This window comes from Talpa occidentalis, unplaced genomic scaffold, assembly GCF_014898055.3.
Source record: "Talpa occidentalis isolate TD23 unplaced genomic scaffold, MPIMG_talOcc4v2.1 talOcc4.15, whole genome shotgun sequence".
Lineage (NCBI taxonomy): Eukaryota > Metazoa > Chordata > Mammalia > Eulipotyphla > Talpidae > Talpa > Talpa occidentalis.
The window spans coordinates 43,153,247-43,215,291 of NW_023601543.1; the positions used below are offsets into that span (position 1 = coordinate 43,153,247).

Here is a 62,045-nt window from a genome sequence, read left to right on the forward strand (position 1 = left end):
CAAATTGGTGCATTACAACTAAATATACAAAGAATTCCAAGAAACACAATTGGCCTTTTACCCGAGAAAGCATGTATGTAATTTGCTTTATCTACTATTGGGGGCATATTCATTGCCTTTAAATTTAATAAAAGCTATTAAGATGCATAGTTTGTACATGGCTTGTTAAGATTATTTTTAATTTTTTTTTAAAATAAGGGAATGTATCACGACTCAAGCATGCACAGCCTTAGACGCTTGCAGAGACCAGGAGTTGGAACTATACAACAGGTAAACTTACTTAATGGGTAAATCCTGAACCCTAAGCCCAGCAATTATATAATACACATTATTGTCAAAAATCCATGAACATGTATAATTTTATTATGATATGTGACAAAGTAAATTTCAAAACTTTACAGAGTTCAATTTATGCACACGGATTAGAAGCTACAGTTGGTATGAAGCAGTGCATCCCAGGGTAGTGAGGTCTGTGAGACATTAAACATGAATTGAGTAGCAAATTAAGACAAATAGTCTTCAGGCAACCATTCTTATGGAATGTTTGGCTATTGGACTATAGACAAGAAAGCAAACTTAGTTGCCCTTGAAACTTACAATCAAAGCTGAGAGCAGAAAACCTGATTTATAAAATGTGCCAGAGTCAGGTAAAAGACATGGCCTGTGTCATCTTGCTGAAACTGTTGCGAGTGAGAGCGTGTCACATTCCAGGACTGTTGTGGTCAGGAGGAAATATAACTGTCCCATCGGATGCCTTCCAGGCCAACCTGACACAGTAGTTGCAAGAGGTGGTACAACACATTGTGTCATTTTTGACATAGGGATTCACAAATCCTTGAGAATCTTGCACTGTTGTGGGGTTCAGTGGTCAGTATGGTTGGCATCATGACACTGACACAATGATGCCTTTCCCTTACCAACAGGCACGGCCATTCACTAGTCTCTGTAAGTCCCTTTCAGCTTTGTATCGTGTGCACAATGCCACCTTCATCCTGCTCCCTTAACATCAAAAGTAGCTTTTATGTTCCTAAGAGTGGGGGTGTGTGATTGGATAGCGCTGCTGGCCTGGCTATGAACTCCAGCTTTTGTATCTAATAACAGATTTGCTTCTCAGGAAGGAAAACTCAAGAAACACCCTTCAATAATATCCATATCTGTTAGCAATGAACTTAGAATCTTGAATTCAAATCTAAATTCCTCTTTACTCTTACTGCACGGGGTCTCTTTTTTTCAAACATTAAAAAAGGAAGAAAATGCCTACCTTATAAAGGTATTGTGAAATTAGTGATAAAGTATGGAATATAACCTAAGTTAGGAGAAGTGCTCAATTTATGGAAGCTATTTTGACTTGTTTATTATTAATAAGCTGCAGTGTAGAGAAACTATGGACTGCTCCCTGCTCCCTGCTATCACTAGCAGTACAACTGAAGGTCAGAAGGCCTGTATGATCCCTGAATACACTGCCAGGGAACATAAGACAATTCATGCTGCTTGGCCGGCAAAAACAATGGGTGACGAGTTGAAAGCAGCAATGTCTTACAACTGAATAGTACCCGCAAAAGAAATTTTCCCACCCTTCCAGGTTCTTCTGATGCTACAAGAAGAAACAAATTAACAGACAGATTAGTAGGAGAAAAGACCAAATTTAATAACATAGATGTAGAGACTTTACATGGATATAAATTCTAAAATGAATGGGGTAAACCAGAGGTTTATATCCTGTGCTAAAGGATCTAGGTCATCAAGGAGAGAAGAAGGGGTTTCACATGTCAAAGAGGGGGGTGAATTCATATGATGAAACCTTTCCTCTAGATGTTTGCCAGGCCTTGATATAGGTTTCTCTGGTAAAACGGTTGTTTCTGGAGATATCCCTTAACCTAGGTCATTGCATTCTTTTTTTTTTTTAAGATTTATTTATTTATGCATACAACAGCTGGGGTGCAGGCCAGAGATGTGGGGGGGGGGTGAGAGGATTCACCAGAGGCAGAGTGGGGAACAGAACAGGCAGATTGACCAAAGTACACTGTTGAGGGGAGCACCGGGTGAGACAGGAGAGGTCTGCCGCGCCATGTGGGACACTTGCCAGCCAGCCAGGATCGAACTGGTACTGCAGAGGCTGTGGACAGCTTCACAGCGCTGAGCTCAAAGGCCTGTGCCACCAGGGGAGGCACATTCTTTAGTGAAGTAAAAGCTTTCCCAAGGCTCACAGAGCCTTGATTGACCTTAGTTCCACATACCAGAGTTACATGTAGAAAAGACCTACTCTGGACATCTTGGAAAAAGCCTGCCTGAACCTTTCGGGGGTCAGGTCCCATCAACAGAATTCATAGACAGAATCTGCTACCTCTAGGGGATCTGGCAGACAAAGGTGGCCCTTCAAGCCTATGTATATTTAGGAAGTAGCAACACTTCTCCTGGATAGCTTCTTTGGATTTATTAATTTTTTTAAGATTTGTTTACTTAGGGCCTCCCCGGTGGCGCAGCGGTTGAGCGCTGGGTTGTGAAGCTGCCCGCGGCCTCTGCAGCGCCGGTTCGATCCCCGGCTGCTCCCCGGCCACTGGAGGAGGGTCCCACATGGCACGCAGACTCTCCTGCCATGCCCGCTGCTCCCCTCAGCAGTGTACTTCGGTCCTTCTGCCTGCTCTGCTCCCCGCTCTGGCTCTGGCGAATTCTCTCACCGTCCCGCGCTTCTGACTGTACCCGGTGCTTGTATGAATAAATAAATAAATCTTTTTTAAAAAAAAGATTTGTTTACTTAGGGCCTCCCCAGTGGTGCAGCAGTTGAGCACTGGGCTATGAAGCTGCCCGCAGCCTCTGCAGCGCCAGTTCGATCCCCCGCTGCCGGCAAGGGTCCCACATGGCGCGCAGACCTCTCCTGCCACACCTGCTGCTCCCCTCAGCACTGTATTTCATCAGTCTGCCTGTTCTGTTCCCCACTCTGGCTCTGGTGAATTCTCTCACCCTCCCACGCTTCTGACTGTACCCAGTGCTTGTATAAATAAACAAATCGCTGGAGGGTGAGAGAATTCACCAGAGACAGAGCAGGGAGCATAACAGGCAAACCGACCGAAAACACTGCTGAGGGGAGCAGCAAGTGAGATAGGAGAGGTCTGATGCGCCATGTGGGTATCTCCCTGGCCAGCTGGGAATTGAACCCGCGCTGCAGAGTCTGCAGACAGCTTCATAGAGCTGCACTCAATCCACTGCACCACCAGGGAGGCCCAGGTTTTGGGGATTTAGAGCTTCAAATACTTTGAGAAACAGGCAAGGGAAGCCAATAAGTCAGAGAAGAAGGTATATGTTCCTCAAAGGAGGGGCTTTCATATTCATATTCTGTCACTTCTTCCTTTAGCTGTCCCTGGTGTACCAGAGGATTGCGTTACATACAGTATTACAGTCAGACTGAGCCCCATAAAGCAGATATGAGCCCGACAAGAGAAGGCTCCCATTATAAGCCTGGATGTCATTTTGCCATTCTACCTAAGAGATATTCTTATCTAAACGTAGATACCCTGGCTTATTTTGCAAAGGGTGTTTTGGGATATTATAAATGTATAAGGCAATTATTATCAAATCTGAAAACAGATATTGGCAGTAATACAATAGTGTAGGGAAAGTCAACAGCCCAATTTCATCAATAGACATATCACACAGAGAAAATAAACAAGAAAACAATACTCCTAAATGAGGAATTAGATTACATGGGATTAATAGATATTTATGGGGTACAGCACCCCCCAAAATACTGTTCTCAATTGCTCATAGAATATTATTAAGGATAGACCATGTTAGGTCACAAAACAAGTGTCAATAAGTTCATGAAGATTGAAATGTAATTTCTAATCACAATGATTCCAGACTAGAAATCAAGCACAAAAAGAAAAAGGGAAAAATCTCTAATACTTGGGGGCTGAACAACACACAGTGAAATGGCTATTGGCTTAATGAGGAAGTTAAAGGAGAAATTTAAAACTACATGAACACAAAGGAAAACAAAGACACGAGTTATCAGAACGTATGTGACACAGCAGAAACAGGGAATTTTATAGAAATATGGGATGATATCAAGAAACAAAAAAGACCTCAAATAAATAATTAACTTCAATTTAATGAAGTAGAAGAAGAAGAAGAAATGAAACCAAAAGCCAAGAAAGAAAATATTAAAAATCAGAGTGGGCATTAACAAAGTAGAAATCAAAATGATAATACAGAAGATCAATGAACCCAAAAGTTGAAAATAAACAAAATGCACAAACCTTTAGGTAGATTCACTAATCGATGGAAATTTCTTACAAATAGAATCAGTAACAAAAAAAAAGTTACCAAAGACACCTCAGAAATACAGAGGATAAAAAGAGAATATTATGAACATATTTATACCCCCAAATTGGATAATCTAGAAGAAATGGACAAATCCCTGGAAACATACAATCTTTTGAGAGTGAGTCAGGAAGAATAGGAAGCCAGACCAGATAAATTACAAGCAAGGAACTTGAAATAGTAATGAAAATCTTCCCCAAAAACCTAAAATCAAGAATCAGATGGTTTCACCAGTGAGTTTCACTAAGCTGTCAAAGACAAACTAATAGCAATCCTTCTCAAACCATTTCAAAAGTTTGAGAAATAGGTAGTGTTCCTCATGAGACCAACATTTCTCTGATACCAAAAGCAGACTAGGACACACACACACACACACACAACCCATGATCCCTGAGGAACATGGATGCAAAAATCCTAAAATCTTAATAAACTGAATTTCACGACACAGTAGAAGAACCATAGAGCATAACCAAGTAGGATTTATTTCAGTGACAAAAGGATGGTGTGACATCTGCAAATTGAGAAAGCATTTGACAACATTCAACATCAATTCATGATGAAAACTCTTTAGAATATGGGTATATGAGGCACTAATTGGAAACAGCACTTCTCTTTCCTCGATGCAGTCACCATGGAAACCAGTGCCCACTTGTGAATAGTTTACTTGCATAGAAAGCAGTGTACATTAACTGAGTTGGTGCAAGATAATGCACTAAGTAGGACAAAGAGAGTGCCCATCTTTGACCAGTGGAATTCCTTTCGAATTGTCTCCTACATGCTTTGGACATGCCCTATTTGTCTTTGATAGCTTCTTTGTTTTCAGGCATGACAAGATGTCACATTTCTGGCACGGACCTGAATACTCTAGGGATTTAAAAATGCTTAAAATATTAGCAAGTGACAAGCCAGTCTTCACTTTTCGATCGACCTCAGGCTGTGCTCTGTGGTATGGTGGGGCCAGCAGATACACGCTGAAGTTGGGTAGGGCCACAGACTGGGCTTTCAGGTCACAGTTATTGTTCCTGAGCAATTAAAAAAAAACCTATTTTTCTAACAATAACTTGCGTGACTAGTGGAGTATTTTAGAAATAATGTGAAATGCTGGAAAAGAATATAGTCTACTTTTAAACAGACAGTGAAGATGGCATCAGAGGGTGTTCACTGATCCATTCCCAGGAGTATAATCAGAAAGTTATCCAGAGGAGCATTGGACACAGAGGGTCCCATGACTCGGGGCAAAACATGGCCCCAATGTCCAAGTTTCTCTTGGAGATCAGAAACCAGCACTGACCCTGCCAGAAGGGTCTCTGAGGAAACACCCCCATGCTACAAAAGGTGGGTGGGGAGAGGCACCCAAAGACCTCAGCAGGGGTGGAAGCAAGCGGTGAACGATATCCTCCATGTTTAGATGAAAGCTCTGGGGAGGGGAGAGCTAATTAGCGTGCAGGCTCCCCCTTAACTGAGGAGAGGTGCCGATTAGCCGGGTGGGCTAGTCGCCAGTGAACAGAACAGGATTCAAAACCATGCTCCCTTTCACCCACTTCCTCAGGACTGGAGCTGATGCTGCGAAGAGGCGCTGAGAGCACAGCCTGCAGACTGAGGAGATGCGAGTCTGGAAACCAAAGAGAAGGGCCACCAGTGGAACCACAAATGTGAGCTGACCCAGCAATAGAGCAGCTGGGTCCCTCTCTGCCCCACCAGATAAGCATTTGTCTCTTTCTCTCCCACCAGCTGATAGCAAAAGCAAGCTGGCACCAGCCTAAATCTCCCCCCAAAATCTCCAGATGCTTCTGTCACGAAGATGAGATGCTGACCCTTGCCCCTTCCCCTCCCCCTTCCTTACTCCCTTGAACTCTAGAGAAATACCCTTCACTGTGCCAAAAAAGAGGATGGTGGTTTTCAGGCACGAATCTGCTGCGCTCCTCAATTTGTGACAAACTGCTTTCCTTCTCCTCAAACTGTTTCCTTTGGCTAAGGGAACCGACATGGCCGGCATCGTGTCAGAGCCGCCCCGGTGTATCACAGTTGCTAGTAACTGGACTCTCCCAGGTAGTACCAGCAGATTTGTCCAACTGTGGTTCCTGTGGTGCTTGGCGATCCAGGGGGCATCCTTCCGTGAATACACTGTACAATATTCTAGGGAAATGACCCTTCCCTCCTCTGGCCAACCGGAGTGCAAGGCCATCTGATAGACTTGCAGTCTGAAACTGCCATTCAAAACCTCATGCATAAAGCCAATATTTTCTTTATAAAAAATGTATTTTCTTTTCTATTGATGAAACACTTTTATTTTCATAGATATATTTGACTTCTCTCCCCAGGTGTAGTTCCCATAAATCTCACCACACATCACTGGTGACCCATCACCATCGTCCCTTGTGCTCTTTCCTCACCTGTTTTAACACCTTTTCCTCCCCCTCCCCTGCTGTATGCCTCAGATTTATAGTTTGCCTGCAAGTTTTGTCTCGTTTTGACCCTTTGTTGGGTTTCCTATATTCCTGCTATAATTGAAACTGAAGCCAGTGTGCGCTCGCTGTTAATGCTGCTACTGCAGCTTTTCACCTGGTCTAGCTGTAAAAAGCCAGGAATTTAGCCCTTGAATCCCCACAGGCTGTTGTTCCACAGCATTTTTACATAAGTAAGCAGAGAGAACCAAACTTTATTCAAGAAAGTAAAGAACAGTTTATTTAAAGGACAAAAGCAAGGACTCCAAGTTGAGGCTGAACCTGGGAGGGGCAAGGAAACCATTGTGGACCCGTGTCTAGGGGGTATTGAAACCCTTTTTTCTCTATTCTAAAATCTCATCATCCTACTTTGCGACTGGTTCTCTCTCCCAGTGGCTATACGCCTCTGGGCAGATGTGCCCATTTTCCCAGCTCTTAAAGTTTCTCCTTTACCTCCCCTGTCCAAGTTCTTATTAATTCTCTCAAGGTCTACTGTCTTTGTTTATTTAGTCCTCCTGGACTTTCTGATCTCATCTCTGGAGTATGTTTGGTTAGCACCTTCTAGAATTTTAAAAAAAGATCAATTTATCCATGCATACAAGAACTGGGGTACAGGCCAGAGGTGTGGGGGGCAGTGAGAGGATTCACCAGAGACAGAGTGGGGAGCAGAACAGGCAGACTGAAGGGAGCAGTGGGTGAGACAGGAGAGATCTGCTGCGCCATGTGGGTCACCTCCCTGCCCGGGGATCGTACTCGTGCTGCCGTGCCTGCGGATGGCTTCATAGTGCTGTGTCTTAACCCCTTGTGCCACCAGGGAGGCCCCGCCCTTCTTAAAATTTACTGTACTAATCTCAGAAACCTGGTTAACTGTCCAGAAGACCCTGCCTATATTGTCCCTGAAGCTACCTACTTAATCCTAACTTGCCCTAGGACTCAAAACCATCCAATATTTTTTGTTCTCCTTCTGACTTATTTCACTGAGCATAATCCCTTCTAGCTCCCCCCATATTGCTGCAAATTACATGAGTTTATTGATCACTGAGTAGTATTGAATTGTGTATATATACCACATCTTCTTGATCCAGTCAAGAATGCTTTGGGGCATTTGGGTTGTTTTCATATCTTAGCTATTGTAAATAGTGCTGCAATAAACATAGAAGTGCAGATTTGCTTTTGAATTAATATTTTTGTGTCCTTTGGGTAGATTCCTAGGAGTGGAATCGCAGGGTCATATGAGAGCTCCATTCTTAGTAATTTGTGGACCTTCACACAGCTTTCCATAGTGGTTGGGCCAGTTTGCATTCCCATCAGCCATGTAAGAGGGTTCATTTTTTTCTCCACATTGTCACCATCATTTGCTGTTGCCAGTTTTGTTTTGTTTTTCCTTAAATGGGCCATTCTCAACGGTGTGAGGTGGTATCTCATTGTGGTTTTGATTTGCATTTCCCTGATTATAAGTGATGGTGAGCATCACTTACCTGTTGACCATTTGCATTTCCTCTTTGGAGAAGCATCTTTTCAGTTCTTCTGCCCATTTTTTGACTGGGTTGTTTGCTTTGTTTTTGTTGAGTTGTGTGAATTCTTTGTAGATCTTTGATATCAGTCCCTTATCAGTTTTGTGGTACACAAATATTTTCTCCCACTCAGTAGGGTGTCTCCTCTTTTTTGGTTGCTGTCTTTTTTTGCTGTACAGAAGCTTTTTAGTTTGATGTAGTCTCAGCTGTTTATCTTCTCCTTTTTTCCCCTTGTTTCTGGAGAAGAATCCTCAAAGATGTTTCTGAGATGTATGTCATGGAGTGTTTTGTCTATGTTTTCTTCTATATATTTTATGGCTTCAGGCCTTACAGTCAAGTCTTTTATCCATTGAGAGTTGAATCTAGTTCCATTCATTTGCATGCAACGATCCAATTTTGCCAGCATCAGTTTTCTTTTTGTGCTTGATTTCTAGTTTGGAATCATTGTGATCAGAAGTTACTTTATATGATTTCAATCTTCATGAATTTATTGACACTTGTTTTGTGACCTAACATGTGGTCTATCCTCAAGCATAGTCCATGAGACTGGGGGCCTCCCTGGTGGCGCAGGGGTTAAAGACTAAGCACTCTCACCTATCACCACTAAGGGCTGAGTTCGATCCCCAGTTAGGGAGCTAACCCACATATGGTGCAGCACACCTCTCCTGTTTTGCCTGCTGCTCCCTTCAGCAGTGTATTTCAGTAGATCTGCGTGTTCTGATCCCCACTCTGTCTCTGGTGAATCCCCTCACCCTCTGTACCTCTGGCCTACACCCCAGTTGTTGTATGCATAAGTAAATAAATAAAAATCTTGAAAAAAAGAATACTCCATGAGCAATTGAGAAAAATTTGGGGTGCTGCTACTTTACTAAACTGGTTTATTGTTTTAATTAGTTTTCCTGTAGAGTTTTTAGGGTTCTGTATATATACTATCATGTCATCTGCATATAGTGATAGTTTTACTTCTTCTTTCCCTATTTGGATTCCTTGTATGTCTTTCTCTTGTCTTATTGCTCTGGCTAGGACTTCCAGTATTATATTGAAAAGCAGTGGTGAGAGTGGACATCCTTGTCTTGTTCCAGATCTTAATGGGAAGGCTTTCAGCTTCTCACCATTAAGAATGATATTGGCTGTGGGTTTGTCGTATATGGCCTTTAATATGTTAAGATATGTTCCTTCTATCCCAAGAATTTCAAGGTCCTTCATCATAAGTGGATGTTGAACTTTTTTTAAGATTTATTTATTTATGCATACAAGAACTGGGGTACAAGCCAGAGGTACAGGGGGTGAGAGGTTTCACCAGAGCCAGAGTGGGGAGCAGAATAGGTGGATTGACTGAAATACACTGCTGAGGGGAGCAGCAGGCGAGAGAGGAGAGGTCTGCTGGGCCATATGGGTAGCTCCCTGGCCAGCCAGGGATCAAGCTCCTACTGCAGAGGCTGCAGATCGCTTCATAGTGCTGTGCTTAACCCCTTGCACCACCAGAATGTTGAAGTTTATCAAATGCTTTCTCAGAATCTACTGATATGATCATATGGTTTTTATTTTTCTTTTTGTTGATGTAGTGGACTACATTAATTGATTTTTGGATGTTGACCCATCCTTGTGTTCCTGAAATAAATCCCACTTGGTCATGGTGTATTATCTTTTTTTTTTTTAAGATTTATTTATTTATTTATACAAGAACCGGGGTACAGACCAGATGCACGGGAGGGTGAGAGGACTCACCAGAGACTGAGCGGGGAACAGAACAGGCAGACTGATGAAATACACTGCTGAGGGGAGCAGCGGGCATGACAGGAGAGGTAGAGGTCTGCCAGGCCATATGGGACCCTCGCCAGCCGGCCGGTATTGAACCGGCGCTGCAGAGGCTGCGGACAGCTTCACAGCGCGGTGCTCAACCGCTTGCGCCACCAGGGGAGGCTCCATGGTGTATTATCTTTTTGATGCATTGTTGGATTCAGTTTGCAAGGATTTTATTGAGGATTTTTACATCTGTGTCATTAAGGAATTGGTCTGTAGTGCGTGCGTGTGTGTGTGTGTGTGTGTGTGTGTATGCTGTCTTTGGTTTTGGTATTAGTGTGATGTTGGCTTCATCAAATGTATTTAGTAGTATTCCTTCTTTCTCCATTTTTTAAAAGTTTTTGTAGGATAGGTACCAGTTCATCTTTGAATGTTTGGTAGCACTCATTTGTGAAACCATCTGGTCCTGGGCTTTTATTTTGGGGAGGATTTTGATTACTGTTTCAATTTACCTGCTTATAATTTGTTTGTTTGGGATTGCTACTTTTTCTGTATGCAACTTTGGATCCTAGTATAGTTCTAAGAATCTGTCCATCTCTTCTAGATTGTTAAATTTATTTGCATATAAATGTTTACAGTAACCTCTGATTATCCTCTGGATTTCTGCTGTGTTTGCTGTAATTTCACCTCTTTCATTTATGATTTTTTTTTTTTTTTAGTTTTCTCCCTTTCTTTCTTTGTGAGCCTGGCTAGAGGTTTGTCTATTTTGTTTATTTTTTCAAATAACCAGCTTTTGGTTTCATCAATCTTTTGAATTGTCTTTTTTATTTCTATTTCATTTATTTCTGCTTGTATTTTTATTAATAACTTTCTTCTACTGGCTTTTTTGGGGGTTTGTTGTTGTTCTTTTTCTTCTAGTTCTTTGAGATGGAAATTAGGTTGTTTTGGGGAGGTCCTTTCCTGTTCCTTGATGGGGGCCTGTATTGCTATATACTTCCTTCTTTCTGCTTTTGTTGTGTCCCGTACATTCTGGAACGTTGTGTCCTCTTTGTCATTTGTCTCGATGTATTTTTTAATTTCATCTTTGACTTCCTTATTAATCCAGTGATCTTTCAGTAGCATGTTCTATTTCCATGGAAAAAAGTGGTTCCTTGCTTTCTTTTCATAGTTGATTTCTAGTTTGATACCTTTATGCTCAGAGAGATAGCTGGCATGATTTCAGTCTTCATGTGGCTGTTGATGTTTATCTTGTGGCCCAGTACGTGGTCTATCCTGGAGAATGATCAGTATGCACCTGAAAAAAACATGTATTCAGGTTTTTTTTTTTGGGGGGGTGGTTTGGGGATGGTACGGTGTCCTATAGATGTGTGTTAGGCCTAAGCATTCTAGATCTTTATTTAGGGCTATTGTGTCCTTGTTTTTTTTGTGTGTGTTTGTTTGGTTTTTTTTGTCTCATTGATCTGTCTCTTGGTCAGAGTGTGGTATTGAAGTCTCCTACTGCATATGTATTTTCTCTGTTTTCAGAGACAATAGTAATTGCCTAATTATTTTGGACCTCCTTCATTTGGTGAGTATATGCTAATTGTGTTATGTCTTCCTGGTGTATTGTCCCCTCGATCACTATATAATGACCATCTTTGTCTCTTGTCACCTTTCCTAGTTTGAAATCTATTTTATCTGATATAAATATAGCTGTCCCTGCCTTCTTCTTGGGGCCACAGAATTGTTTTCCAACCCTTTACTTTCAATATATGCTTATATTTAGCAGTTAGGTGTGCTTCTTGGAAACAGCAGAAGGTTGGATTCTATTTTCTTACCCAGCCTTCTACTCTGTGTCTAATTATTGGTGATTTTAGTTGATTTACATTTAGGGTGATTATTGATACATGGAAGTCTGAAGTCTGTACTTGCCATTTGTTCATTGTTTCATGGTTCTGCTCAGTACCTTGTTCAGTTCTTCCTGTTTATTCTTCTGTTGGTTTAGATTTTAAGGCTTCTTGTAATATTTCTTAGAGAGGGCGTTTAGTAGAAGTAAATTTTTGAAGATTTGTTTGTCTGGGAAGGTCCTTATTTTTCCTTCATGTAGGAAGGAGAGCTTTGCAGGATAAAGTATTCTTGCTTGGCATTTTTTGACCTGGACTTTTTTGAATGTTACTCAATTCTCTTCTTGCCCATAGTGTTTCTTTAGAGAAGTCTGATGTCAGCCTAATTGGTTTTCTTTTATAGTTTATCTGCTTCACCCCCCTCATCAGTTTCATTATTTTTTCTTTGTCTTGGACTCTTGGTAGTTTTACTATTATGTGTCGTGCTATAGTTTTTCTTTCATTATGGTAGTTTGTTGTCCTTCTAGCTTCCTGTATGTCAATTTTCATTTCCTTCTTCAGGTTCAGAAAGTTCTCTTCAATTATTTCCTTGAATATATTTTCAGTTGCTCTGTCCTCTTCTTCTCCTTCTGGGATTCCTATAACTCTTATATTTCCTTTCCTCATGGTGTTAGATAAATCTCAAAGTGTTTCTTCATTCTTTTCCCCTTGTATCTCTCTTTCTTTTTCTTTTTTGGTTCTTTTTATATCTTTGTTCTTCCATTTCATCTGTTCTATTTTCATGGCTTTTTTCCCAGAACTTTTAGCTCCTCCATTGACCTTTTAACATCCCATGTTTCTTTCAATTCCTTTTTTAAAGATTCAATCTTGTTCTTCTGTTGTTTGATTATATTTTTCATATCATTTTTTTCTTTTCTGCATTTTCCCTTAGATCTTTGAGTGTTTTCATTATGGCAATTCTGAATTCTTTATCTTCAGGCAGAGAAATTCTTCTGTTTCAGGGTTTTGGATTCTGGAGGCTGACTTTCTTTCAGTGGTGTATTGTTTCCAGGAGGACTTGCTCAACCATTTGCATTTTTCTTTCTTCCCATTGTTTGCTTTCAGGTTTGTTCTACATGTTGGGCCACTATGCCACTTGTGCCAGCAGGCATGACTTCTGGGTGCTCTTACCAGGGTGTAGATTTATCTACCTTAGACTTGGGCTGCTGTGTTGGGCACATGGTTGCCTGATGACTGGTGCTGATGGGTGGTGCTCCTGATGGGCGTAGGGTGTTGCTGTTTTGGGTGGGGCTTGAGTGGGGGAGGGAGTGTGATGGGAGGGGGCTTGCTCCTCTTCCACCTGGGTGCATGGCTACCTGATGCAAAGCCAGTATGTTCACCCCCCCCCCAACTGATGAACAAGAAGCCAGATAAAGATTTAACAATGGTACACAACATTTGCCTCGCTACAGTACTTCTTTAGAAGGGAAGAGATTAAATCCTTCCTGTGTACATAGATCACATCAGCATATTTTTTAGGTAGGGACAACTTAGAACTAAAAACCCTCTATCAAGAATATATTTTAATGTCAATGACTCATTGTTCTTACCTATATAAATTAAATTTAAACTTGTATTTGTCAGAACAGCTTTCAAGAGTAAAATCTGTCAGACTGTTTTTCTCTCTGCATTATTGCCTTTTAAGACTTTGTGCCAACCTTTCATGTTTGTTTTTGCCATTTGGTTTTAAATGACTCTGTTGTATGCAAAGTACAGATTGTTGATACTTTGTATCCCAGTTTGTATCTTTTAATTGGTGAGTTTGAACTATTCACATATGGGGTAAATATTGATATATACTGTTTATAATTAGTCACTATGTGCTTTGATTTTTTATTGCTTTATCTTCTGTTGTTTCTTTTTCCATTTACTTCTCTCTGCTCTTTCATTTGGATGACTCTCCCTTGATTCCAGCTATTCGCTTGAATTCCTCACACAGACAATATACCACAAAGGTTGGTTCCTAAAAGCCCTTTGCGCAGAGTTGATAAATAGTAAAGGACAAGGAACAAAAACAAACAGAAGCTCTGGTCAGGGCTTTATGTGGTCACTGGCTCAGCCCAGGCCTCCCAGGTGTCTAGCCAGTGTCCCAGAGTCCTAGAATTCCAGTTTCATCAATCCAAGAAAGTTGGAGTTTCAACCTGCCCTTACTTCAGATGTATGTGGTCCTGACCTACATCTGCTGGGTGTCTAGCCAGTAGCCCCAAATCCTAAAGGCAGGTGATAAGGGGGCATCTCACTGATTGCCTCCAAGTTAATCAGACTTGGGGTACTAATCTTTTAACCTGTTTTATTATAGGGCACTTATTTCCAAAACACCTGAACTTAAAGTGGAAAGATTCAGCAAAGGACAGATACTAGGGGAGGAAAAGAGAAAAATGTTGCCTGGTTGAGAGACCAGTTCCCACCGCTAGAGGGCAGTAGAGGCTTACCAATAAAGCACAGCACTGCAGCAAAGGTCCAGGTAGCTGCTTGCTGAGAGCAAAGGTTGTGCCGATGCCAGCTGATTCCAGTAGCAGCCTTCACTTTCTGAGGTAAAACACCTTGTCCTACATCCACACCTTGGCAACACAACTGAGGATGAAGGGTACAGGCTCAAGATAGCCCTGCCAGTGTCGCCGGTGGCTCAGCGGTTGAGCGCTGGGTTGCGAAGCTGCCCGCGGCCTCAGCAGCGCCGGTTCGATCCCCGGCTGCTCCCCGGCCACCAGAGGAGGGTCCCACATGGCCCGCAGACCCCTCCTGCCTCCCGCTGCTCCCCTCTGCAGTGTGCTTCGGTCCTTCTGCCTGCTCTGCTCCCCGCTCTGGCTCTGGTGAATTCTCTCACCCTCCCATGCTTCTGACCGTACCCAGTGCTTGTATAAATAAATAAATAAATAAATCTTTAAAGTATAAGTTCACCAAGTGTGACACAGAAAAAGCAGCAGCCTCCCTTGCCTTTGCATATGAGGATGGCTGGACCCCTTTAGAATATGTACCTCTTAACAGTTTGGGGTTCCTGGGTACTCCTTTATTTGCATGCTAACAACATTGCTAAACAGCTGCACGTTTAGGGCTCTCTGTCATCCCCCTCCAAAAAAATTGTGAGACAGTTATTAATCTAGATCTAATGCCTTTTGCCTAACATGGAGCCTTTGGTCACTCTGGTGAGCCAAATTGTTTGGATAACATATTGGGGTAGGGCTTGCCAGTCCAAGAGTTAGTCTACCTGTTCAAATGGGTAGTTAAGCAACTCAGTCCAGCTCAGTCAGCATTTCAATTCCCTTTTTCAGATAGGACATGGGTGGCCATTCTTATCCTACTGATTTGCAATTTTTTTAACCCCGTCTGTCTTAATTTACTGAACTATCATTGACACTTTATTTCCAGTTAACACTTTGCTCTGACCACAGACCTACCATTTGCAATGATCTGCCATGAGATGGACGCATTTGGCTCTGCCATGTGTCTTGTATTGTTTCATCACTCTTATGGAAACAGCTTTCAGTGTTTATACTCATCTACTCATTGAATTCATATGCAGTACCATGGGAGCAGGACTAGGAGACAAATCTGAGTGATAAATCCTATCCCTATGAGACAGGGCAAGCTAGGGTTATTAGGCAGTTTTTAGGGACAGTGCAGGAGGGGACCTCTGAAGAATTTAGGGAGGCTTCAGAGATAAGGACAACCAAAGAAATATAACCAATTCCATTAGGAAAACAAACACCCCAGGACCACGAATAATATTAATACTGTTAATGATGGTCCTGGTTTTCTTCAGGTGATAAAGGGAGGTGGAGACTGGAGAAATGGATAGTGGTTTAATTTATGGACATATTAGAAGGGCAGCTGTTTAACTTCAATGCAGGGATGCCCATCCAGAGGACTGGGCCATAAATTTAAAGATGCAACTAATGGGGAAAGAGAAAGCTGTTAGATAAGGAATGTGAAGATCCCCCACTCAGCAGCAAATTAAGTAAGACAGCCGAGAACTAACCAATCACAAAGAGACTGGTGAAGTTTTAGAATAATGAGGGAAAAAAGGTATATATTCCCTAAGACACGACTCTACTTTGGCTTCCTTGCCCCAGGGAGTCCCACTTCATTTCTGCTCTTTTCCTCCTCAATAAACTTTTTCTTTCTATAAACGAACCTGCCTCTTCTCGCTTGCTTGCCTGAGCGTCTGCGAAATTCCTGCTGCGGCTTCGTGAGACACCAACCCTGGGGGGTCTAGTGGCTGGGACTCAGCGCTGCCCTGCAGCCTGAGATCCGTTCCTGGCTGGGAGACTAGACCTGACAATTCCGGTATCACCTAGAATCACAATGTTTCTCTATTAAAAAATGAAAATTCACAGATTTGGAGATCTATTTGTCTTTATTAAACAAAATAAATTATTCTTAATGAATTGGACAGCATGCAGTCTAGATTTTGGAAGGCTTCACACAAAATGGAGGGTATTTACAGAATGGAGGGTATTCTGTAAATACCCTCCATTCTGAAAAGAAAGAAGGTGGGACAATATTATTAGCAAAAGAAAAGATTACTTCTGCCTTTCTTCAGAGGAGGACAGGGGGTTTTACTATGCAGGTTACCTCGCTGGTGCAGATTTAGGAAACTCCAGATAGATCACACACTACACACTACAATATCACACACTACAGAGAGGCTGAAACTATAGGAGGTATTACGTCTGGGTGGGGGCTCAGCATAAAGGAATCTGGGGCACTTTTTTTTTCTATTTTTAACACCTCAAATAGCCACAGTGATGTTAGTGGACCAAGATGGGCTTCCTGGCTCTTTCTTCTTTGGGATGTTATTTCCTAGTATCCCTTCCACTCCCTAAATCAAAGTGTCCTTTGATAGGAAAGAAATTGTATCTCACTGTGATTATTTTTTTTAATTCCCTGACTACATCTGAGGTTATGCATCTTTTTCCCTGAAAGATGAGGTATTGGGAAGGGGATGTAGGCCATTTCTATAGGTCACTACACATGTTCAGTAATGCCAGGAATTTGGCAAGCACCATTTAATCTCAAGGTCGTAGGATACTGTGCCACATTACCTTACTCCCATAGAAAGGAGACTACTGGGAAATAAATTAAGTCCTAAGTTATTTTTTATTGGTTGTGAAATTATGGGTGATTTTTTATTCATCCTGGTAATTTTTCCCTACTTTCCAAGTTTTCTCTGGCAAAGATGTTTTAAGTCCATATGGTGGGTTGTGTACAAGAAGTTAAATCTAGAATGAAGAGCTGGCAGTACTGGCTACAAAAGACTGAGTGAACTAACTTGAAAGGCATTGCCTGAGGTCATTCCCTGAGGCAAAAGGAAGCAAGAGACCAAGACCTTCTGGGTCCTGATCCTTAAATGGTAGGTAATAATTCATGGCCCTCAAGCTATTTGTGCCCCATTGCTTTACCATGCTCCTCCAAACTGATGAAATCCTACACCATGGATACCAGGGGCCTGAATTTCCAAGAATTCGCTCATTAGAATGGTTTGACCTGACCAGAGCATTTTCCAAATGGTTCTGGGGATCAGTCCTCTAAGGCAGAATCTTCTACGCAAGATCCCTCAACATTTTGGGGATGCCATTGTGTCATCTATAGCATCTTTTGTATGTCACACTCCCCATACTTGGCTAGCAGTATAGGCGATGGGAGACAGTGCAAGTAGGGAGGGGGCAGTCATGCTGAATAGGCCAGAGGAGAGAACCTTGGAAGTTCTGTGGGTTTGCATGGATGGAGAAAACCAGAAATTAGATAGCCACAAGGATGATAGCTTTTATTTTCTAGAAAAGCCTCAGTAAATAGGCCCATGGTTTCTTTTTCCGGTGGGCAATATGGATATGCTAGAGTGAAAGGTAGTTATCATCACCAATCTAACAGACTCAATGGTGGCTAATGACTACTTCTTTAGTATGAGTTGTAGAACAAGAATTTAGCATTGACCAGACAGGTACACCAGCAGTGCTATTGGTGGAAACTGTAGCAATCAATATACATAGGATTTGTGGATATGACTGAAAGATATGATTTATTCAAATGTGTGCACAAAGGCTAAGCAGGTTTAGGGAGCAATCATACCTCGCCACTCACCAAAAGCTGGGTTAGAAAATATGGGCCTCCCCTGGTGGCGCAGCGGTTGAGTGCTGGGCTACGAAGCTGCCTGTGGCCTCTGCAGTGCTGGTTCAATCCCCGGCTGCCGGGGAGGGTCCCACTTGGCGTGACAGACATCTCCTGCCGCACCCACTGCTCCCCTTAGCAGTGTCTTTCATCAGTCTGCCTGTCCTGTTCCCCACTCTGGCTCTGGTGAATTCTCTCACCCTTCTGCGCTTCTGACTGTACTTGTATAAATAAATAATCTAAAAAAATTAAAAAAGAAAATAATCTGTGGCTGTGGTCATGTATCACATGACTCAATAACCCAAGAAACAAACATTAAAACTATTAAAACTATCAGCTGATTGTAGTTGGACTAGGGCGGAGTGAAAGAAGAGGAATCAGAATAAGGATAGTGTAGGTTGTCAGAGAGTGAACCAGAAATTAAATCTGGTAGAGTCTTTACAGGCCAAGGACTGGGCTTTTACTCTGAATAAGAACAGAAGTCATTGGAAGGCTTAGAGCTGAGGAATTACACAGCTTACAAAATGCATCAATATAAAAGAAAACATATATCTTGGGTAAGAAAATCAAAAGCAAGCTAAAAAGAGGAAGTCTAATCAGATGACTGATATCAACACCAAGTACATGCCATTAAGTTTCTATATATTTACTGCCAGTCAACCACAGAAGTGGATCTAAGTTTTCTAGCTGCCAAAATGGAAAGATGGAAAGGTGATCATGGGCAGGAATCACAGTATCCTGGATATCAAATCTGCTAACTGCATAGGAGTAACAATGCTTTTCCCTAAAATGAATTTCTACCATGAGTCATCCTAGGGAGGTTACTGTAAATTGAATGAACTTCCTCTTCAACACTATCTCCAGTAGGTACAATGACATTCATGGAGATAGTTTTCAAACACCCTCAGGTGAGCCCAGTAATGCAAAGGTAGTTTGTTTCCTTACCCTCATTGTTAGCAGGTAGCTTGAGGGATACCTCAGGATGCTCAAACTTTTCATACTCTAGGGTTCTGTCATCTGCCGCATAAAGACAAATATACTCAGTGCACAAGACCTTCAATAGAAAAGAACTTTAATAGAATCAGTGTGCAGCAGACACAAGAGAAGAGTAGTTTCCAATTGCCCATCCCCTCGTGGATAAATGCCCAGCTACACAGGGTTGGCCCAAAGTGGGGCTATTGAAACCTGAAAGCAACCTTCTAGCAGGGAATCACAAGAAAGGAGCACAAGGTGCCAGGTAAGTCTGGAAGGAAAGGTGCAAAATTAAAGTCATTGGATTTTATCAGCCCAAGATAAAGGGTGCCACTGTCAGCCTTCCCACAGGTCTCTCATTCATGTCTCTTCCAAGTATCTCCTTCCATGTCCCCCAAGTCCCTGGTACAAGTCCAAGACTGAGAAAAGTGTGTCTTCACATGTCTCTATGCTCCGTGCCCCTCCTCCAAGTCTTCTCCCTCAAATCCTCTTCCAGAGGCCTTTTTATTTTCCCCTCACTGCTCAGCTCTGCCCTTCATTAAGTGGAGAAGGGAATAGGGACTCTCCCCTTGTTAGATTACACTGTTACAGCTTCACTAACACCAATTGCTTGCTAACAATGTTCACTTATTTATGGGTGTCTAATGTGTCTTTGTTTCTTTGTTTTGCTGTCTGGCTTGCTATTTATTACCTGTATTTGTTCCTTAGGGTTATTTACCCTTTGCCTGTTATGGGTGCTTAAAATAGTTTTCTTTCTCTTGTGACTTTGTTGCTGATGCTACAACTATAAGGGGGAAATTAAAAGAAACATAGTTTGTGGGGAACACTGACAGGTACCTCTCATTTTTCACTGGATCAATAAATGAGTAAAGATGGAGAATGCCGATAATATGTATATTTATTCATTCAACAAGTATTTGTTGAGCACCTAATACATTCCAATCACTATTGGGATAAATTAGTGAACAGTTGGGTACACAATAATAGCAGCAAAATACCCAGCTTTGAATAGCTTGCATTCTAGTGGGCAGAGACAAAGGATCATAAGGAAATAAGTTACATAATGTGTTGAAGTAAAAAATTCAAGACAGAACAAAATAAGGCAGGGTAAATGGGAATTGTGTGTTTATGGGGCACTGGAAATAAGATATTTAGGGGTACGTCACATTGAAAGGTGATATTTAATGAAAGACAGGAAAGAGATAAGGAAGGTTGCCACATAGATATTTGGGGAAAGAGGTTCCAAACTGAAAGATGGTGCCAAAGACCCTACTTTGGCAAGGAGGTCACTGCAGTCAAAGGGTAGAGGAATGAGAAAGGAGGAGAGTATTAGGAGATAGGTAATTAGCGAACAAAATTACATATGGCCTTGTAGGTAATTATAAGGAATCACAATTTACCCTGCAGGAAATGAAAGTTGCTGGTTTTGAAAAAGACATTATATGATCTAATCATATGTTTCAATAGCATTATTTAGCTGCTAGAATGATTATCAGTGGGGTGGCTTGATGGGGGGAGCAGGAAACAAGTGAAGAAGTGACTCCAATAAGATGGGAGAAGAACTGAATGTTGCTTGGAACAGGATGGTGGTGTTATAGGACAGGGAGAGGGGCAGCCCAAGCCCCGCAAACCTGCCTATTCTAAATGGGTTCTGCCATCCGCCGCATCAACACAAAACACATGAGACTTTAATGGGAAGGAACTTTAATAAAACTAGGAAACAATACAGGTAAGGCAAAGAGTCTAGTTTCTAAATGAAGCACCCAAAGTTACCCATCCCCTCGTGGGTAAAAGTCCATCCATATGGGATCAGCCCAGAACAAGGCCCCAAAGACTACCACAAGTCTAAAACATCTTCCAGTGGGGACCCACAGAAAAGGGTCACAAACAACTGGACAAGCCCGGAAGGAAAAGAGCAAAATCAACATCAAGATAAAAACTGCCATTGTCACCTCCCCACGGGTCTCACCCACATCTGTGTCACCCAGTCCACGACCAAAAGACAAGCAGTTTCTTTATGTGTCTCTAGGCTCCATGCGCCTCCTCCAGGTCTCCTTCTGGCTCCATCCTGCTTCCTTCCTCAGTCTCTTCTGCAGCTTCTCCTCTTCCTGCTCAGCTCCACCCTCCCTTGGGTGGGGCAGGGAACCTGGAACTTCCCCCTTTCCTGGGGACCACCCTGTTACAGTAGCAGTGACCGTTTTGAGAAGTAATCAGATTCTGGACATATTTTGTCAAGAGATCACAGAATTTTCTGACAGGTTGAAAGTGGGGGTGGATGTAAGGGCAGAGTGAAGGCTCACTCTTGAGTCTATGGCAGGAACAACTGGAGGATAAAGTCGCCATTACCCTGTGGTACAAAACACTGAAAGTAAAGAAGGTGTTGGGTAGCTCCGTTTTGAATTGGTTAACTCAGATGGACTTTTACGGCATCTTCTCAGTGAATTAGAAAGAGGGGTCATCAGCTAAGAGTGAGGATGCGGGAGATCGTTGGAGGCTTGAAGAGAAAAAAATAAGTTGTAAAATAGAAGGGTGGGCAGGGATGGGGTCTGGAGAGAAAAGAGTAGTTTGAGATTTGTTCTAAAAACCTGGTGAAAAGATGTTTTATTTAAATGGAGGTATTGGGTGCTCCAAGACCAGAAATGTTCATTCTGCATGATCCAGTCAGAAAACTACTTTTTACTGATCTTTGAGCCTGTCAACACAGAAGTGCTCTTTCTGGAGACGATAGTATGGAGAGTTCTGAGTGAGGGAATCAGTTATCTTAAACTTCTTCAGGCATGCTGAAGAAGAACAGGTAGAGCAGCGACATAAGACAGAACACAATTCATCTGGACTTCTGGCTTATGCACTTTGACTATTGCTTATAAACAAACAGCTCATACATCTAAGCAAACCCAAATGTTGGCAGTCAGAAAGGGCATTCAGAAGGTGAAAAAGGAAACCCATAAGCCCATCACCTTATAACCAATGGAGTATGTAGAGGCTGGCTTATAAGCAAGTTCCAAAGGCCTGCTGGCCTGCTTATTTCAAACTGCTGTGTGGGTATTTATTGCTCCTAGGAAGCATTTCATTCAATACTCCGATGCCACTTACCAAGGCACTAAAGCAAGGGTATACGTAGAAGGAAGACATCGCCAAGCATTGCCACTTAAGCATGTCAGAGAGTAGGAAGGAATACCCTTGTACCAAACTTGACCTTCAAAACCAGAAAAACAGGAATTCTCTTTTCTCCTACAATATGTGTATGTGTGTATACTTACATATGTATGTGTTTATACACATATATGTGTATATATAGATATGTATGGATTTCTCTTCCAGATGAGGTCTCTCAAATTTCTTTTGAATTCAATGATGCACATGCAGAACAGGGTGGAAGTAAGGCTGAAATAAAAAATAACAGGCCTATATGCAAATTCCACACAAAGTATATCAAGCAAAAACTTATAGAAGATAAGGCCGTTTAATTCACTGTCTGCCTGATTTCCTAAGTAATTAGAATTTGTGACTGGAAAGTGCTTTACCCTCCATCCTCCATCACCAACCTAAACTGCAAACAGGTACCTGTGTTCACAGACAGAAGAGAAGCCTTTACCACCAGCTCCCCAATAGGGAGGGGATTATAACTGGGCTCCTATTAATACTGTTAAGTCTATCCTCTACCTGTATGTAGTACGCCAGGCAATGTCTTCCATCACTGCACCAGCAGATGGAGATTCTCTATCTCCCTTTTACCTGAGTTCCATCTTCCAGGGAGACTGTGCATTCCTCAATATTCCTGCCTTGCCAGCTCCAGGCTGTAACACACTGAGAATTAAACAGATGCTTCTGTCTGTCTGCACTGTCACCTACAGCGGTGGCCAGCCTGTGTTCTGTAATTTCCGTCTTCCTTGCTCTCCATACAGCACCATGCTTCCTCAGAGCAGTACCGAAACTCAATGAGGAAAATTTGGTAAATACCCCGTGATCAGTGGTATGGATCCAGGTGGTGGTGACTAGCTATCCTTTGGGATACTCCACACATTCAACAGAGGGCTTGAATTGCTGGAACCTAAAAAATTAAACTTTTAGAAATGCACTGATCAGGAGGGCTGGGAATTTAAGGATCAGCACCTCACACTCCTATACTATTTTGCCCAAAATAAAAATAGGCTATAGTTATACCACCTCCTCTGGGTGTACCTGTTGCTCATTGCCTTTTGCCATGAAATACAGAAAGATAAAAAGAACCATGAGGATACCTGGCAATCTTCTGCATTTAACAATGCAGCCCCTACTCCAGCCACTATTTGGATACAATGTTTTCTCCTTATCCTCGTTTGGCATAAATATAAGGAATGCATCCCATACACTTTACACAATGGATGGGTAGATTCCAGGCAACTAGTCCTGTAGTCAAAGAAACCAGGAATATGTGTGTCCTGTTTAATAGCTTAATTATTGAGCACATAAGGTATTTTACACATAGAAATTTTTAGGCCACACAAACACAATTGTAGTGCCTTGTGCCAAGTCTACAAAACCTCCAAAACTATGCAGGCCATACCTCACCATGAACACACTCCAAACTCTAATCTGTATTAAAATTCCACTGGCGGCCCATTGCCAGTACTGCAGGCTGTGACAATCCTCCATTGCAGCAAAACAAAGCCCCACTGGGATCCAGCCCAAAAGACAAGATCCCGGGACCCACAGAACAAGGAGACCAGAGGGAAGGCAGGCCACCTGGAGGAAGGGAACCAGGCATCCCTACCTTCCCAACTGTGTGAAGTTCAACGGGAAAAAAAGCCTTTTTGTGGTTTGTAGTTTTTAATTTTCTTACATCATTGTGCATTTCCAGGTAGTATTTCATTTCTCCCCTCAAATGTAGTCTCTGTAATTCTCCCACAACCACGGCACCCTTGACCCATCACCACAGTCCCTTGTGCTCTTTCCTCCCCTGTTTTGACCCCTCTCCCACCTCCTCTCCTGCCTCAGACCTAATGTTTGCCTGCAAGTTTTGTCATTTTTCTGAACTTTTGTTACGTCTCCCTGCATTCCAGCTATGAGTGAAGCCATCACATATTTTTCTTGGGTAAAAAAAGACTTTAAGGTAAGTGCTCAAGACTCAGCCTACCAGTTCCTGTAGTCCACATTCTAATGCTCTACTGCCAAAACCTTCTATCAGAATTTCCCATTCAAATGCTAATTTCGAGTCTAGTAGCTCCTGTCAGGAATAAAACAGCAAAAATATCTCTATTTTAATCTAAGCCTCTGTGTTAATGAGACATAAAACAATGTAAAACCTACAAGCTTGTATTCTTAGCAACATCATCAAAGCCATACAAGAGCTCAGATAATGTCCTCAACTGTCATTTCCTTGAAAAAGACCAATGCGTCTACCCGAGGTAAACGGGGCACATCCACCCTCTTCCTTTGTCATCGGGCCCGTTTTCTTGTCTTACTGCCCTGATTGCTGTCTGACATTAACTCCGTGATTCACGCGTTTGTCTTCTGCCTGCACCCCCACGAGGAACGGTCGCTGAGAACAGGGCCCCTGGGTTCTCGTCTGGGGTCCCCAAGGTCTAAATCCGGGCCTGGCACATAATGGGTGCTCAGCGAATTTACCCATTTCGTGACTGCAGGCTGGACAGGCGTGGCCGGATGGCCCACGCCCACGAAAGGCGTTCCAGGGCTCGCACGCCAGCGCCAGGCCTCGGCCCACAAAGGAAAGGCACCGCAGAGCGCGCCCGGCAAAGAGCTTCCAGTCCCAACAGCCCCACCACCCGGCGGGCCCCGGAAGGCGCGCAGCCCTGCCGCGCGAGCACGCGCGGGGCGCCCCTCCAAGGCTCTGAGGCCGGGTCTGGGAACGCACGTCTCCCTCTCGAGGGCTCGCGTCTCCCCGGCCGTGTCCGCCGCCCGCGGCTCGCAGTCCGTAACGCTAGCGCAGGCGCCGGGCGCGCGCAGGCCGCGGCCACACTTCCCGGCGGCCCCCGGAAAGGCGGTGCCGCAGCGGCCGGGACTTCCGGCCGCCGTTGCTATGGCTCCGGGCGGGGCGGCGGGAGACGCCCGCCCGCCTCACAATGGCCGGTCGACGGCCCCGGCACCCCCACTAACTGCTACGTGGGCTCCCGCCTCGAGTCATTGTCGCCGTCCCCTTCCCGCGTACCTCGCTCGCGTCCCGTAACGGACGGCTTGGGGCCAGAGGCCGACACCCGGCCGCGGAGCGAGCGCCCTCGCGGACCGACCTCGCTCGGAGAAACTTTGGCCGCTGGGTGGCAGCATCGCTCCGCCAAGGCGCGCCGCCCCGTTCCTCCCCGCCCTTCGTGTTTGGAAAAAACAGCGCGCGTCGCTGCCAACGGTGCAGTCTGGGGCTGCCAGGCTGGCGCCAAGGGAGGCCTCCTCCAGTTCCCTGCCCTTTCCTTTAAATCTTTGTGCTTGGTGACAGTAAATATCATTCAATGTTTGCTTTAATACTAGCCTACTTGTAAACTTTCTTGAATAGGCATTTTGGGGAGGGGGGTGGGGAGGGGGTAGTGGTGGGGGAGAAGGTATGTAGAACTTTGTGCCAAATCCCATAGGGTTTATTTTTTTGTTGTTCATTAAATGAATCTCAAGACGCTGAGTATATAAATGTTGAAAACTCAGCATTATAAATTGTTTTATTTATATTTTATAAATATGTAATTTCTATATATTATATAATATTTGATATATATTTATTATAAATTATAAAGGTGGTAAATATCACCCCTACTCCACCGATGACATATTTTTTTTATTGCTCTTTATCATGGTAGTATTGTAGTTTCCATTCCAGAAAGGTTATGAAGTCTCTGCAAAGGGGGCAATACATTTAGAAGCAGAAAAACAGCAAAGAACTTGCAAATTAAAGAGAAGGGGATTTTACAGAGTTTGTCTACACTTGCAGGCCCTATCCTGGTGTGATAAAGCTGGAAGGTCGCCTCCACCACTGAGGCTGATGTGGTTTTTGAGAGTTCGGCTTGAGGGGTCCTTGGGTTCACTCTGGGAGAGGTTTCACCACAGCTCCTGTTTCCCTGGCATGAGGCGACTTTCCCAGGCGAGTCCATGAGACGTCAGTTATATTTGAAGAGCAGGTTTATTAGGGAAAGGTGATCCTGGAATTTTAGGTTTTCAGGCCTAGTCTCCCAGCCAGGAACGGATCCCAGGCTGCAGGGGCAGGGCTGAGTCCCAGCCACTAGACCACCACGGGTTGGTATCTCAGGAAGCCGCAGCAGGAACTTCCCAGCTCCTCAGGCAAGCAAGCAAGAAGAGGCAGGTTTGTTTAGAGAAAGAAAAAGTTTATTGAGGAGAAAAGGAACAAAAATAAAGTGGGACTCCAGGCCATGGAACAGGCTAGGGAGCGGCAAGGAAGCCAAAGTGGAGTCATGTCTCAGGGAATATATACGTCCTTTCCCTAAATATTCTAAAGGTCCACCAGTCTCTGTGATGGGTTAGTTCTCTGTGGTCTCACTCACTGCCTAAATGTCTCTGTGTCCCAGCCTTTATCTTTTTTTCTTCATTGCCCTCTATTTGGAATGTCTTGTTGACCCTAAGATCATAAAGAAAGTCCTTAATGTCATAAGTCCTGGGGTGTTTGATTAGTCCCCTTTGGAATTTGTGGCCCTTCTCTCTGGAGCCTGCCTTAACAATCCTGAAGTCCCAGCACTGTCCTTGAGGCTGCCTAATTACCCTAATGAGACAGGGCAAGCTAGGGTTATTAGGCAGTTTTAGGGATAGTGCAGGAGGGGACCTCTGAAGAATTTAGGGAGGCTTCAGAGATAAGGACAACCAAAGAAATATAACCAATTCCATTAGGAAAAACAAACATGCCAGGACCAAGGACAACATTGTTAATGCTGGTCCTGGTTTCCTTCAGGTGGTAAAGGGAGGCGGAGATTGGAGAAATGGAGAGTGGTTTAATTTATGGTCACATTAGAAGGGCAGCTGTTTAACTTCAATGCAGGGATGTCCATCCAGAGGACTGGGCCATAAATTTAAAGATGCAACAAATGGGGAAAGACAAAGCTGTTAGATAAGGAATGTGAAGATCCCCCACTCAGCAGCAAATTAAGTGAGACAGCCGAGAACTAACCAATCACAGAGAGACTGGTGAAGTTTTAGAATAATGAGGGAAAAAAAGGTATATATTCCCTGAAACACAATTCCACTTTGGCTTCCTTGCCCCTCCCAGGCCTGGTTCCCTGGCCTGGGAGTCCCACTTTATTTCTGCTCTTTTCCTCCTCAATAAACTTTTTCTTTCTATAAACAAACTGCCTCTTCTCGCTTGCTTGCCTGAGCGCCTGCGAAGTTCCTGCTGCGGCTTCGTGAGACACCAACCCGTGGGGGGTCTAGCGGCTGGGGCTCAGCACTGCCCTGCAGCCTGGAATCCATTCCTGGCTGGGAGACTAGACCTGACAATTCCGGTATCACTAACTTGCCCTAGGATTCAAAGGGACATAAGAATAAAGGACACTTACATAGACAAAAGCGGGCAGTTGAGCTGCCCAGAAAGGGACAGGTTTGCTGAGAGAGGCCTGCAAAGTTGCAGGCGGGTGGCCTTGAGTGGGGCTCCTGCTGCCCTGCAGAGGGACAGAGTCGGTGAAAAGAGGCACCTTCAGAGGCACTGGTGGGCAGAGGGAGTGCTACCCTGAGCCTGTGCAGAGACTGCACTGATAGTCTTTTTCACTTTGGGAGAGGCTCACTCCTTTGTGGAGTGGCCTGTTTGCTGCTGATTTTGGGTAATACGCAGCATCTGAAAGGGACCAGAGATTCCAAGATGGGCCCAATCTCTATAGCTTTACCCTCAGTCTGTGCTCTAGACACTCCCTATGGCGCCTGACACCTGCTTAGGCCCTATGCCTTGTGATAAGGCACTGGTCTTAAGAATCTTGATTTCTATACCTGGGTTAATGGTCACGATAATCCCCTCTACCCCACCTCCTGTGTGAGTCAGGTTTTAGTCTTGAGGCCTCCTTTTTAGGTTTTGTATTCTTTCCTCCATCAAGACCTCCTTATAGATTTCCTGCTTTTAGGGAAATACGAAACTAGGGGAAACATCTTTCTTGGATCGTGCTTCAGTTCGTCTGTTAACTTGGTTCAGTTTGAAGAAATCAGCTCGCAGCTCAGGCACACCCTCCCGCAGCTGTCACCACGGTGACAGCAGCCTCTGTACCAGATTGGGCTCCTAGTCTAGCACCATCCCCGGGACATGTGATCACCAAGGCCAGCCTCAGCAAGAATTGTTTGGTTTGTTTGGCCAGAAGCACCCTTACCTATGATGCTTCCTCTTAGTAAATTTCCATCCCGAGAGGCCCACAGTCGCTGTTAGCTACAAATCCTGAACGGAGTGGAGAAGTCTGGATGGAAGTACTATTTGCTGAAGGAGGCCTCGCTTGGCGCCAGCCTGGCAGCCCCAGACTGCACCGTTGGCAGCGACGCGCGCTGTTTTTTCCAAACACGAAGGGCGGGGGAGGAACGGGGCGGCGCGCCTTGGCGGAGCGATGCTGCCACCCAGCGGCCAAAGTTTCTCCGAGCGAGGTCGGTCCGCGAGGGCGCTCGCTCCGCGGCCGGGTGTCGGCCTCTGGCCCCAAGCCGTCCGTTACGGGACGCGAGCGAGGTACGCGGGAAGGGGACGGCGACAATGACTCGAGGCGGGAGCCCACGTAGCAGTTAGTGGGGGTGCCGGGGCCGTCGACCGGCCATTGTGAGGCGGGCGGGCGTCTCCCGCCGCCCCCGCCCGGAGCCATAGCAACGGCGGCCGGAAGTCCCGGCCGCTGCGGCACCGCCTTTCCGGGGGCCGCCGGGAAGTGTGGCCGCGGCCTGCGCGCGCCCGGCGCCTGCGCTAGCGTTACGGACTGCGAGCCGCGGGCGGCGGACACGGCCGGGGAGACGCGAGCCCTCGAGAGGGAGACGTGCGTTCCCAGACCCGGCCTCAGAGCCTTGGAGGGGCGCCCCGCGCGTGCTCGCGCGGCAGGGCTGCGCGCCTTCCGGGGCCCGCCGGGTGGTGGGGCTGTTGGGACTGGAAGCTCTTTGCCGGGCGCGCTCTGCGGTGCCTTTCCTTTGTGGGCCGAGGCCTGGCGCTGGCGTGCGAGCCCTGGAACGCCTTTCGTGGGCGTGGGCCATCCGGCCACGCCTGTCCAGCCTGCAGTCACGAAATGGGTAAATTCGCTGAGCACCCATTATGTGCCAGGCCCGGATTTAGACCTTGGGGACCCCAGACGAGAACCCAGGGGCCCTGTTCTCAGCGACCGTTCCTCGTGGGGGTGCAGGCAGAAGACAAACGCGTGAATCACGGAGTTAATGTCAGACAGCAATCAGGGCAGTAAGACAAGAAAACGGGCCCGATGACAAAGGAAGAGGGTGGATGTGCCCCGTTTACCTCGGGTAGACGCATTGGTCTTTTTCAAGGAAATGACAGTTGAGGACATTATCTGAGCTCTTGTATGGCTTTGATGATGTGCTGAGGGGGGTCACATATATGATGGTGGCTGGAAACTAGACTTTTGTTGGAGATCAAAATGTAACATATGCAGATGTCAAATTAAAATGCTCTCTGTTTGGAACCCATATAATGTTATAATATTAAGGTAACAAACTAATGTTACTTCAATACAATAATTAGCAAAGATGTCAAGTCAATAACCAAGCCGTAAATTCAACATCGTTGTTGGTTCCAGCCTTTTCCCTCTTACTTTAGTTTTCATCATCAAGGCTCTGAAAGGGATACGTTTCCATTTTTGGTCTTTAATCAAGGTCATTAGAAGAATCTAGATATGTTTATAGACCCTTTTTAAATTTCTGTTACTCTTAATGATTTCAGTGAAGCATATCCCTTAACACCCACCATTGACACCACTCTGTTCTTGTTCTTCAGGTTCACAGCTTTGATGAAATGGACATGCCTGACTGGTGAGAAGTAACTGTCACTGACTATTCCTTTTTTGTAGTCCTTCATCACTTTGAGATGTTTCTCCAGGTCAGTCAGTCAACATGGTTTCTCCCTGGCAATAGCAGTGGATTTTGTACACTTAGTGGACATGATGAACAAAACAACAGCATAAAGTTATATGAAGTATGGGCACAGTGATGATTTCAAGAGAAATGGTAGCATGAGATGGATGAGGCTGCTGCTGTGTAAAATACTGTGGCATTATGATATCTACATGTCACTAGGCAATAGGAATTTTGGGACCACTGTCATATATGTGGTCCATGACTGACTAAAATTTTGTTATGTGATATATGATTATGTAAATGAAAGAAGAAGTGTTACAACTGATACCACAGAGGATTATAAGGAGCTACTATAAACAGTTATCCATCAACATTTTGGATAACCCAGACTAAATGGATAAATTCCTAGAATGAGAAATAGAAAACCTGAACAGACCAAAAACTACTAAGGAGACTGAAGATGTAGGCAAAACAGTTGCATTAAAGAGAAGCCCAGGACTAGATGGTTTCACAGGTGAATTCTGCCAAACATGTAAAGAATTTTTTTTATAAAGATACATTTATTTTTATACAAGAACCAGGGTACAGGCCAGATGCACGGGAGGGTGAGAGGATTCACCAGAGACAGAGCAGGAACCAGAACAGGCAGAGGGACTGAAATACACTGCTGAGGGGAGCAGTGGGCGAGACAGGAGAGGTCTGCTGCACCATGTGGGACTCTCGCCGGCTGGCCTGGATCGAACCCATGCTGCAGAGGCTGCAGACAGCTTCACAGTGCGGTGCTCAACTGCCTGCGCCACCAGGGAGGCCCAAACATGTAAAGAATTAACTCTGATATCTCTTAGACTCTTTCAAAAAATTAAAGAGATGGGGATACACCCAAACCCATATTATGAGACCACCATTATACTGATTCTAAAGTCAAAAACAGTAAAGGGAAAGAAAACTGTAAGCCCATACCCATGATTAATGTGATGCAAAAATTTTCAACAAAATTCTAGCAAACCAAATTAATTAGCCCAAGAAAAGAATCATAACTCATGCTCAGATGGGTATATAAGCCATAACCTTGGGATATAAGCATGGTTCAGCATATTTAAATCAATAAATATAATAGATAAAAATTACATAGTCATCTCAATAGATGCAAAAAGGTGTTTGACAAAACCCCATACCCTGTCATAACAACTCTTCAATAAACTGGGTTTTGAAGAATTATACTTCAACATAATTAAGGTCATATTGACAAAACCACAGCTAACATCATACTCAATGGTGAAGTAAGCTTTTCCTCTAAGATGAAGAACAAGGCAAGGGAACCCTTTCTCACCAATCCTACTCTATATAATACTGGGAGTCCTAGGCAGAGCAAAGAGGCAAGAAAAAAGAAATAAAAGGCCCCCAGAAGAGAAAGGTGAAAGTAAAACACTCTCCTTCTGCAAATGACAATCATATATAGAAAACCCCAAGACTCTAACAAAAATTATCTGAGTAATAATTAAATGATGTAATGTTGCAGGATGTAAAATCTATAAAAATCAGTTGCATTTCTATACGCTAACAACAAAATATCTGAAAGTGAAACAAAGAAAACAATCCCATTTATAGTTGTATCAAAAAAGAATAAAAGATGTAGAGAACAGATTTAACCAAGGTGAAACATCTGAAAACTATAAGATTAATAAAGGAAAGAAGACACCAAAAATAAAAAGATACCCTGTGTTTGTGCATCAGAGGAATTAAGTGTTAAAATGTGCATACTACCCAAAGCCATCTATAGATTTTATGCAGTTCCTATGAAAATGCAATGGCTTTTTTTATAGAAATAGAAAAAAAAACCCTAAAATTCACATGAAACAACAAAAGACCCTAAATCTACAAATTTTGTGAAAGAAGAACTAAGTTGGAGATAGCATACATTCCTGATGTCAAACTATACTACAAAGCTATAATCAGAAACAGTTGGGTATGACATAAAAAGAGTCACATAGACCAGTGGGAAAGAATCAAGGTCCAAATATAAACCTGTGCATGCAAGAGAGCTAAGAATATACAATGGGGAAAAGATAACCTTTTAATAAAGGTGTTGAGAGAACTGATTATTCACATAAAAAAGAATGATATTGGACTTTTATATCACTCAAAAATTAACTTGAAGAGGAGGCTGGGAATAAAGAGGGAGGGGCTCCAATAGACTGGTGGAGGACTATGGGTGTCTTGGGGGTGGGTGTTGGTGGTGACATAAAGAGGTGTGAACTTACACTGTCGAATCATATACAGTGTTGTAAACCAATGCTACCTCAATTTAAAAATACAAAAAAAAAACCCTTGAAATGGATTAAAAATTTAAATGCAATTCCTGAAACTGTAAAACTACTAGGAAAAAACATAGGGAAAATGCTCCGTGGCATTGCTCTTGGCAAAGATTTTTTGTATATGACACCAAAAACACAATCAATAAAACAAAATTCAACAAGTGGGAGTAAACCAAACTAAAACTTATGCATAGCAAAAAACAAAAACAAAAACAAACCAACCATCCAACCAAACAAACAAAACCCAACAAAATAAGAAGGGAACCTACAGTTAGACACAATGATTTGCAAATAAAGTGTGTCCTGCCCCCTCCGGTTTGTAGGAGGGAACTGGGGACCAGGCTGTTTCTTGTTTAAAATTAAAATCTCCACCTCAATGGGGAGGGCACTTGACAGGGTGAGGAAAACAGGATTCCCTACCATTTTGAAGATAGCTCTTGATTGGGTGTTTGATAGATGCTGTAAGTCATCGTCTCTAGACTCTGGCCAAATTGACTGACTTGTTGATATTTTTTCCTTTGATATTTCTGTTGGGAAAGAGCTTGGAGCTTCTGCTTGTTCCATTTTGCAGACAATAGGCAATGCCTTTATTCATATGCTACATTTCAAATGTTTGTTCTCCCTCCTTTTATTCGTGCAATTCCCTCTATGCTTTGTTTCTCAAGCTACCATTGATTGTAGGGTCTGTAGCTATCATCCTCGAATTGGCAAATAAACAGAGGACCTAGGATAGAATTCTTAGGAACAGAAGAGGAAGAGGACCTTGTGAAAATACCGAAAATGAATTGCTAATGGAATGTGAAGGAAAGTATAAGCAAATGCGGTCAATTGCATTATAAACAAAGTACATCTTGAACTTTCATACAATGAGTTCATTCTATCTCCTTGACTTAAAAGAATATAGTTGGTACCTTATTACAGCATTTTGAGTCACCAGATTAAACATCTTTTAAAAAATACTGGGAAAAAAATAGTGTATTATTAATTTCATTACCTTCCTGAAGATGGCATCAGTGCTCTAGGAAATAAAACTCTGTATTTCATCCCTGCCTTTCCTTTTCCTCCAAACTTGGAAGAAAGTGTGTTTCTAACCAAAGTAAATATAAAATGTTTTTCTGCATTCTTTCTCCTTGATTATGAACTTTTAAATATTGGCCTCATAGAATGTGTCGGGGAGATAGAGTTTTTTGAAGAGTTGGATTAGTTGCTTTGAAGTTTTGGTAGAATTTACCAAGAAGCCATCAGATACTGGGGTTTTGTTCTTACGGAAACTTCTCATTTCTATTTCTGTGCTTGCAGTTGGATTGTTTAAGCTATGTATTTCATCCTGGTTCAGGTTTATCAATCTAAAATTTGTCCATTTATTCAGGGTTATACAGTTTGTTTGCCTAGAGATGTTCACAGTAAGTACATTCTTACGGTCTTTTATATTTCTGTGGTATCTGTTGTAATTTCACTTGTGATTTGATTTAGTTGGGTTTTCTTTCTTCTTGGTAAGCTTCACTAAGGGGCATGTGGATTTTGTTCAGTTTTTCAGAGAACTGGCTCTTGGTTTCACTGAATTTTTGGACTGTCTTTTTGTTTCTGTTTCATTTATTTCTGCTCTGAATGTTATTATTTACTTCCTTCTACTGATTTTCAAATTTGTTTGTTGTTTTTCTAGTTTCTTCAGCTGTAGAGTTAAATTGCTTGAGTTTTTTGGATTTTTTTTTGTTGTTGTTGTTGATGTTTTTTTGCTTTTTCGTGTAGACTATATTGCTATGAACTTCCCTCATAGTGCTGTTTTTAAAGCATCCTATAATATCTGGTAATTTGTTTCTCTATTTTTGTTAGTGTACAGAAAGATTTTTATTTCTTCTTTGATTCAAGAGCTTTTCAGAAGCATTTTATTAGACTTCACGTGTTTTGGTTTACCCCGGGGGTCTTTTTGTGGTTAATTTCTACCTTTGTACCATTGTGATCTGAGAAGATATGTGATATAATTTATATTTTTATACATTTTCTGAGACATGTTTTGTGTCCCAGTATATAATCTATTCTTGACAATGTTTCATGTGCTCTTGGGAAGATAGCATATTCATTTCTCTTGGGATGGAAATCTCTCTAAATGTCCATTAAATCCATCTGCTTCAACACTTCATTTTTTTCCCCTTTAGTTTTTAAATTGAAGTACCATTGTTATACAGCCACATTAGCATTTTGACAGATTTGTAAGATTTTCCCCCTTCAGGTGTAGTCACCACAACACTTCCACCACCAAAGCAACCAAAGTCCTCCACAATAGTCCATTGTGCTCCCTACTCCCCTCTCTGTTTTCATGCCTCCTCCTCTGGATGCCTCAGATCTATGGTCAGCTTTCAAGGGTTGCTTTTAAAGTTTGTCTTTGTCTGACCTGTGTTTGGTTCCTCTCTATTCCACATACAAGTGGCACCATCCAATATTTATTTTTCTCCTGGTGACTTATTTTGCTTAGCATAATACATTTATTTTTATTTATTTATTTATTTTAAATAATAAATTTTATTTTTATATTCCCCCATACAATTGCAAACCCCCCATTCTGACCCCAATCCCTCCCCTCCCGCCCCCCACCCCCCAAAAGTGTCTCTGGTTCATAGTTTTTTGTTGATTTTGATTTTCACTTTCTTATAGTTATTCATTTTCCTGGTCCCTTATTTAAGTTTTCTAGATTCCTGCTATGAGACCATCCGGTATTTTTCTTTTTCTTTTTGGCTTATTTCGCTGAGCATGATCCCTTCCAGCGCCATCCATGTTGCTGCAAATAGCATGTGTTTATCTTTTTTGAATGCTGAGTAATATTCCATGGTATATATGTACCACATCTTCTTGATCCAGTCATCTATTTTTGGGCATTTGGGCTGTTTCCATAGCTTAGCTATTGTAAATAGTGCTGCTATAAATATAGGGGTGCAGGTGTTCTTTGGAATTGATGTTTCTGTGTCCTTTGGGTAAATACCTAGGAGTGGAATTGCTGGATCATATGGAAGCTCTATGTTTAGTAGGTGCAGAAATCTCCACACAGCTCTCCATAGTGGTTGGACCAGTTTGCACTCCCACCAACAGTGTAGAAGAGTTCCTTTTTCTCCACAACCTCGCCAACATTTGCTGTTGCTAGTTTTTTTAATATGTGCCATTCTCACTGGTGTAAGATGGTATCTCATGGTAGTTTTGATTTGCATTTCCCTGATTACAAGTGATGTTGAACATTTTTTCATATGCCTGTTGGCCATTTGTATTTCCTCTTCAGAGAAGTTTCTTTTTAGCTCTTCTGCCCATTTTTGACTGGATTATTTTCTTTGTTGTTGCTGAGTCTCATCAGCTCTTTGCAGATTTTTGTGATCAGTCCTTTATCATTAGTGTTGGGTGCAAAAATGTTCTCCCAGTTGGTGGGGTTTCTCTTTGTTTTTGTTATTGTCTCTTTTGCTGTGCAGAAGCTCTTTAATTTGATGTAGTCCCAGCTGTTTATCTTTGCCTTCACTATCACTGCTTTGGGTGATGTGTCTGTAAAGATGTCTTTGATGTGCAAATCCCGTAGCGTTTTGCCTATATTTCCTTCTATGTATTTTATGGTTTCAGGTCTTATGTCTCGTTCTTTAATCCATTTTGAGTTGATTTTTGTGTATGGTGTGAGGTAGTGGTCAAGCTTCATTCTTTTGCATGTAGCAACCCAGTTTTCCCAGCACCATTTATTGAACAAACTTTCTTTGCTCCATTGCATAGTCTTTGCTCCTTTGTCAAAGATTAGTTGACCATAAATCTGTGGGTTTATTTCTGGATTTTCTATTCAGTTCCATTGGTCTGTATGTCTGTTCTTGTTCCAATACCATGCAGTTTTGATGATTATGTCTTTGTAGTATAGTTTGAAGTCTTGGAGTGTGATGCCTCCATTTCCTTCTTTTTTTTTCAGTAGAGCTTTGGCTATTTGGGGTTTTTTGTGATTCCATATGAATTTCATCAATAATTGTTCTATTTCTTTGAAGAATGACATTGAAATTTTGATTGGAATAGCATTGAATCTGTATATTGCTTTTGGTAGGATGGCCATTTTAATAATGTTTATTCTTCCAATCCATGAGCAGGGGATGTCTTTCCATTTCTTTGTGTCTTCTTCTATTTCTTTTAACAGTGTTTTATAGTTTTCTTTGTATAGGTCCTTTACCTCTTTTGTTAGATTTATTCCCAAATATTTGATTTTTTTTGTTTCAATAATAAAAGGGATGTTTTTTTTGATTTCTTCTTCTTCAGATTTATTGTTTGTGTATAGGAAGGCTACTGACTTTTGCGTGTTGATTTTGTATCCTGCCACTTTACTGAATTGATTGATGAGTTGAATTAGTTTTTCTGTGGAGTTTTTAGGGTTCTCTATGTATATTATCATATCATCTGCAAATAGTGATAGTTTGACTTCTTCTTTTCCTATTTGGATTCCTTGGATGTCTTTCTCTTGTCTTATTGCTCTGGCTAGGACTTCCAGTATTATATTGAAAAGCAGTGGTGAGAGTGGACATCCTTGTCTTGTTCCAGATCTTAATGGAATTGCTTTCAGCTTTTCACCATTGAGAATGATACTGGCTGTTGGCTTGTCATAGATGGCCTTTATGATGTTGAGGTATGTTCCTTGTATCCCAAGAATTTCAAGGGCTTTTATCATGAATGAGTGTTGCACTTTGTCGAAAGCTTTCTCGGCATCTATTGATATTATCATATGGTTTTTATATTTCTTTTTGTTGATGTGTTGGATAACGTTGATTGATTTTCGGATGTTAAACCATCCTTGTGTCCCTGGAATGAATCCTACTTGGTCGTGGTGAATTATCTTATGGATACATTGTTGGATTCTGATAGCTAAAATTTTATTGAGGATTTTTGCATCAGTGTTCATTAGGGAGATTGGCCTGTAGTTTTCCTTTTTTGTGTTGTCCTTATTCGGTTTTGGTATTAGTGTAATGTTGGCTTCATAGAACGTGTTTGGTATTGTCCCTTCCTTCTCAATTTTTTGGAAGAGTTTGTGAAGGATAGGCACTCATTCGTCTCTGAATGTTTGGTAGAATTCATTTGTAAATCCATCAGGTCCTGGGCTTTTGTTTTTGGGGAGGTTTTTGATTACCATTTCAATTTCGCTGCTTGTAATTGGTCTGTTTAGGTGTTCTATTTCTTCTTTATCTAGCTTTGGGTGATTGTAGAGTTGTAGGAATTTGTCCATCTCCTCTAGATTGTTGAACTTGTTTCCATATAACTGTTCATAGTAGTTACTGATTATTCTTTTGATTTCTGCTGTGTCCGTTGTGATTTCTCCTCTTTCATTGATGATCCTGTTTATTTGTGCTTTCTCCCTTTTTTCCTTTGTGAGCCTGGCTAGGGGTTTGTCTATTTTATTGATTTTTTCAAAGAACCAGCTCTTGGTTTCATTGATCTTTTGGATTGTTTTTTTAGTTTCAATTTCATTCATTTCTGCTTTGGTTTTTATTATTTCTTTTCTTTTACTGGTTTTGGGGTTTTTTTGTTGTTCTTTTTCTAGATCTCTGAGCTTCGATATTAGGTTGTTTCTTTGAGTTCTGTCTTGTTTTTTGATGTGAGCTTCTATTGCTATATATTTTCCTCTTATTACTGCTTTTGCTGCATCCCATACATTTAGGATATTGGTGTCCTCCTTGTCATTCAATTCAAAGAATTTTTTAATTTCTTCTTTGATCTCCTCATTAGTCCAGTGGTCTTCCAGTAGTGTGGTTTTTAATCTCCATGAAGTAGGATAGTTCCTTGCCTTCTTTTTATGGTTTATTTCTAGTTTGATGCCTTCATGGTCAGAAAAGATGGTTGGTATGATTTCAGTCTTGGTGTATCTGTTGATGTTTGTCTTGTGCCCCAGTATGTGATCGATCCTGGAGAATGATCCATGTGCACTTGAGAAAAATGTGTACTCCGTTTTTTGGGGGTTTAGTGTTCTATAGATGTCTGATAAGCCCAAATGCTCTAGGTCCTTATTTAGAGCTTTAGTTTCTTTACTTATTTTTGTCTTGTTGATTTATCCATTGTTGATAGTGGTGTGTTGAAGTCTCCCACTACGTATGTGTTTTCTCTGATGTCTGTTTTCAGAGATGACAACAGTTGTCTGATATATTTTGGTGCTCCTTCGTTTGGTGCGTATATGTTAATGAGTGTTATTTCTTCTTGAAGTATTGTTCCCTTGATCATAATGTAGTGACCATTGGGGTCTCTTTTTATTTTTTTGAGTTTGAAGTCTGTTTTATCTGATATAAGTATAGCTGTTCCTAGCATAATACATTTAAATTCCATCCATGTTGCCACAAATGGCATGAGTTTATCTTTTTTTGATAACCGAGTAGTATTCCATTGTGATCCAGTCATCTGGTTTTGGGCATTTATATTGTTTCCATATCTTGGCCATTATAAATAGTGCTGGAACAGCAGTGCAAGTTTCCTTTCGAATTAGTCAACACTTCATTTGAGACCTTTATTTCTTTGTAATGTTCTGTCTGTATGATCTATCCCTTTGTATCAGTGGTGAGTTGAGGTCTCTGACAAGAATTGTGGTTTTGTCAGTATGTTGTTTGTGTTCTGTCAATAGTTGCTTTATATAATTAGGTGCCCTTGGAATAGGTGCATAAATATTAATGACAGATCTTCTTAATGAATTGTTCCCTTGATCATTGTGTCCTATCCGTCTTGGTCCCTAATTATTGTTTTTGACTGAAAGTTAGTTTATCAGATATGAGAATAGCAATTCCTGCTTTTCTGCCATAAATATTGGTGTGTAAGACCTTGCTCCAACCTTCCGTTTTAATTTTGGTTTTCCCTTTCCATTTTAAATGTGTTTCCTGCCACCAATGTATAGGTGTCTGAAACTTTTTGACCCAAGTTGTCATTCTGTGCCTATTAATTGGTGAATTCAGGCCATTCACATTTGAAGCGACTGTAGATGTATACTGTTTATTTTTTTTTTTAAGAGATTTATTAATTTATTTATACAAGCACTGAGCACAGTCAGAAGCGCAGGAGGGTGAGAGAATTCACTAGAGCCAGAGCGGGGAACAGAACAGGCAGACTGACGAAGTACACTGCTGAGGGGAGCAGCGGGTGATAGGAGAGGTCTGCGTGCCATGTGGGACCCTCGCCTGGCAGCCAGGGATCGAACCGGCACTGCAGAGGCTGCGGGTAGCCTTGCAACCCAGCGCTCAATTGCTGCACCACCGGGGAGGCCCTTACTGTTCATTATTAATCATTCTGTTTTTTGATTTTTGATTGTTTTATCTTTCTGCAAAGATAGCAAAAGAGAATATGAATGATTTGGACTACATCAAACTAACAATCTTCTGCATAGTGAAAGAAACTTTCATTAAACAAAAATACAGGGCCTCACTGGTGGCACATGGGGTTGGGACGCAGCACTGTGAGGCTGTCCACAGCCACGGCAGTACAGGTTTGATCCCCGGCCAGGAAGGTGACCCACATGGCACAACAGACCTCTCCTGTCTCGCCTGCTGCTCCTCTCAGCAGTGTATTTCAATCAATCTGCCTGTTCTGTTCCCCACTCTGTCTCTGGTGAGTCCTCCCACCCCGCCACACCTCTGGCCTGTACCCCAGTTCTTGTATGCATAAATAAATAAATCTTTAAAAAAACAAACCCAAAAATATACCCTATTAAATAGAAGAAAATATTTGCACACCATACATTTGAAAAGGGGTTGATAACAAAGGTCTACAAAGTCAGTTCAACAAAAAGAAAACAAATAACCCAATCAAAAACAATGGGCTGAAGAGTTTAATAACACTCCTTCAGAGAGGACATACAGATGGCTGATAGGCACATGAAAAAATGTTCATCATCACTTATCATCAGGGAAATGCTAGTAAAAATCACAATGAGATACCACCTCACACTTGTGAGAATGACTCATATAAGAAAGACCAGGAACAACAAGTGTCATGGTATGGAGGAGAAGGAACCCATTTACAGTGATAGTGGGAATGCAGACTGGTCTATTTCCTATGGAAATCAGTATGGTGGTTTCTCAAAAGATTAAAAATGGATCTGCCATGTGACCCAGCAATTCCACACCTATGTATCTACCCCAAAATACAAAAACACTAATTCAAAGAGATACATGCACTCTCATGTTCATTTCAGCACTGTTTCCAATAGCTGAGCTATGGAAACAACCTAAGTGCCCCAAACACATGAGTAGATCAGGAAGATGTGGTACATATACACAATGGGGTATTACTCAGCTGTCAGAAAAAGATAAACTCTTTTCACTCGCAACAAAGTAGACAGAGCCGAGCAGATTAGCTATGCGAAATAATTCAGGAGAAAGACAGTTACCAGATGGTGTCACTTATATGTGGAATATAGAGAAATCAAACAAACCCAACTAAGACTTAACCCTAGAAAGCTGACTATAGAACTGAGGCTACCAAAGGGGCAAGGGGAAGAGGAGGGGAATATGGAGGGGGAAGGACAAGAGCAAGTTGGGGAAGGAGCATAGTGGCCTTTGGTGGTAGCTATAGGTGTCTTGATGGTGAAGAAAATGTAACAAGAAACATGCATAACATAATAATTAAGGGATCAATACATCAGGAAGACATGGCACACACACACACACACACACATATATATACACGCAGCAAATAAGGGATTATCAAAATATATAAAGCAACTATTATGAAACCTAAATATAGACATTGGCAGCAACATAGCAGAAGTGAGAGAATTTAGCAACCTGCTTTCACCAGTGTGGCCAGACAGAAAATCACCAAGGTGACAGTAACCTTAAATGAAAAATTAGACCATGTGAGATTAATAAACACTTATAGGACACTCCACCTGGGAAACTATACATTCTTATCCAGTACACATGGAACATGTGTAAGGATAGACCACTTGTTGGTTTGCAAAACAAGTAAATAAATTCCTGAAGATTGAAATCATATCAATTATCTTCTCTGATCACAATGGTGTCAAACTAGAAATCAATCACAAAAAGAACATGGGGGGAGGTTACAAATATATGGCGAATAAGCAACATGCTACTGAATAACTATTGGGTTAATGAGGATATCAAAAGAGAAATAAAGAAGTAGCTGGAAACAGGGTGAAAGCAGCACGATAGTGGCAGAGTGAAGATTCAGGCTTGTCTCTGCCTTTTACTCTCAATTATATAGAAACGGAGAAAAGCAAATAACTTCTGAGGGTAAGACAGGACTACAATGTGCCCTGGGAAGAACATCCATATGAGGGGGATCCCAGTCCTCCTTTCAGCTGCCCCAGGAGCCTGGCTACCAGCCACTTGGTACTTGAACCCAACCACAAGCCACAAGCCAGTGGAGTCTAGCCACTGCCACCACAAGCAAGAGCCCAGACACTCCCAGTCTCCAACCAACAGCCACTTGAGCCCAGCCACCAGGTGCTTGAGCCTGAACTTGAACTGCCATTTATGAGAGCATGGCTATTCCTGGGCCTCTAGTAACCAACCAGTTGAGCCTGGCTGCAAGACAGCAGCTGCAAAAGTCCAGCCTCTAGCCACCAGCCATGACAGCCCAGCTGCTATCAAGCTCCAGCCCTAGTCACAGGAGCCCAGCCACCTACAGCAGGGGCCAAAGTCAGGGCCTGGCCCTACTGGCTGTGGCTCTTGCAGCAGAGAAACAGGGATATTGGGCTGAGAGACCGTCCTGTTGACGAGATGATTATCCTTTGGAGAGTTCAGATGAGTGCAGATATCAACAGGGTCAATATTGAAGATATTCATGCTACAATTCCAGTCAGGCACTTATCCAAACAATACAAAAACATTAATTCCAAGGGATATGTGCACTCCTGTGTTCACTACAGTACTGTGTAAGAACCAAGTTGTAGAAACAACATAAGTTTCCTAGGGAAGATGAGTAGATTGTGAAGATATGGTACATACAATGATGGGATACTATTGATTCATCTATAAAAAGAAATGAAATCTTGCCATTTATGACAGCATGGATATAATTAAAGGGGAATATGCTGAGTGAAATAAACCAGAGGGAGGAAGACAAATACTGATGACTTAATTCATATGCAGAACATAAAACAAAGGATCTGGGGCCTCCCTGGTGCCACAAGGGGTTAAGACAGTACCATGAAGCTATCCGCAGCCACTGAAGCATGAGTTTGATCCCCAGCCAGGGAGGTGACCCACATGGTGCAGCAGACCTCTCCTGTCTCATCTGTGCTCCCCTCAGCAGTGTATTTTGGTAGATCTACCTATTCTGCTTCCCACACTGTCTCTGGTGGATCCTCTCAATCCCCCGTATCTCTGGCCTGTACCCTAGCTCTTGTATGCATAAATAAATCTTTAAAAAAACAAAGGAGCTGATAAAATTAAACCAAAACAAAGCCTAGAAATATGACTGTAGAATTGCAACTACTAGAGGGGGAAAATGGAGATGGGAACAGAGTAAGGAAGTGGCCTGATGTTATATGCTAAAGGCATATGGGTTCTCTGGTGATGGTTGTGGCTTGGAGATGTACCTCTGAGGAGGTGTGAACACATTCCCTCTGAATCACATAAAATGATGTAAACCAATGTTAGCTCAATAAATAAACTTGTACCTGGAAACAAATGAAAATGAAGACATGACCTGCAAGAACCTTTGGGATGCAGCAAAATCAGAGGGAAGTATTAACAATACAGGACTACATTGAGAAACATGAAAGATCTCAAATGAATGCTCCAATCTTGCCCCTTAAGGAAGAAGAGAAAGGAGGAAAAAACGAAACCAAAAGACCATAGACTTGACATCAACACCTGACCAGAAAACAAATAATGGGGAAAGGAAAAAAAAAAAAAAACACAAAAATGCAAGCCTCAGTCTCCAGGGGAATGCTGCAACAAAGAGAGAGAGAACAAATATCCAGAACCCAATCACAAAAACATAGGTTTGTTCTTCCTATCAGATACAGAATTCAGAAATGCAGAAAAATGAATGTACGGAGATGATCAAAACTGCAATTCTAAGTAAGAAAAATATGGAGATTGTGGATATAAAAAGAACAATAGAGGAGATGAAAAATTCAGGAGAAAGTTATGGAAGTAGAAATTTAAGGACAAAATGACAGCAAAAGATTCTTACATATAAATAATTACTCTAAATGTAAATGGTTGAACTCAATAAATAAAAGCCACAGAATAACTAGTTGGATTAAGAAAGAGAACCAGGCTTTCTGCTGTTTCTGGAAAACACACTTGAGCTCCAGTGATAAGTAATAGACTCAGATTAAAGGGTTGGGGAAAAAAATCCTACAAATAAATGAGACTCAGAGGAAAGCAGGAACAGCCATACTTACATCAGACAAAATAGATTTCCAGTTAAGAAAAGTAAGAAGAGAAAGGTATGGACAGTATATAAAGGCTAAGGGAAATATACATCAGGAACACATAATACTCATCACTATATACTTACCAAATGAAGGAACACCAAAAAATGTTAAGTAATTACTATCAACTCTTAATAATAGACATTGGAAAAAAAACAAATTTGTCGTAGGGAATTTTAACACCCACTCTCACGTCTGGACAGATCAAGTAGACAGAAAACAAATAGGGACACAATAGCATTAAACAAGGTATTAGGCCATGTGGTATATATACACAATGGAATACTACTCAGCAATCAACAAAGACAAACTCATGTCACTGGTGGCAACATGGAGGATTATGCTAAGTGAAATAAGTCAGAAGGAAAAAGGTAAATATCAAATGATTTCACTTATATGTGGTATATAGGGAAACCAAACAAAAGGTCAAGAGAAGGTTAAAACTAGCAAGTTGACCATAGATCTGGGTCAGACAGCAGGGACAGGGCAGGGAGAGGGGCCAGAACAGGAGGGATGAACACATGGGACTATGGTGATGGTTCACTGGTGATATGGTGGTGGGAGAACTACAGAGACTACAGCCAAGGGGAGTTACCAATTACTGTACAAAAAAAAAAAAAAAAGAACAACAATGTAAGAAAATAAATTTAGAGGGAAAGAAAAAGAATTAGGCCACATGGATTGTGTGTGTGTGTGTGTGTGTGTGTGTGTGTGTATACATGAGTGTGTGTGGGGGGGAGTAATGCACCCCAGAAAACCATATATACATTTTACTCAAGTGCATATTGGACATTCTCAAGACTGACCATACATTGGGTCACAAGTGTCAACAAATTCAAGATTGAAATCATGCCAAGCATCTTCTTTGACCATAAAGTTATCAAACTAGAAATCATCCTCAAAAATAAAACAGGGAAAATCTCCAATACATGGAGACTGAACAACACTACTGAAAAACTACTGGGTTGATGACGAAATCAAAGAAACAAAAAAAATACATAAAACAAATGACAATAAAGACACAACCTTTCAGAACTTATGGAATGCAACAAAAGTAGTATTATGAAGAAAGTCAATAGTACTGCAGGACCATATCAAGTAAGTAATGTTCTCTCTCATTTCCAGGAATTGGAAACACAAGAACGAACATATACAAAAGTCAACATAAGAAAGGAAATAATAAAAATTTGAGCATAAATCAATGATATAGAAATTTAAAAGACAGTGCATAAGATTAATGAAGCCAAAATCTGGTTCTTTGAGAAAATAAACAAAATAGACAAATGTTTACTTAAGTACACTAATAAAAGGGAGAAAACCCAAATAAATAGGATAGGAAATAAAATAGAAGTTACAACAGATACTTTAGAAATTCTCAGGATAATAGATTACTATGAACATTGTGTACTAATAAGTTCAGTAACTTAGAAGAGGACACATTCTTAGAATTACACAATCATCCAAGACTGATAGAGAATAAATAGAAAACCTGAATAGACCAAAAATAACCAAGGAAATTGAAACAATCAAACACTCCCAGTAAAGTCCTGGACGAGATGTTTTCTCAAGAAAATTCTACCAAACCTTCAAAGGTGAGCAATTACCTATCCTCCTTGAATTCTTTCAAAAATTGAAAAGAAGGAATACTTGCAAACACATTCTATGAGGCCAATATTACTCTAATACCAAAACCAAAGGCAATATAAAAAGGAAAACTATATACCAATCTCCCTAGTAAACACAGATGCAAAAATCCTCAGTAAAATTTTATCTAACCAAATCCAAGAATGAATTAAAAGAATTATACACAATAACCAAGTGGTATTTACACCAGGAACACAAGGATGGTTCAACAACGGAAAGTCAAAGTGTTTCACATTATCAAATCAATAGATGCTGAAAAGCCATTTGATAAAATACACATGCATTTATGATGTCAGTCTTTGAAAAATGGCATAAAAGGAACATATTACAGCATAATAAATGCCATATGTGAGAAACCACAGTTAACATCATTCTCAGTGATTGAAAATTGAAAGCATTCCTACTAAGATTGGTACAAGACAGGGATGTCCACTCTCACCACTACTATTCAACACAGTACTAGAAGTCCTAGCTAGAGCAATTAGGCAAGAGAAGGATATAAAAGGATTTCTAATGGGAATAAAACATGTAAAGAAATCTATCATTATTAACAGATGACATGATAAATTCATATTCAATTACATCAAAATTTCAACAACATTCTTTAAAGAAATAAAACAAACATTAGCAAAATTCATATGAAACCACAAAAGAGCCTGAAGAGCCAAAACAATCCTTACAAAAATGAGCAAGAATGACAGTCTCACTTCTAGACTTCAAACTGTACTATGAAGTGATAATAATTAGTGCAGCATGGTACTGAAACAAAGACACAAACTAATGGAATAGAAATAAGTGCAGGCACAGATATCAAAGGAACGGAACTGACAGCTCAGAGATAAACCCACACACATGTGGATGATAATTTGCAAGAAATAAAACCACAATGGAACAAGAAAAGATTCTTCAACAAATGGTATTGGGACAGCTACATGGAAAAGAATGAAATCAGACCACCATAGACAGAAATTAATTCCAAATGTATTAAAGACTTCAATACAAAGTCTGAGACCATAAACATATAGAATAAAACATAGGCCGTATGCTTCTCAACATCAGCCTTAGAAATATCTTTGAAGACTTGCCTTCAATGGCAAGGGAAACAAAAGCAAAGATAAACAAATGGGACTACATCAAAATGAAAGCTTTTGCACAGCAAAGTAAATCATTATCGAGGCCAAAAGACCTCCTACTGAATGGGAGATTATCGGAAAGCATATATCCACCAAGGCATTAATATCCAATAATATATAAAGAATTCATACAACTCAACAACAACAAAAAGCAAACAAATTTAGTAACATTGCAGTAACAAAGGCTTAAGGAAGAAATGAAAGGGCAAATAAGTCATCATGGGGGGAAAATTATAGCTGCCATGCCCATGTTGGAAAAGGAGAAATGATTAAAACCAGTAAGCTAAGTTTCCACCACAAGAAAGTGGGAATTAAGAGCAGGCTAGTAGACTGAAAACTCAAGAGTAGAAGTCACTGAAATTGAAAATAAACATTATAAAAACTCGACTTAAGAGATGGGTTTTTTTAAAGAAAATGCTGTGATGCTTTCAAATATGCCCACGGGTTGACAATCTGTTGAGAAGGTGATGTCTCATTCCCTGCTCTGAGTGCGAGCTAGCCTTAGTGCATGACTGCAATGGGTGGAAAGAAGCAGACGTCCTAGGGAGTCACTTCCAACAGCAGGTCATAAAGGCCATGGAGGCTTCTGTCTTTGTCAGCCTCTCACTGGGATAACTTGCTCTGGGCAAAACCATATGCCATGTTGAGAGGGCTCTCAAGTGGCCCACGGTGAGGCCACACGCAAGGAACTGAAACCTCTGGCTAACCGTGTGGGGAAACCACCATTGGTGTGGATCATCCAGCTCCAGTGAAGCCTTCAGATGCCTGCGGCTTGGGCCAACATCCAGAACGCCCTCATGAGGGACCCTGAGCCAGAAGCACCCAGCGACTAACCTCCCAAATTCCTGTCCCACAGAAACAGTGAGATATTAACGTTTGTTTTGAGCCACTACCTCTTGGTGGGCTGCATTACAAAGCAACAGATAACAGATGCAAATACTGAAACACTTACTGCCGGTGCGAAAACATCATTTGACTGTGAACTTGGAGGTAGCGTCAATACACAAGGACCAACTGGCCTTCCATTTTCAATAATCTGAAATAGACGGGGAGAAATGAATTCCGTGAATTTTGACGTCCCAGAGAAGGGAGACAGTGTCGTTATCAATTCCAAATTTCCCACAGTGTCTAGGGAATGATCTTATGCTTTAGAGCTGCGAGTAATTGTGCCTTGATGGGAAGAGAATCACGACAAGCCAAAATTGTAAGGGGGTCTTCAGTTCATGGGCTTCAAGCTTTCCTTTTTAACCTGCACTAAAAGTGATTTCCAGAAACGTGAGGTGACTCTCCCGGGTCCGGCATCTGGTTGGAAGTATGTCAGGAGCAGGATTTCAGTGTCCTGACTCCTAGTTCTCAAGGCCTAACCTGGCAATACGTGTTTCTACATCAGAGCGTTGTGGGGATGTTGGGAAGGTTTAGGAGGAAAGAGTGAAGAGGACACTTGGGAGGGAGGACAATGTGAAGAGCCCCGTGACCCCTCACGTCTGTATTTCTGAGCATGTGTGCAAATTAACAGGCACCACCAGCTCACACAAAATCAATGTACGTTCAGGCCGCTGAAGCTCTGAAGTGTGTGCTGAGGGGACTGGCTCTCCACAGGCCCTGCTTGCTGTGTACCTCACTTCATCACCAGAGACCGGAGCAGGGATGGGACAGGGGCCCAAGGCTCCCCCGGGGAGACGGGTGCAGACTCTGAGGGACTCACATACAACTCTGCCACACCATGAGCCCTTTTTCTTTGACAAGGGGATTTTCACTCAGCGAAAATACTCCTTTATTCGCAGAAACATGAATACAGATTTCACTGGGCTCCTCAGCGTGAGCCTGTGTCCCAAGCGATACTGAGCCCTGTTCCTGGTTCTCTTGGTGCCTGACAAACAGCCTAGATGTGGAGACACCAAGGCAGAATGATAGGCCTGTGAAGACAGCAGCGAAGCTAGAGCCACTGGGAATGAAGTTTCACGAAGACTGTGGCACTGGAAGAGAGTGGGGTGTGTTGGAGGCAGGGGATCTCTCTTCATTGACCTCAAAACAGTCTCCAGTGTGTAGTTTGAGCTCCGGCCTCTCCTCCCTACACACCCAGGAGACGTGTGTCCCAAAGGCAGGGATTTATGGGGACCGGATTAGCAGTCATTCGCCAACAGTTAGGGGAGCTCTTAGTGTGTCTGTGTAGGGAAGGCTGCTGCCACTTGATCCCTAAGTGGATGGTTACAGCGGAAGGAATGAGCCCAGGGGCCTGCAGTCCCATCCACAGGCAGCGGGGAAAAACAGATCTTGTGACTATGACAGCAGTTTTGCTTAGATCTGAGGCCTTTGGATCCTGGAGCCTGGTCCAGAACTGGAGGATGCATCTGTCTGACCATCTGCGGTAGCCTGCTCCCCACCTCTATTCGTCACCCAGGGATCGGGGTACAGATTATACTCACATTTTTGGTCCTATGCCTTCTGTGTTCTTCTAGCTTCCAAGCCCCCTTGTCCCCCTTAATTTTGCAGCTGCACCTCCACATCTAGACTCTATTCTCTGTCATTTCAGCTGAGGCAGTAGGGCCATCTGTCATTTTCCTCCACAGTAGCTGGGGAGCTTGGGGAGTGCTGTGCAGTAAGAAAGCCGGAAGTTTTAGCTCTTACCCCTGTGGCTATTGTTTCTGGAGTGCTAAGTCTTCTTGGCTTCTCCTGGCTTTGAGATGCTTCCCAGTACTTTTAAACTATTTTTTTCTTGTGTTCTTTTCTAGGATTCCTGATTGTCATCTGTGGGATGGTTAACGTGACTTTGTCGTTCATTTCATTCTTCCTTCACAAGCATCCTGGAACCCAAAGAGATAGGAAACTGAGGACATTCGTGCAGGTGTTTTAAAGAACAGCAACGGGGAGATTTGGCATCCGATAGGTGAAACTGTCCCCCACGATTACTCCATACACTGAGACTCCTTCAAAAGAGATACACCAGGCTGACGTAAACGCACAGAAGCAGGAACATGTAATGCCCACAGCCGAGACTCTTTTTCTTCCTATCCCACGTGGGTCCGATTAAATGCCAAGGGTCCTGGGGAGTCCACAGTGCAACTATGGAATCAGACAGGTAGGTTCTCCTCTCCGTGTGCTCAGGCAGCCCAGTCAGGAGTGGGTTCCCCGGGGCTCCAAGACTTGCAGTTCCCATGGACGCGGAAACACTGCGTGCCTGGCAGTGAGCTCGCTTGTCCCAGGCTCTGCCCCCGGGTGCTGGCTGTGTCTGGAGAGGACCTGAAGTGCAAGGTGGGCCTTGGCAAGTGTCTGTGGGACAGTGGAAACCTTGTTTCTTGGTGATACCGGCCCTGAGCAAGGACACAGTGGTTTCGTGTTCTGTTTCTTAATTCTTGGCGTAGAGACGGGGGAGTGTCCCCAGCAAGGTCAGTTTATGAGTCTCTGCTGGGTGCCTGCAGATGTTTTTCTCGCTTCATGCCTACTCCCCACTTAAACACGCTCAGCATAAAAACCCCTGGGTCCCATCATGTCGGCTCCTCCGGGGCCTGGGGATTCATTTCCTCCAGCCCCGTGAGAGTTCCAAGAGTTTGCAGGGTTCGTGAGAATCTCACACTGTCAGTGTGTATACGTCGTGGGGATCCCAGCTGATGCCAGTATTGAGGTTTGGTACAAGCCGTGAGGGAGTAGGAAGGGGAGCGCTCTGCGAAAGTCCTTGTTCCCCACGACAACAGAAAGTCGAGATTTCCCGTTGCCCATGTCTTGGCAAATTCCTTGAAAATATCTGGTTTGGACATCACTCCTCATGAAAGTTATGTTCCTTAGTTTCTTAGATAAAAGATTTCCTTTGGTCAGTTTTGTGGAAACCTCTTTTTGATGTATTTGTTGGGCAGCACGTACCCGTGCTTTCTCCTTATAGAGTCATTTAAAGTTTTAGTCTTTGTCGCCCACGTCACACAGTGCTTTCACCCAGTAACGCTATGTGGAGCCGTGTTGTGTGTGTATTAAATGCTTTTATAGTTGTCCAAGCTGCCTGGCTATTACTTTGTACTTTGCATCTGTAAAATGTGGTTGTCCCCTGTATTTGCATTTCTCATTCACTGTGCTTTGTGTTTTCAATTAGTATTACTGCATATTTGTGAAGGTGGTAGAGGCAGGAAGGGCACAGTCCAGGATCTCTATGATCGGAGTTGACGGGTATAGGAGGAGTGCTGGCGCCTTCGGTGGCTTTTCAGGCTTTTATTGCCATTTCACCAGGTACATACATGGCAGTCTGGGGTGCCGGCGGGGGGGCAGGAGGCTGGCAGGCCTCCCAGCCCCGGCGAATCTTCACTCTTCTGGGCTCTCTGGCGTTCGTTCTCTCGTCGTCTCTGCTTCTCCTTCTCTCTCGTTCTCTTCTGGTTCTCTTCCTGCGACGCTGCCCTTATTAGCCCGGCCTCTCAGCCCGGGTGTACCCACCTACGCATGTCCATCCCCTACGCTAGTTGTCTGCCATCAGGCATGCATTTGAGCTAATGGCGGGAGGGCGGGAAAACCTGATAGTTTTTATTTACCCTGCAAGGTGTTATCTGTCATACAGCAGAGTGTTCCAGAAGCAATTGTTGGGGGTGAGGCCTAGTGGCGGGAGCAGGGTCTTTTAATCAAACCACACTCAAATGTATTCAGTCTTACTTGCGTGCAAGACTTGATCTCCTAAGAGCCACATAATCCCTTGTTTTCTAAATACAGGGAGGGCAGCTCCTGTGTTTAACCATTGCTGTTAGCTGAGTCCTTGAACCACCTGAGATCACTTTTCTGGTTTTCCCATCATGCACTATCACTGACCTTGATGACAAGATGCTGCCAGTTTTCTCTAAGAGCTACTCCTTGCTTCCGGCACAGGCTCAGTCCCGGGCTGTGAGGTCAGGTGTCCTGGGGTCATGAGCTCCACTCACCCATGCAGCTTCTCTGTGACCCAGATGGCCGGTGCCCTGTTAATCCACAGCAGATGCTATTTGCCAGTTGCTGTTCCAGAGCGGAGGAACAGATAGATGTAAGACTGATTTGCGAAGTTTGTTCCAGGTGACCAGGGGGAGGATTGTTTTCTTTCTGATCCCTCACTCCTGCCCCCTGTGACGTCCTCCACCTCCACCCTGGAGGTCAGAGCACCTCGCAGGGGCCTCTTGCGGCAAATGGACCGAGCCCCGGTCTGCAGGACAGTTTCCTGCACGCCTTCCTGGAGACCAGAGCCGTGAGATTCCCCTGGAGGAGCAGACTGTCACTCATGGCTGCACACATCTAGGGGAAGCCACCACTCCCCCGAGACCTGTTGCAGAGAAAAATTTCAGAGCCTGCAGGACAGGGCTAGGCTGTCGCGGATGACAACGATGCTGTACCCAGAGGCCTGTGTAAGGCGTGTGGGTAGGAATTTCAAGGGCCTGCTAGGCCATCCCTACTAGGCCTCCTTGGAACACATCTCGCCGCTGCCCTGCACTGAAAAGACAGAAGGGAAGGGGATCCCCTGTGCCCATGCTGGCAGCGCTGACATGGCTCCCCCAGAGGAACGTGTGAACCGAGTGAATGTTCTGTTTGGGAAGGGGAAAGCATGCAGCCGCGTCAAAGAAGAGGGGGAGGTAGCTCCTATCTGAGGTCCAGTGGCCCCTCCCCATCTGCCCTGTGCCCACCCCGGCTATTGCTCCTTCCAGATCTGTCTGACCCTGTTTTGCATGCCTGGTGCCCAGAACTGTGGTTCTCAGTGTGACTCTGGTCTGCGTTAGAAATTAGGAGGACTGCTGGCCTGAGGCTGGGGCTTATAAGGGCAGAAAAAAAGAGAAAAGAGAGAAATTAGCAGGACTGTGTATACCAGGAGCACCAGGAGGACTGGCCAAGGACTTGGAGGCGTTTCTAGAAAGAAGCTGTACAAACTGGGGCAGGAGAGGGCGAGGGGAGGGGCAGAAAAGGCCTCTGCTCAGGGATGGAAGTAAAGGCCAGGCTGCCAGCCTCTCTCTGAGGTCGCTCTCAGCTCTTGTGTTTAATCTGGGCTGATGCACACATGTATGTATGCATGTATGTGCGTGCGCGTGCATGCACACCCACGGCTGCAAATCAGCCATCGCTGCTGTGAGGGTGGGTAGTGGTGTGTGTTTGGCTTCCAGAAACATCACAGTGGTAGACAGTCTGTCTATTCTGTCCTTGTCCTCCTTGTCCTCTTCTTTCTTCATCCTCGCCCACCTCCTGCCCTGCTCCCTCTCATTTCTCTCTAACTCCCATTTCTTCCTTTGTTCTTCTCCTATTTTAATAGCTCTCCCTGTGTTCTCACAGTGTGTGGCCTTAGGACCTCACCCCCATGGCCCTACTCCAGACCCCTGTGTTCAAGGCCCTGCAGGGTCGCTTGATTATGACTCCTCTTTGCTAGTAGTTCCTTCTCCCGGGCCAGCTTGAAGTGTCCTAACTCTGACCCAACTGGCAAGGTTGCCCCAGCCCCAGTGTTCCCAGTACAGTCACCAAGGAAATCCCTGTGATACCTGCAGTTCTTTACACACGTGAGCCACATCCACTGCAGGCCCCCCCTCATTCCCACCAGCTTCTGCTGTGCCTGTGTCCGTGTCAGTTCTGAAAACCGTCACGGTTTTCTCCGGTTGCGCAGGGTAGGTATCTCAAATTAACAAAATCCTCTTCAGATCCAGGTCAGCTGGTCCCACAGTCGGAGCCGGGGGCACCAGGGCCCTGCAGGAACATGCACAGGGGATACGTCTTCCATCGTGGCCCCTGATACCCAGGTGTGAGCACACCCTCCTCATGGTTTATTTCTACACAAGTGCCAGGTACTAAGTAAATTCGGCATCCTCCTGGCTCTCCTGCTAGACAGAGCCCTGCAGGGGCATCAGGAGTGCTGGGATTCCCTCCCAGCTTTGCCAGTAACCTGGAGTCTGACTTGGGGGTGTCATCTCCTTACTCTGGGTATCCTGGCTTCCACATCTGTGTGCCGATGGGGCCTCTTAGGCACCCGCAAATTAGTGTCATGCTCCCCAAGCTACCTCTGCCTATCATTACCAGCTGCTGCTCAGAGAAGGGGTTGGCTCCAAGGGGGACCTCAGTAAGAGACAAGGAGGTGTCCTTTCCCACTTCCCTCACTTCATGGCACCAGCCTTCTCTTCCCTAGATGAGAGGGTCCTTCCCTTGTGGCCTCACAAATCGCCTAGAATTGCCTGAAAAGTAAGGCCAAGGCCTGGCTCACACTGTTTTGCCCTAATTCTCGCGGCCCCTCCGTTTACCTGGGCTACAGTGAAAGAGCCGCGTCTGGCCCAGAAGGGACTGTGTGGCTTTGGGCAGGTTGTTTCCCTTCCCTGGGCCTCTTGTTGGCAGAATGAGGAGGTTGGCCACCGTGGTCGCCAAGTGCAGGGCCCCTGGGGTCCCCGAGGACGCCCCGGCACAGTCTTCGGGAGCCCAGCACTCTGGTCACAGCTCTGCACTAACCCAGCATGTGATTTCTTTCCAGTCCTTTCCCACTTTGGACCCTCAGTTTCTCATCTGTGACCGACAGTTGAGGGCCCTTAAACTTCTGCAAATAAGGACCCTGTGCGTCCTGACTGTGTCCCTAACTGGCCTGGATCTTTTCCAAACCCACACCCGAGACCCTGCGAGCCTCCGAGCATTTTCTTAGGCTCCGGTTACTTCCTGGGAGCTCTAGGGAAGAGCCTTTGCCCTTGTGTTTGGTGCTTCATTTTCCCACGCAAACCTTCAGCTCCCTCTGCCCGGGGGCCTGGGTTCCTGTCCTGATGAGCTTTTAATGACAAGAGGTTGTCAGTTCCTCAGGAAAGTGTTCTCTTCACTCTGGGCCCTTTCCCCCCTGCTGCCCCCCTCCTAGCTCAGGTTCCCTCTTGTTTCAACCCAGTGAGCACAGCTCCTGGCTGCATCACCATAGCAACCGGAAGCTAGGGCCAATTAAACCATGGCTGAGTCATTAGACACCTAAGCTGGTGATAGAGTCCAGAATACTGGATGGAGGGGAGAGGCTGGCAGGAAGGGAAACGAGCAGGTCTTAGGTGAAGAGAAGTGGGCGGCTGAGGGGCCGGGGGCTGCAAACCATCGCTCCCCTCGAGTCAGCGGGCCCCCGTGAACACCCCGTGAACCCCTGGGCAGCTGCCTTCAGCCAGCAGGCCTGAGGGAGGGCCGACCAGGCCCCTTCCCCCATCGGGAAAGCAATTCTTCACACCCCGCTGCCAGTGCCCCAACTCAGGAATCTCACCCTGGATTTTTCCATTAAACTCAGAGTAACAGGGAGCGTCCACGACTGACTCCACCCTGTGGTCTAACTCGTGGCTCTCCCTGTCCTTCAAGCACGCTGTGGCAATTTGGCTGGTGAAGAAAGACTTTTCTATTGGGACGACATGGATGGAACTCGAGGGAACCAGGCTGAGGGGAATGTCGGAAGGTTAAACACAAACACCGTGTTAGTTCACTCATCTGTGGAAGATAGAGAAACAAAACAAAGGAACCGTTGGAGTCTGACAAGAGACCTGAGGCTACCGGAGGAGCAGGGACTGGGGGTGGGAGCAAAGGGTCGAGGGGCTGATGGACTGTGGTGGACGGTCATGGTCCTCTTGTGGCGGGCGTGGTGTGGGGCCAGACATTTGAAGAAGAGTGAGCGTGTCCCTCTGAAACAGAGACAGCAAAACAGTGTGACATCGTGGACCAGTGTTGCCTTAATAGAAAACAAAAGGAAGACTGAAAACATAAATGGCTTTTTTCCCCCTGGCTTGAAGCCCTCTTCCCCAGTCAAGGCCCCTGCTGCCCTGGCTTCCTTTCTTGGGTTTTTAATCACAAAAGGCCATCAATTCGTGTAATTCGGGTATTCAAGTTACACTTCTTCTCCCCTCCCCAGAAGACTGGCCTTCCACCTTTCCAGCTCCCTTTTTCTTTCAGTTAGTGAGGCAAGCTCTTGGCAGGGTTGCCATGGCAACCAAACTACCAGGCTGATTAGGCCATTGAGGATCTGCACACTGACACTCTGAGCTGATTATGGATCTGGAAGCTTGGATGACGGAGCCGGACTGCTGGAAGGAAGACAAAGAGCCCCTTAGCTGGTGAGGAGGGGCAGGTGAGCTCCTCAGGGCATCAGCCAACCTTCTGTGCCTCAATTCATCTTTAGCCCCTGTGTTCTTCAGGGAAGGAGAAGGGAGAGGCAGGAGGGAGAGGAGACTGGCCCTATTCACGATGCAAGTCTGAGTTTGGACATAAGCACCTACGCCCTTAGGCTCACCCCTGCCATGTCCCCAACCCACACCTGCGGATGCCTTCCCCATCGGGTATCCTTCCTTCCTGACAAGTTACCTGGCACATAGATGCTCTTAGCACTGGCTGCCCAGCAGTCCCACTGGACAGAGCGCTACAAGACAGAGCACACTGAGAACACCTTGGAATGGAAACAAGTCCAGACTTCCTAACCCGGTGGATTTTTCTGGACAATGCCTCTAGTGAAGCGCCTATGCCTTCTGACTTAAGGCGCCCTTTTCACTGTCTGCATCCTCTGCCTTCTGGTGGTGGGGGTGGTACTGCCTGAGGGTGGGAGACAGCAAGGGTTGCATGAGGCTGTGAATCACCAAAGGCCCTGAGAGTGGTAGGTTTTTCTCACCTGCAAGGCTTTCCTCCTCCTCCTCTTGATCCCCCTCTACATTCCCAGGCTTCCACTCACTTGCCCTGAGGGGGCAGAGCTCCTGTCCACATCCCCATAGTAACCAGAGGAGGGTGGGCACTCATTTGACTCCCAAGCTTATGAGCATAGTGTCTTTTGGAGAGGGCTTGACTTTGGGAAGGAACCATCATTAACGGTCAGCGGGAGAGAAGCAGGCTGGGAGGCTCTTCGTGGTCCAGCACACTCCCACCTCATTCCTCACCCCCGTGCCTCCAGGCGAGGGGATAGTCAGAACTGACTGCTCCCTGTGGGCACCAGGGCCTGTGTCTGGACCAGACTGCGTGTGCTTTGCCCTGGCCCCTACCAGGGCAGCACTACCAGGCTCTGGATACCCCAGAATCCCACCTTGTTACCAAACAGGCACCCTTGAGTGAACAGATGTGCTGTCCCAGGACTGCGCCTCTGGTGCTTAGAACAGTGTAAGAAACTTGTGGCCCAGTTCTGTTTTGCTCTCTCCTAAGTACGACCTAGAGACCACAATGGTAGCAGTTTTCTGTCCCTCCTTTATTTCAATTATACATTCCTTTGTCCAGCCATTATCCCTTTATCAATTTATGTTATAATTTGGATGCATTTTATTTCTTTATTTTAGGCATTTTTATCATGTGTCTTAATTAACCAAAGATGCAGTGGCAATGCACATGGATTGTAATTATCATGGAGAATCCACATATCAAACAACATTCAGTGGGTTCTAACTATACTTTCTAATACCCCTGTCCCCCTCCTTGTTACCAACAGGCACCCTTGAGTGAACATATGTGCTGTCCCAGGACTGGGCCTCTGGTGCTTAGGACAGTGTCGGAATCACAGTAAGGCCCCTTGATGCAAACTCCTATACTTTCCCGGTCCACTCCTTCCATGTTAGATCTTGCAATTCACATCACATCTCTCCTTACACCTCCATCTATGCGAACAGCCAAATTTGGGTCAATGGTTCTGAGAACATGGAAGGAAGCCCTTACAGAACTTCCCTCCTAGCCACAGTTGAAACTAGATACTCTGCCTTCCATGTTGTCATTATGGATAACTGTCTACACCCCTATCAAAATCCAGGCCTGGAGCTGGGCACTACCTTCATCTCTGCTTGATGAACTCGATGAGTCAGTGTTGCCTGAGGAATGCTCCTCGAGTTCTCCACCACATCACTGATTCTGCCTTCTTTGCTGGATGAGTCCCATTCAACTGTTCTACAAAGTCTCACAGTTTAAGAATAGAACAAGAAGCAAACAAACAAAACTGAACTGCACAATCCCTCCAACTATACCAACCAACCACATTATATAGTTGTGCTCAGAAACCCAAAGGCTGAACCACGAAGTGGCTTCCACAAAGGAAGCATTTTGTTAGCAAGTGGTGCCATGTCAGGAGGACAGCAGAGTCAGTCCTCAGAAAAGGCTGCCTTCCCCAGTGGCAAGTGAAGAAAGATTGTATAGGGAAGAAAGGAATGCGGAGACATGCAAGAGTGGGGAGGGCTTCTACACGCTCAAGTCTGGGGGTACCGGGTCTAGGGATAGTCAATCACAGTACTATTTTTTTAAAAGATTTATTATGTATACAAGAGCTGGGGTACAGGCCAGAGACGTGGGGTAGGGGGTGAGAGTATTCACCAGAGACAGAGTAGGGGAACAGAGCAGGCAGGTCAATCACAATACTATTGATAGTATTTCTGTAGTAGTTGCTCTCTTCTCTGTTATTAGAAGGACACTTGGTTGTTTGTCCCACTATAGAGAGCTGTGTGGAGATTCCTCAACCTACTAAACGTAGAGCTTCCATATGATCCAGCAATTCCACTCCTAGGTATTTACCCAAAGGACACAGAAACATCAATTCCAAAGAGCACCTGCACCCCTATGTTTATAGCAGCACTATTTACAATAGCTAAGCTTTGGAAACAACCCAAATGCCCAAAAATAGATGACTGGATCAAGAAGATGTGGTACACATACCCCATGGAATATTACTCGGCCTTCAAAAAAGATAAACACATGCAATTTGCAGCAACATGGATGGCGCTGGAAGGGATCATGCTCAGTGAAATAAGCCAGAAAGAAAAAGAAAAATACCGGATGGTCTCACTCATAGCAGGAATCTAGAAAACCTAAATAAGGGACCAGGAAAAAGAATAACTATAAGAAAGAAAAAATCAAAATCAACAAACAACTATGAACCAGAGACACACTATGGGGGGGGCAGGGAAAGGAGGGATTGGGATCAAAACAAGGGGTTGCAATTGTATGGGGAATATAAAAATAAAATTTAAAATAAAAGGATTAGGTTTTATAATGAAAAAAAAAAAAGGAGAAGGACACTTGGTTGTTTGTCAAGCACTGATATAATTAGCATCCTGAAAAGGAACAGAAACTTTTTGCTAAGCACTGGGCACAGCCCTGAGGAATGCAACACACTGGCTTCTAAGGCAGGGGTCATGTCCTTATTTTTGATACAGGCCGGATCACACATCTACTGCATCATCTTCTCTCTACTTCCTTGTTACAACAAAGTTCCTCAAAACTCATTGTTTTTCAGACCTCCATTTTTTGATTTCCATTTTCACTTGAATGTACCCCACTAGCCCAATCAAGCTTTCGTTACCACTCTCCAGTGAAATTGCTCTTCACCAGGACCTGCACATTGCTAAATTTGGCCATTTCAATGCTTGTCTTACTTGATTAATTAGTAGCCTTTGGCACAGTTGATCACTTCCTCCTGTTGCAATACTTGCATCACTTTACAGGACATTTTTGTCTCTTGGCCTTCCTTCTGCTGCAGGGTCTGCTATTTTCCAGTGTTCTGGCTAGTTGCTCTCTGTACTGGAGTACTCTGAGTTTCAACACTTAGATTTATTTTCTTCCCTATTTATGCTCACTCCCCACAGAATCATGCATAGTTCCATCATTTTGATCATATCCACACATAGGAATGTCACACATTAATGTTTCAAGTCCAGTCTTCTCCCTAAACTCCAGGTTCATATATTCAATTGCTTACTCAACATAACCAACTGGATAGCTAATGCGTATCTCCATTTCAAATTCATCATATACTGAACTAGGTCACTTATTCTACCTCTCATCAAAGCTACTCCTATTATTTTCCCAATCTTACGACTTTTTAACACTCACCCACCAATTTGGTGATTTAAATTCTACTAGATAATTATTTCTCTAATTTATCTGGCTTTTAAAATTCTTTTGCATAACTACTTCTCTTTATTTTCTTAGTTTCTTCTCTATTGCGGCATAAAAAACATACAAAACACTCAAGCAGTACCTGGATGTTCCTAACCAAAACAAAAAAAGTATAGGATGTAAAGCAGTTTCAAGGAATTAGGAATTAAAATTTCAAATTTTAATTTGAGAACCAAGTTGACATGACCCATTTACCTCAACTCTCTGAACTGTGATGACCTTTTGGATTCACAAGTTCAGGTCTCAAAATCATAGGACCTCCACACTCCCAGTGTTGCAGCTCCCTCTAAAGAATTGGCAAGGTGCACCCACAGAAAGTATTGCCTTTTACCCAAACTCTATGTAATTTTGAGTTTTTTCTTTGGTTGCTGAGGCATCTGCTCAGGGTCTGTTGAATATAGTCAACATTCACCTTGAAGGAGAAGACTGCCTCAGTAAGTTATTCTCCCATTTTTCTCCAGCAGGGATAGCTACCCCTTCAGTTTTTCTTCGCGATACCTCCCAATGGAAGTGTGGGTATTTCAAAAAAGAGATCAAATTGGGAGGGGTATGCTACTCTCAAGACCAGATTATTGGAAAAATGGACTCTGATATTCAGGATAACATCTTTAGCCAATGGCATTTTGACCTTTTTTAAAAAAGATTTATTTATTTATGCATACAAGAACTGGGGTGTAGGCCAGAGGTGGGGGGTGGGTTGAGAGGATTCACCAGAGAGAGAGTGGGGAGCAGAACAGACAGATTGACTGAAACACACTGCTGAGGGGAGCAGCGGGTGAGACAGGAGAGGTCTGCTGTGCCATGTGGTTAGCTCCCTGGCTGGGGATCAAATTCATGCAGCAGTGGCTGGTGATAGCTTGATAGCACTGAGATTTTAACCCCTGCACCACTGGGAGGCCCGGACTTTTGACTTTTAATCCAAGTGAACATGACCAATTTGCCTCAACTCTCCAAACTATAATGACCCGTTTGGATCCACAAGTTCAGGTCTCAAAGTGCTTTGAGATCTAATGATCCCAGCCCACCTCCAGTTCTTGTTTTGACATCTAAGACCTTGAATCCAGTTCACCTGAACCACTGAACAGTGAAGTACTTTAATATTCCCAAGACATAGTCTTATCAATCTTTCCTACTTCCTTAGTCAAGTACTTTGAGTTTCCTATCCTAGGACTAGGCTGCTTCTGTCCCTTGATATGTAGAATGTTTTGAAATTCATAGCCCAGTACTGAGTGTAGCATCTGCACTGAACATGTGACTCTCCTAGGAATAAGAAACTTGAGACTATACTGGACCCACTCCTAATTGCCATAGTGCGATGAGGATCCGACAAGCCGCAAACAGCACAGAGCAGAGTCCAAGTGTATAAATTACGTTGAGATTCAAAGTGCATCCCCTGGGCCTCCCCGGTGGCGCAGCGGTTGAGCACTGGGTTGCAAAGCTGCCCGCGGCCTCTGTGGCGCCGGTTCGATCCCTGGCTGCTCCCCGGCCTCCGGAGGAGGGTCCCACATGGCGCGCAGACCTCTCCTGCCGCCCGCTGCTCCCCTCAGCAGTGTACTTCGGTCCTTCTGCCTGCTCTGCTCCCCGCTCTGGCTCTGGTGAATTCTCTCACCCTCCCGCGCTTCTGACTGTACCCAGTGCATGTATAAACAAAAACAAACAAATAAATGAATAAATAAATAAAACATGCCTCTATTTAAATAAATAAATAAATAAATAAATTTAACAAAGTGCATCCCCTATTCTATCATTGGTTTACCTACCTGCCACCCAGTCTGTCCAAACCTCTCTTCAGATGACTATCCTAATGCCCTTGGCTCAGAGCCTAATTCATTATTAAGCTAAGAACAACTTTTTTTGGTGTATTTATCCTGTGAGGTCAAATCTTCAATTTATCAATATGTTGGTTTGTAAGTATGTTCATTTTACATTGTCTTTATTAAATAACATTATCACATAAAATTCTCTGTGTCCTCAGATCCATTTATTTGTAGTAACTTCTCACAGAAACCTTATTAGTTCGTTTTATAGTGTGTATCTTTTTTAATTAAAACCATTTTCTTTTTTTAAGATTTATTTATGCATACAAGAACTGGGGTACAGGCCAGAGGGTTGGGGGGTGAGAGGATTCACCAGAAACAGAGTGGGGAACAGAATAGGCAGACTGAAAAACACTGCTGAGGGGAGCAGAGAGCGAGTCAGGTGAGGTCTGCTGCACCATGTGGGTAGCTCCCTGGCCAGGGATCAAACTCGTGCTGCAGTGGCTGCGGACAGCTTCATAGGTTGCATCTTAACCCCCTGCGCCACTAGGGCATCCCTAGTGTTTATATTTTTTTAAAGCTTTATTTATTTATGCATACAAGAACTGGAACTGGGGTACAGGCCAGAGGTAGGTGGGGAGAGGATTCAACAGAGACAGAGTGGGGAGCAGAACAGGAGGATCTACTGAAATACACTGCTGAGAGGAGCAGCGGGCGAGACAGGGAAGGGCTGCTGCGCCATGTGGGTCACCTCCCTGGCTGGGGATAGAACTCCTGCTTGTGCTTCATTAGCTGTGGATAGCTTCATAGTGCTGACGCTTAACTCCTTGCGCCACCAGGGAGCCCCTAGTGTCCTAGTGTGTGTATTTTTGGGAGTCTCTTTATATTACCTTCCAGCTGCTGTCATTAACTGCTTCAACAGGAACTAAATGTTGTTTTCGACAGTTTTGTGACTTAGGCAGACTTGGCATGTGTTCCTCCAGTATTCATTCTCTCCACACCAAGCAGAGAGAAAATACAATTACTGAGTGTTATTAATAGTGGTGGGAGGGCCTCCCCTGGTGGCCAGGGG

General features: G+C 43.6%; 2 long non-coding RNA genes across 5 annotated transcripts; one reads left to right on the forward strand and one right to left on the reverse strand.

Moving 5' to 3' along the window:
* Nucleotides 1-20,597: 20,597 nt before the first annotated feature.
* LOC129145873 (uncharacterized) lies at nucleotides 20,598-49,812 on the reverse strand. Its single transcript, XR_008551997.1, has 4 exons — nucleotides 48,821-49,812; nucleotides 47,347-47,430; nucleotides 22,221-22,344; nucleotides 20,598-21,454 (listed from the first exon to the last, which is right to left on the reverse strand). It is a non-coding gene; the product is annotated as an uncharacterized LOC129145873 (long non-coding RNA).
* On the forward strand, nucleotides 28,965-59,327 carry LOC119245610 (uncharacterized). Of its 4 annotated transcripts, XR_008551996.1 has the most exons (5): nucleotides 28,965-29,121; nucleotides 29,837-29,938; nucleotides 49,127-49,473; nucleotides 53,012-53,110; nucleotides 54,672-55,496. It is a non-coding gene; the product is annotated as an uncharacterized LOC119245610 (long non-coding RNA). The 4 variants fall into 4 exon arrangements; XR_008551995.1 differs by lacking the exons at nucleotides 53,012-53,110; nucleotides 54,672-55,496 and adding an exon at nucleotides 56,767-59,327 and having other exon boundaries at nucleotides 28,968-29,121; XR_008551993.1 differs by lacking the exon at nucleotides 53,012-53,110 and having other exon boundaries at nucleotides 28,968-29,121.
* The last annotated feature ends 2,718 nt before the right edge of the window (nucleotides 59,328-62,045 follow it).